The sequence below is a fragment of the Amphiura filiformis genome, chromosome 19 (assembly GCF_039555335.1).
Source record: "Amphiura filiformis chromosome 19, Afil_fr2py, whole genome shotgun sequence".
NCBI lineage: Eukaryota > Metazoa > Echinodermata > Ophiuroidea > Amphilepidida > Amphiuridae > Amphiura > Amphiura filiformis.
This window is the reverse complement of record NC_092646.1, coordinates 40196202-40260172: the sequence shown is the minus strand read 5'-3', so window position 1 is coordinate 40260172 and position 63971 is coordinate 40196202. Positions and strand designations below refer to the sequence as shown.

At 38.2% G+C, this 63971-nt stretch overlaps 1 protein-coding gene across 1 annotated transcript; it reads right to left on the bottom strand.

The window, feature by feature from the left end:
- Positions 1-10250: 10250 nt before the first annotated feature.
- LOC140140587 (uncharacterized) lies at positions 10251-62053 on the bottom strand. Its single transcript, XM_072162344.1, is given in 5 exon segments — positions 10251-12114; positions 29261-29364; positions 35254-36675; positions 59056-60430; positions 61948-62053. Coding segments are annotated over 4 exon segments (4641 nt in total). The 5' UTR covers positions 60428-60430; positions 61948-62053; the 3' UTR covers positions 10251-10371.
- Positions 62054-63971: the final 1918 nt, after the last annotated feature.

Genomic DNA, 63971 nt, shown 5'->3' with positions numbered 1-63971 from the left:
TAGCGCCCCACTACGACACTTAGTTACCCGGTCAAAGGTCGTCATTACTCGTTACCAGGCAGGCGGCCATATTGGGGCTACCGAATAAATCACATTGACATGAACTCTACACCGCTTGTGTCTGTCGCCTTTATCGTTATTTCTACACCTTTGGCCGTGCCAAAAACCTTTGCCCCCCCCTTTCGATGTGCCAAAAACTTTTGCCCCCCCTTTAGACGTGCCAAAAAATCTTTGCCCCCCCTTACACATGCAAGATTTTGGGGAACCCGAATTTAAAACCTTAAATTGTCTTAACATATAATGCGAGCGCAGCGAGCAGGAAATTTTGCATATTTGAACGTGTTCGTAACGTTTTCCTACGCCTTTTTAGGGCGTAATATAGAAACGGTGCCCATAATATCTGTGCCAAAAATTGCTCGCCCCCCCTGTCGACCTGGCCAAAAATCGCTTGCCCCCCCCCTTTCGACCTGCCAAAAAAATGCTTGCCCCCCCTATAATTCACCTTCGGGGTACACATAATTATTGCACCACCCCTTACTGTCAGAGATATCATTCAGTAAATAAAACAACACAATACCTTGATTCCAGGAAACTCGATCGGAAATATTAACCATGAAATGATCAGTGTTGGAGGACTCAGGACTCGGACTCGGACTCGAGTCGGACTCGAGTCCTTTTTCAAGGACTCGGACTCGGACTTGGACTCGGAAGCTAAGGACTCGGACTCGGACTCGGACCCCAAGGACTCGGGGACTCGGCTTCGAGTCCTCCTCGAGTCCGGCAAAATAGGGTCTTTTGGGTCTTTTTTTTTTTCGTTCATTGTAAACTAATAATGCTTGATCAATGATCACATCATGTGATTAATTAAAGTAATTTTGCATGCAAATAAATTCAGTTTGTAAATAAAAGTAGGCCTACAACCAAAGAGCAAGATTGCTTTCATATCTTTAATTGATTAAATGGATTTTAATCATAATCGTTTGTTTTGACATGACTGCTTTGTTAGACGCAAGTCTAGAATGTACATGAATAATAATACCCTGGGGCACTCAAGTTGAATTTTGGTAGGGGTGTGCGGCGCCGAACTTTTTTTTGGGGGGAACTAAGAACTGATTTGGGGGCAAATAGGGGCTTGATGAACTGAAATTTCAACATTTTTGTGGAGGTCTGTGAACTAAAATGGGCCAAATTATAGGTTTTGGAGCTAACAAATTCAAAATGTTTCCAAATTTGAGCTAAAGAGTGACAATTTTCAGAGTGTTAGGCTCAATGAACTAGAGCATGATGCAAATGTGGGTCTTAAGGAACTGCTGGAGAGCCTGAAAAAGGGACCCTTGACCGCCGCACATACCCATACCACCGTTACATGTGAGTGACCCCTTACCCCCGGAATAATACTGCATAGGCCTACAGCCAGATCCAACACCCCTTCGTTTGGCACCTGATGTTTGGTAGTGACGTCATATTTTGATTGTCATGTTGCGGCATCTTTTGCCTCTTTTTAAACATTTTAAAACACAAGCCTAATAAGTTACTTGAGTGTTTGTGATTATACTCTGTTTCCAAGGTATGCTACCTAAGGAGCTGAGCAAAAATTATGAGCATTGGGGGGAAGGTAAAATTGAGGGTATGGATTTTTTGGCCGATCGAAAGAGAGTGTGGAAGCAATTTTTGGCAAGCCGAGAGGGGGGAACAAGCAATTATTGGCACATATGGGGCACCTTTCAAATAAAACGCTCAAAAAAGGCTTAGAAAACAGTACGGAAACGCTTACATATGCAAATTTCCCTGCTCGCTGCGCTCGCAACATATATCTAAACCATTAAAGGTTTGTAAATTGGGATCCTAAAAAATGGCATGTGCAAATGGGGTGCAAAGATTTTTGGCATGTCGGGAGGGGGATGCCGTAGGATGGGGTGTGCAAGCAATTTTTGTCAGGCCGAGAGCAGTCTGGGCCGAGAGGGGATAAGCATTTTTTGCAATTTCACCCACCCCGGGCTTCGCATAATTATTACACACCAGCCCCAAAACAATACTAGGCATGCTACATGTATAGGTGGGACTAGCAAATTATGTATTTACAAAAAAATAATATAGAACTAAAATTCTGGTTAAGTATAGGGCTACGTTGATAAAGTATTGGAGCTTATTGGTGAAAAACCCCGGGGCTTGAATTTGATACATAAGGACTCGGACTCGGACTCGGACTCGAACATTGAGGACTCGGACTCGGACTCGGACTCGGACATCAGAAATTGGCAGGGACTCGGACTCGGACTTGGACTCGGACACCAAGGACTCGGACTCGGACTCGGATGACTCGGACTCGACTACAACACTGGAAATGATGAATATTAACCATGAATATTAAAGCAATATAATTATAACATTTTCAAACAAAATAGATTGGCATTTCTTTGCCATAAAATGTTAGCTTTTACTGTCAGATATATCCCCTTTTATTTTTGAGCCGAACAAATACGGCAAATCAAAGAAAATTGGAATTTACTACCAGCGCACATGTCGCCAATACGTATCACTCCTTCGGTCATGTTGTGGTACGACCCTTTGTTGTGTATATCACCGTACCGCACGCCGTGTACGCATGTGTGTTATGAACATCGTGTATGCGTTCGACTAATAATTCCATCGTAATAATAAAGCGCTGGTTCCGGCGTTTTATTCAAAATCTCGGGTTTTGACAAAACTACAGCACCTAGAGTCTTGATTTTTGCAGGGTATATTGGTTTAATAAAGTACAATTTAATCGTGTAAGAAAGGGAATTTTAAAAATTCAGTGAGGGCGTCTTCCTCAGCAAATGTTATAATATGGCTTTAAATCGGCTTCCAACTAACTCGATCTGCGCTTTGTTGTAAGTTGCTGCCGGCTCTGTGCAACAACTGTGCGGTACTTTTAGAGTTTCAGAATGGTTTCAGCCAGCTCGACCAAACTTGAGCTCGCCCCTTTTCGTTTCCCACTCTCAAGACATATAGTAAGGCCATCTTAATTAAATCCTCAAAGCTGCCGCGATCGCTTCGTTGTTGCTGTCGGCTCTGTGCAACAACTGTGCGGTACTTTAGAGTTTCAGCATGGTTTCAGCCAGCTCGACCAAACTTGAGCTCGTCCCTTCTCGTTTCCCACTCTCAAGCGGGCTCTCAAGACATACCCAGATAACATGCATATATTGGCCCAATGTTGGTTTTCGAACGCTAATCTTGGCATCGGCATTATTTTGCTGGCCATAGTGGGCCAATCTTGGCAATCCATTGGTAATCTTCATATTGGCATTACTGTGGCAGCCTAAATTGGTCAAATATAGGCACAATATTGGTTGTGAACATCTGCCAACATGAAGCCAACAATCGTGATGCTATTGGCCCAATATTGGGCCACATTCGTCATGATCAATAAGACCAGTCTTGGCATTATTTTGCTGACCCATATTGGGCCAATCTTGGCTTAATTGGCAATTTTTACATTGGCATTATGTTGGCAGCCAATATAGGTTATCACACCAATTTCGGTACCAAATTGGGTAACAATGGGGTAACAAATAATTATTGTGATGAGTACTAGTGTTTGGAAGACCTTATGTAAATCCTAAATATTATACTAAGTTGAAATAATAGGAAACAAAACCACGGATGATAAAACGCAGGGCAAACGCTATTTAACACCACGGATTATTTATTTTTAAGAAAATACACAAGAATTTTCGGCACTTCCAATTCTAAGACCATACTTTTAAAGATAATTTCTAAAGTACGTGTCACCATGCTATCAAATACTCTTGATGGCTATTCAACACCACGGTGACTGATGAGTCGTAGTGTTCCTCTCTTACCGCGAAGCGGACAAGAGATGATACTTTTCCCGAGCCAGTAACGTCCAATAATTACAGTAATCAATTGCATCAATATTGGCACAATACTAAAATTACATTTTGCTAAAACATTGGCAGCCAATTGTTTGTCAATAAGAAATAGGTACAGGCCCAATGTTGGTTCAATGTCTGTGACAAGGTTTGGGCCAAGCTGGGGTCAACATTGGCCCAAGCCCAATTTTGGACCAATCTTGGGCCCATGAGCAAATGATATTGGTGTGATATCAGCAATGTTGGGCCATTATGGAACATACATTGGACCACCATTGGACCAATATCGCCATGTTATCTGGGTAGGTATAGGCCTAACACACCATAAAAACCATATAGGCCCTACCGTACATTATTTAATACATTGCTGTTTTTTTAAGGCAAAACAAAAATAATTGGCCTCAAATTACAAGAGTAGTCTGTTTAGCCCACTCTCACAGACAACAGCCGTGCCAAAAAATCTTTGCCCACCCTTTTGACGTGCCAAAAACCTTTGCCCTCCCCCTTTTGACATGCCACCCCCCTATACATGTAAGATCTTGGGGAACCCGAATTTAAAACCAAATTGACTTAGAGAGCTGGTATTTTCTTCGGAAGGGGGTGGGTCCCACTCCCATATATATTGAGCCTGGGGTCATAAATTTTGGAAAGAAAAATAGGGGAGGGGTCATAAAAATGTTGATGACCAAAATGTAGGGAGTCACAAGATGACCAGTTTTATTGATGCCGACTTGCACACAAGTTTTAATTTAAAATTGAAAATAAAAACGCGATTAATATGTTTTCAGACATAACCAGGCCAAGGTTTAGGTCTAGACAATTATCAATTCAATTTATAATAATGATCCAATGGTACCATTTCTCCTGACATTTCAAGAGGTCACCCAGCGCAGGAATATATTATCAGGCCTTGTGTTTCGATCCAGGCGAGCTGATTAAGGAGAGCTGTTATTTTGCCATTAATTACACTACATATACAGCAGCAATTATGTCTTCACTGAAGTGGCACTTGCACACAAGTTTTAATTTAAAATTGAAAATAAAAACGCGATTAATATGTTTTTCAGACATAACCCAAGGTTTAGTTCTAGACAATTATCAATTCAATTTATAATAATGATCCAATGGTACCATTTCTCCTGAAATTTCAAGAGATCACCCAGCGCAGGAATAATCAAGCCTTGTGTTTTTGATCCAGGCGAGCCGATTAAGGTTACAATGGATTTTCAAGGCTTGATTCCAGAGGGGCGTAAGTTAATAATAGAAACAGCCATGCAGAAAAAAATGAACTCAAGCGTACTACTTGGTGTATTATATCAATCTACATGCAAAATGACCACGAACCTATGAAACCGTGGCACGTGAGTCATCCTATGTTGCATGGAGGGGGGGGGGGCAACCATGATAGGGGCTGCTGGGGTTGGGGTGTAAGACGGTTTCTGCAATTTTTCTATGGTATTTTATAAATTATTTCATTTGTTTAAATATTATCCTTAGATGATATCTGTCGTGAAATAAATCAATGCCGCTATAGACTAGTAATAGGCCTAGTAGAGCTCTTAGTAGGCCTACCCTGATTATGCAATATATACAACAATAACTACAACAACAATAATAATAAACCAACAACCAATATCTAATTTGTAAAATATATTCATAGGCTTATATAGGCCGCGCCTATTTAGACTAGTCGGCCTATTAATGAATTATACAATAAAAAAAAAACCGGCAAAAACAAACAAGAAAGAAGACAAAAAAAGAGAAAAGTAAGAAAAAATAGAAAAAAAAAAAAATAGAATTGCAATTAAGGCGAGCTGTGGCCAAGTGACAGCTGCAACTCTCCTCAAAACAAAAAACCTGATAATGTGATATGGCAACTCAAGCTCAAGACAGACAGAAAATTGCATTTCTAAAGCAGTGCCATGGCTGTAAGCTGCCTATATTACCTGTAAAAGGCAAGACGCATGCAATCATGAATTGACATACAGAAGCTTGTGCTTATAAATAGGCGCAGCAGTGACTGATGTAGGCCTATGCTTTAAGTGAATTTTTAACTGATGTGCGCATATGCTTGCCACTTGTGCACTATAGTGAATTACTTTTGAGGCCTGCTATCAAGTTTAGTGAAACTTGTTAAGCCTTCAATGTTTCAAAATTCACACTGATTTGAAAAAGCTACTTGGTATAAAAACGTCAAATAATTGTCTTTAAGTTACTTGACCAGTCAACATTAATGAGTATAGTCGATTTTTGATAAATAAAAGCATGTTATTAATGTTAATCATGATGAAAGCATTCAGTTGAACTCGAAATTATACTGATATTTATTACATCAAAATACTAGTATAAAATTGTTATGAAAAAGTTTATATAATTATATATTTAATATTAGTGACAGTAAAAGTAAAGTGTACGAAGGCTTTTATTATTGAATGCAACATATCATAATGTCATAATTGTATTGGCACTTCAATACCGAACAATTCTGATTTTAGAATCTGCCAGTTTATTAATCGCGAAATTCCAGGTTAAAAATCGACTATGGACTTTCAATTTTAAACGGGATTTTGAACGGACAAAGTCCCTAACACTCACACTGTCAATCATACTTGTTTATCAATCAAATTTAACCGCAAGCAAATACAAGACGCGCTCATGCACTTACTGACGAGTTCATGCAATTACACAACACAACGGCCGTATACTTGTGTACCATGTAGTTATTAATGGTAATGACAGGTACCCGGAGGATTTAAACCATAACGAGATCTGGGCGACCAATCACAAGCCAGATCCATTTAAAGATGCATTACATCATGGCCAATTTTAGTAGGCCAGATTTCCGACAATCTCATCCATAGAAGCTCATAGACAGCCGTGTTAAGCATGTAAACCACAATCCAAAGTCAGTAGTCCACTTGGGAAGCTAACAGAGGGAGTAGGGTGACTGAAAAGATCAGATGTGAAAATCTATCAATTGTGCACACATTCATTAAATCAGAGTTTTAAGCTTAAATACAATATTCAGAGTATGCACAATCGGCACTAGTGGAAATTGTAAAATGAGAATTCTTTCAAAGCGATGAGAATTGGACAAAACTATGAGAATTGAAATTTTCTCATCCAAATGAATGAGAAATACTAATTCACCTGTCAATAACCTATCACAGATGGTCGTTTCACACTGAAATTAATGTGAGCTTCAATTTTCTCATAAGGAATTATTATGATTACTTTGTTTTGATGCAAAACACCTATATTGCGTTATTTGTGTCCAAATAGGTGAATGTAAAATCTAAGGAAGCCATAACCAGTATCTTGAGACTTTGCTAATTTTAATTTATAATCTCACGGATTTCATTATTGATCATAATTTTTAAAAACAAATTTAAATCGATAAACTGCGCCGTCGTAGGTGTCATCTGAGATTTTAAAAAGGGATAAAGAACAAAATTTTAAAGGAAAAAAAATCGGCGACAATTGGACTCGAACTCTAGACCTCGTGTTCGCAAGGCATTAACGAAACCACAACACTGCAGTAGGGCCGTTGTCAGTCGTGCAGAGTTATTTATAATAAGAATAACATGTTGATGGCCAAACGGTCGACACAAACAGTGTTAAAAGAAATTAATGTAATTTTCTTTATTTAAATTGTGTCCACCGTGAGGAAAGTGCACGAATCAAAATTCCAAGTTTATTTTCTTAACCCTAAATACATTGCCAACAAATATATTCGTAGTAAACCGATACAATTCTGTCCATTTGAGACGTTTCAGTTCAGTTTTGTACTCCGCCACGGGCCATATGTACATTGAATAACTTAATATACATTACAAATCGGATTAAATGTTCATAGAGTTCCTCGTGGTGCAGCGTTGGAGGATCTAACTGGTAAACTACATGTATAGGCTTTATTGAGGGTCATGGGTTCGAATCTTCTGTAGTGCTGTTTATTTATTATTGTTACTTTTCCTCTTCTCTTCTATAAGATATGTTTCAAACTCTTTTTTTTATCTCAACTTATTTATTCAATTTATACAACTGCATTATTGGCATATATTTATACCAAAGATCTATGAGTGGATTGGAAGGTGAGCGGGTCTTTTGGTGAATCTCAATTCTTTCTTTCTTTCTTTATTTTAGTTTCTTTTTTCTTCACATTGCCAATTTACACTTCTTCTGTATTTCATAATTATTAAAATGTCTTTATATGAAATATTAAATGAATAAATCTTGATTGATTGATTTCTATTTCCATGTATCAATGCTTGGGTTTTCTTCAACATGTTCAATTTTGGTGTTTTTTTATATATATTATTATAGAAATGCATAGGCCTAATAACTGCATATGCATATTTCGCAACCTCGCTTCAATAAAACCGTCCATATGAAGTTCGCCATAGGATATTTTATTTGTATAATTTTCAGGCTATTTTGAATCCCCTCCCTCCCCCACCAACCAATGTTGGAGCAAAGATAATTATGATGTAGCACATTTAAAAATATGCGGTGTTTGGTATACAACATTGAATAAGGGGACAGGGGGGAAGTCATTGAACCGTGGATGTGTCACAGCAAATTTGCACTTGATTGTAGCTATATACAAGATACAGAACGTCAGGACGACGGTTGAAACTTTCCTCATTTAAAACAATGTGACAGGTGGTTGCCCGGGGTGGTTGACACGCTAATTAGTATTTCTCATTCATTTGGATGAGAAAATTTCAATTCTCATACTTTTGTCCAATTCTCATCGTTTTGAAAGAATTCTCATATAATACAATTTTTCTACTAGTGCGGGGCAAGTGGACTACGGGGTAGTGTAATTTGCACGGGAAAATTTTCTGGACACGTGACCAATGCGTATCAATGTGAGTAACCTCGAGCCTGATCTCTGACCCCCGGCGGTGACCTCGCTTTTCAAGTCTTAGTAATTTTGAATTGGAATAGTATTCTTGGCCGCAATTTCGATATAAATTCGTGCATTGCAAATTTATTGAATATCATGCAATCTTAATTTCTTCACAATACCATCAAAACGTAATTTCAAAAATATCTACCAACGGAAAAAAATATTTATCTACGGAAACTCTTACCATAATATTATTTAACTTTCGACAAGTTACTTATTTTGAACCAAAGGAGAAATTCTTCCTATTCAAACCCCGGGGGTACTCAAGTTTGGTTTTGGTAGGGACGTGCCGCTGAGATTTTGGAAGTGGACCCATAAATATACCATTTTGTCGAGAAATTTGGACCCATTGATATACCAAAAATCAAAATTTTCAGCCGAATTTAACCTAAATTGTCTTAGTTTTTACAAATTTTCCCAAAATGTTCGGAAAATTTTGGCAATATTAAGGAAAAATTGGGCTGTTTTCCGAAAAAATTGAGAAAATTTTGAAAAAAGGACCCATTAATATACCAAAATAGGCTTTGAAAAAGGGGTCATTGATATACCAGAAACCCGAAAATGCTACCCATGTTTGCGGCACGTCCCCGTATGGTCATTTGTACTGAGTACCCCCCCACCCCGGGATTCAAACACATTGGTAGACCACCCGCTGTGCTCGGGGTCACATTCCATAATGCTAATATGTCTGCGCCCATGGCTGTCACGTGTCCAGAAAATTTTCCCGTGAAAATTACCTATTAATTTTGACTGTTGACTGTGTGGTACATGAAGTCCTTGTTACAAAATTAACATTTCATAGGCTTCTCCTTCGTGTGAATACGTTCATGTGCTTTCAAGCCACATGGCTGTGTGAAACTCTTGTTACAAAATGTGCATTTGAAAGGCTTCTCTTTAGTACGAATACGTTCATGGTCCTTCAAGTGATTTGAAACTGAAATGCCTTTGCCACAAAATTATTTACATTTGTAAGGCTTCTCTTTAGTATGGATACGTTCATGTCTCTTCAAGTGGCTTGCCTCTGTAAACCCTTTATTACAAAATGTACATTTGTAAGGCTTCTCTTTAGTATGGATACGTTCATGTGCTTTCAAGTTACTTGACTGTGTGAAGCCTTTGTTACAAAATGAACATTTGAATGGCTTCTCTTTACTATGCGTACGTTCATGTTGCTTCAAGTTGCTTGTCGATGTAAACCCTTTATTACAAACTGTACATTTGAAAGGCTTCTCTTTAGTATGTATACGTTCATGTGTCTTCAAGGTACTTTTATCTGTAAACCCTCTATTACAAAATGTACATTTGTAAGGCTTCTCTTTAGTATGGATACGTTCATGTGGTTTCAAGTTACTTGACTGTGTGAAGCATTTGTTACAAAATGCACATTTGAACGGCTTCTCTTTACTATGCGTACGTTCATGTTGCTTCAAGTTACTTGTCGATGTAAACCCTCTGTTACAAATTGTACATTTGAAAGGCTTCTCTTTAGTATGAATACGTTCATGTGCTTTCAAGCCACCTGAGTGTGTGAAGCCTTTGTTACAAAATGTACATTTGAAAGGCTTCTGTTTAGTATGAATACGTTCATGTACTTTTTAAGTGATGTGACTGTGTAAATCCTTTGTTACAAAATGTACATTTGAAAGGCTTCTCTTTAGAATGAGTAGAGTTGTGTGTTTTCAAATTACTTGAGGATGTGAAACCCTTGTTACAATGCGTGCATTTAAAAGGCCTCTCTTTAGTATGTACACGTTCATGTTTTTTCAAATTACTTGCCTGGATGAATCCTTTGTAACAAAATCGGCATTTTAATGGTTTTTCTCCAGTGTGAACACGTTCATGTATTTTCAAGTGATACAAGTCTCTGAAGTCTTTGTTACAAATTGAACATTTAAAAGGCTTCTCTGTATTGTGAATACGCATGTGTCTTTTCAAACCACTTCCTTGACTGAAGCATATGCTACAAAATATACATTTGTAAGGCTTCTCTCCAGTATGAATACGTTCATGTTGCTTCAATGTAGTTGCCTCTGTATATCCTTTGTTACAAAATGTACATTTGCATGGCTTCTCTTCAGTATGAATACGTTCATGGTTCTTCAAGTTATGTGAAACTGAAAAGCCTTTGCCACAAAATTTACATTTGAAAGGCTTCTCTCCAGAATGAATACGTTCATGTCTCTTCAAGGTACATGCCACTGTAAACCCTTTGTTACAAAATGTACATTTGAATGGTTTCTCTTTAGTATGTATACGTTCATGTGCTTTCAAGTGATGTGACCGTGTGAAACCTTTGTTACAAAAGGCACATTTGAAAGGCTTCTTTTTAGTGTGAATATGTGTGTGTGTTGTTAAATTACTCCCCTGAGTGAAGCCTTTATTGCAAATTTTACACTTAAAAGGTTTCTCTTTGGTGTGAACACGTTCATGTTTTTTCAAGTGACTTGGGCGTGAGAAGACTTTGTTACAACATTTACATTTCAAAGAGGTGGATGAGGCTACAACTTTCTTACAACTGGAAATGGAAACAGGTTTACTCTGTGTGGAACATGACACATGATCCTTTTCACTGATCCGATCCTTTAATTGTGTGTCACTCTGTGTCTTCAGCTTAGAAATGTCGGCACTTCCTTCTGTTATTGTTGAGGTTTTCTTTCCATCTTGGCATTTCCTCTTGATCTGTGTGGATTGAGCAATTGAAACAGGTTCACTCTTGGGAGAACATGACACATGATCCTTTTCACTGATCCGATCCTTTAATTGTGTGTCACTCTGTGTCTTCAGCTTAGAAATGTCGGCACTTCCTTTTGTTATTGTTGAGGTTTTCTTTCCATCTTGGCATTTCCTCTTGACCTGTGCAGATTGTGGAATGGAAACAGTTTCACTCTGGAAGTCACATGACATATGATTCTTTCCACTGATCCGATCCTTTAATTGTGTGGCACCAAAGTTCTTCAGCTTAGAACTCTCTTTTGTGTTTGAGGTTTTCTTTCCATCTTGGCATTTCCTCTTGATCAGTGTGGATTGTTCATACCTACACATCATTGCTGCTCTGTCTTCGTTCCTCTGCCTTGCCTCCCTCTTCCTTTGTAGCAACATTTTTCTACGAAGTACGCTTCTTTTTGTCTTCTGTATCTTGGGGATAGGTACATATACCACTGTGCTCTTGTAGTCATACCAGTAAGGACGAATCCGCATTTCATGATGCCTTATATGGAACAAATATCTGAACACATCGTTGTAGAATCTCCTTCCACAGTATTGACATACGTGGGGCATAAGGTAGTCCCACTCTCGTGGACGTCTTTTAACTCTATATGCCATTGTCTGTAATGTAATGGAAAATTGTGAAACATATGAGTTTTGAGTTCCTATTGCAATAAACTATTAAAATAAAAAGTAATATATGAATATTGCCACCTTGGTGTATGAAATTCTGATGTAATGTTCACTCCTGACCAGCGGCGGCGCCACAGGCCGCCCCTATGATTTTCCAAAAAGAGGTAAAGGAAGGAAAAAGAGAAAGAGGGGAGGGGAAGAAGAAGAAGAAGAAAATAAGCCATTGCCATGGTTAGGCGAAGGGAAAAGCCCCCCCCCCTTCAGACATCTTGCCCCCCCCTGTGGAATGCTGACCGACGCGGAGTTAAAGTTGTTTGTTTTTGTTTTTTCGGCCCATTCCCCCCCCCCCCCATGAAAGTCATCTGGCCTCTCCTACCTTTTCTCCCAACTACTTTGGACAAATCCTGGCTACGCCACTGTCCTGGCACGGCAACACACGCAAGTCTGTGTCATGTCAGAGCTATCTAATCATTATAAAGTTTACTTTCAGTCTGATATCTGTAACACACAATTTTTACTTTTATCACATTGTTTGTATATATTATACTACCTTTCTCAGAAATAGTGTCAAAATCATTTACCGTACCAATAATCAGCAATAGGCTTCATTTAATACGGCCAGGGGCATAGCCAGGATTTATGGGGGTTGATTTTGAAAAAGTGGACCTGTTTTTTTCCCCTAAAATTGTGGACTTTTTTGACCAAGAAAGCATAAAGTTTTTTTCCTCGCTACACTCGCAAAGTGAACCGTTTTGACTTTCGGTGATTGGGGGGGGGGGGCAACCACCCCTCACCTAAGCCCCTAATAATTCATTTTAAAATATTTTCCAAATTCCAGACACCCCTATTCATATCATTTTTATTGCGCCTATTTATTATGTAATTAATATAAGGCATATCATCATGATCATAATTATACAATGCAAAAAACCCAAAAAAACACACACCACGTTTCGACTTAAGGGGGTACTACACCCATTGATTTTTTTTTTTTTTTTTTTTTTTTGAAGAAATTACAAAAAAAAAAATTGGACAAAGTGGTATGCAAAATGAAGGGGCAAATCGTCTCGTTTTATTGGTGGCATCGGTATCAATGTAGCTTACATGCTTTTAAAGGTAGAAGCCAAAAGGTGGTACATCACTGATGTTTTAAATTCACTTCATTTTGGAAAGCTTACTATCAACGGATTTCGTTAAAATTTTGGATATGTATTGCTAACACATTAGGGAAATAAAGTTGATATGTACAATGGGAATAAGTGGTTCCTGATTTCTTTTATGACTTCATGGACTTGGTGCTTCACAACTATCAAAAAAGGAACTGGTTAAAATGCTTCTATTTTCAATGTTGAGCTATATTTTGTATTTTTAACTTTATTTCACTGAAACTTAATTAAGCCATAGGTAACAGGCTACCACAAACATACTACAGCAATGTTGAAAAAAATTGTATTTCTTGTCACCTATACCACCATATTTGGTAGTTTTCCGTAAGCTTAACTTTTGTGATATTTATTTGTGAAATCCATCTCAACTAGGCATTCTAAATTGTACTCACCATTTACATCCCAAGGTATATTAGTATATCCACCTTGCACTTCTCGATATATATCCAGTTAAAGACAGAATATCAAAATTTTGCCTCATTATGATATCACAGACTCTCACATGTGTATTCAAAATTGATGCTTAAATTTGACCTGAACCAATTGACCTATAACCTGACATACGGTGACCTAATAGCCTTTTCTTCTATTAAACAACACATTATAGTATTAAATTGACTAATGACTATGCATCCATTGTATAAGTGTTTATTTAATTTATTCAGTGTTATATTTTGCATGCACCACTAGATTTTCTATAGAGAGTATAACAAAGGATTTAATGTATTCTATTCATGTACTCTACTTGAACATGTTGAATAGAATAAATTATGGTTTGTTATGAAACACACATCATGAGTTAGTAGGATACAGTAAACAAAAAATATATAGTGCTGAAATGACTTACTAAAATGCTTTAAAAGCACTTTGTATGTCGATATATTTTATAAGTTCAGGACATGAGGTGGTGAACATATTTATGTACTTCATAAATTTGCAAGAAAAAAAAAAAGAAGAGGGGTACTGATGAAAATCAGGGTATCATTCCCCCTTAAGCTTCGCATATTAATAAACCTGGACTTTACAAATACACTCAAATAATTATACTTAATTATTTAAGGGGGTACTACAGCCCTGCCCAATTTTGTGCTTGCATTTTTCTCAAAAAATTATAGCGCATTGGTGACCAGTAAGGCATGTATATTATAGGGGCAAGGACTGCAACTACTGCACTGGAAATTTTATTTCAGCACAGTCCACAGACAACAGTTGTAGAGTTACAGTCAAAAATTTCGGATTTATATCTAGCCTTCATTTAAATGGCTTCATTAAATTGTGTACTTTCATTTTGAAAATTTTTCCAAATTCTCAGACATCCCCCTACTCGCGCAAACATTTTGAAATTATGTCATCCTCCCCCTATCAAAATACCCTGGCGCCTCCCCTGCTCCTGACAAGACAGGATTTCTCATTTCAACCCGCTCTGAAAAGAAAACGGTTTGGATACCACACAGGTTTTATATAATATTTTCCTATAGTTTGACCCAATTGTTGCTACTAAAAACAGACTGAAATAGATTATTACTGTCATCATTACATGTACCGGTACCTTACAATGCTACACAATCTGGAGGTAAGTGATTTTTGGTACCGTACATATTTCATTTTGCTCACCATGTAGTCTGCATGTGTTCATAAGGGTCTGTGTAATGAGGGTAAAATGGGGAGGGGCAAGAAATTGTTGGACAGTCGAAAGGGGGGAAACAATTTTTGGCCAATATAATATACGGTACCGATTTGGAACGCCTAATTTCAATATGTTAAAGAGAAAAATAATGAGCTTTCACATACCAAAATCTGCATTTTGACGGGGTAAAGTGGGGGGGATGTCGAGTCTGTTTATCAGATTGTGTCTTTCACAATTTGGTGATTGATTTGGTGAGGCTTGTGGATCCACATTTAGGCGTTGTGCCTGTGTGTAGCGTACTATAAGGGGCTGTGCAATAATTATGAGCCCCGGGGGGTAAAATTTCCAAATGGCTCGCCAAAAATCGCTTGCCCCCGGGCCCCTTGCGCATGCCAAATTTTGGGGATACCAATTTGTAAACCTTAAATGGTCTATATACATGTTGCGAGCGCAGCGAGCAGGAAAATTTCCTTATTTGGGGGCCTAAGCGTTTCCATACTGTTTTCCTAAGCCTTTTTAGAGCGTTTTATTTAAAAGGCGCCCCATGAATATGTGCCAAAAATTGCTTGCCCCTCCCCTCGGCTTGCCAAAATTGCTTGCCCCCCCCCCCTTTTGGCTCGCCAAGATTTCTTGCCCCCCCCCACCAATTTTACCCTCCCCAGGGCTCATAATTATTGCACAGCCACTAAATCACACTGCACTGCGCTTTTTTTTAGGTAAGCTTACAATGTCAATGACTGTATGATGTTGATGTTCTGTCGGTCGCCCCCACCCCAGCCTAACACTATGAAAATGTGCCAATTTGAACTGACTACTGCCAGATCATTCTTTTAGAGATATCATTTAGTAAATATAACAACACAAACCGCGATACCAGTCTTGATTGGTCTACCCAGAAATCCTGTAGATGTAGATTCCAGTAAACAAGATACGTGTAAATTATTGTATTAAATCGACTTCCAACTCGACCGCTTTGTTGTTGCTGCCGGCTCTGAGCAACAACTGTGCGGTACTTTTAGAATTTCAGCATATATGGTTTCAGCCAGCTCGACCAAACTTGAGCTCGTCCCTTTTCGTTTCACACTCTCTAGACATAGTAATCAAAAACACCATAAAAACAATTTAATTATACATTATTAGGCCTACATTGCTGTTCTTTTGGTAAGGCAAAACAAAAATGATTGGCCTCAAATTAAAAGAGCAGGGTAAATAAAGATTTTATTATTATATTTATTTACTAAAAGATAGTGATAGGCCTACACTTTATGAAACGGACACCAACTAAACATCTCAAAAAAGTAACTAACCCCCTTTAAATAATGACCATTATTCAAAATCGGGCGATTGTGTTACAAATCTGTAAAATGCGTTGGAAGCAGGTTTCATTGCTGCATATTTTGACACCTCATTAAATTTGTAGCAATTGATTAAATAGTGACGTCACAGCATTCATTTAAATCAATGCAACCCAAGATTTGAAAGTACTAGTACCTGTATTATGGAAGGAAATCTGTGTAATAATATCTAAGTGTTTTTTGTACTGCATGTAAGTGCAACTTTCAAATCTGGACCTCTCTACATTAAATTGACCGGTGTTTTATTGTTTTCTGGGCTATCGTATCAAAATGAGGTGTCCAAATGCGAGAAATAAACTCTGCTTCCAACACATATTTACAGATTTGTAATACAATATTCCCTTTTGAATAATGGCCATTATTTAAGGGGGTTAGTTACTTTTTTGAGATGTTTACTTTAGGCCTATACCATTTATATCTCTTTTCTTTTTTTCTCTCAAAAACAATATAAATGTTAATTCCTTAATGCCTATATTTATGCCTACAAGTGATTTGCCCCCATAACAAAGGCCTAAGAATATAATTATTATAACTGAGTGCAGAAATTGGTGACAAAATTAAATTTTAATTAATAAAATACATAGGTTATTATTATTACTTGTTTATATTAGTGGTGCAAATGTTGCCAGAAAACGTTTAAATATCGGGTATTATGGCTACCATATATAGGGCCTAAAGGGTATAAAACGTTTCAGTCATTAACAATGACATTCAAAAGAGTTTTTAAAAACTTACTGCAAAATATAAACATTAGTGAAGTGCCGTGACAAAATAGTTCTTTGACAACATTATGGACCGTTCACAAACACTTGTTAGGGGAGCTGATGCACAAAAGGGACCCTTAAAAGTTTTGACCCTCCTAAGGGGGGGGCCTGAAAAAAATGACCATGAATTTTCCTGGGAAAATTGAGTTTATATGCTTTTTTATGGGGTTGACCCATAATTTTCATGTCAAAATGGGGCCCTGAAATTTTTGAGATCTGAAGGGGGGGCGAAAAATTGTGCGATGATTTGTTTTTTGCATCTAGCCTTCATTTAAATGGCTTCATTAAATTGTGTACTTTCATTTTGAAAATGTTTCCAAATTCTCAGACATCCCCCTGCTCGCGCAAACATTTTGAAATTATGTCATCCTCCCCCTATCAAAATACCCTGGCGCCTCCCCTGCTCCTGACAAGACAGGATTTCTCATTTCAACCCGCTCTGAAAAGAAAACGGTTTGGATACCACACAGGTTTTATATAATATTTTCCTATAGTTTGACCCAATTGTTGCTACTAAAAACAGACTGAAATAGATTATTACTGTCATCATTACATGTACCGGTACCTTACAATGCTACACAATCTGGAGGTAAGTGATTTTTGGTACCGTACATATTTCATTTTGCTCACCATGGCTAACTCCACAGAAATGGTACATTTTCATAAATTTTAAAAGTTCATTCAATGCTTCCAAGTTATTGTTTCCTGGAAAGTAGACTAACAAAGCTTTCAGAAACCACTTTTGTTTTTTGCCTTGCACAATTTAATATATTTTTATGACAATTTGAAGTTTGGGGAACTGGAACAGATTTGTGTATCCCTAATTTTGCAGGAAATTGCTGATCTTGCTGAGTATTGCTGATCCCAGTGTACATGCACAAAAGATATGTATTAGTGGTTTAATATTAGCTTTGATATCTCTACTGCAATTCCAGAACAAAATTTAAACCCATCAGTAACATTATAAATGTACACTACGGCCTTCAAATGTGGGTATTGAAATGTCCCGTCTGTCACAGAAAAACATCAAAAAGTTGTTTATTTTCCATATTTTAATATATTTTTTGTTCAAAACTTAATTCGTATCTCATATCAAGTAGGCCTCATATAAAAAACAAAGTAAAATTGTTCACTGACATTTAGTATAGAAGATATTCCATCTCAAAATGTGTCCGTCTGTCACATTTTAGCATTCTTACCATGTACAATCAAATGGGGGGAAATTTTCAAGCCAGAAATTTTTGTTTTTTTACTTCAGATTCATATTCTGCACTAAATTTTGGCAAATAAAAAATGATTTAATGCTCATTTTGAAAATTAAAATTCCATCTGGCAGTCAATCCATTGTAAACACTAAAATTTGATCATTTTTATGGGTACTGGCTGTTTGAGGTTGACTCCCTTCGTATGAGAGGCCTCAAATGATGTTTAAGGTAATATTTTATCATGATTAGATGTTGTTTGTAATTTCTGTATGAAAATAAATCCCACAAAGTATATTTGAGCAACTCACCATTGCTCTAAAGATCACTGTAAAAATGTTCAAAAATGGTCCCGTCTGTCACGCCCCGCCTGTCACGATTTTTATGAGCCCAGGTATAAAAATCTCAGCTTTGTATTTTTTGAGTATGATGTTTACTGAGAGTTTATGTACCAATGTTTATTTTTGACAGCATTTTTCAATAAATCTCACTTGAGAACAGATAGAGTTTTGCAAGAATGTACTTTTTTTTTTTTAAATGGGTGATTTTTCCGTCCGTCTGTCACGCTGTATTTCAATTTGCAACCATACAGCCATTGAATCACTTGGTTTCATCTCGTGTGTTTTAAATTAAATTATGACATGTTCTCTTTGACTTGGAGTATAACAATTTGGGATATGTCTTGTAGATTTTTTTGTTGAGGCATTTGAAAAAAAAAGAGCCTATCTAAATGTCCCGTCTGTCACGCTGGAGTTAGCCACCATGTAGTCTGCATGTGTTCATAAGGGTCTGTGTAATGAGGGTAAAATGGGGAGGGGCAAGAAATTGTTGGACAGTCGAAAGGGGGGAAACAATTTTTGGCCAATATAATATACGGTACCGATTTGGAACGCCTAATTTCAATATGTTAAAGAGAAAAATAATGAGCTTTCACATACCAAAATCTGCATTTTGATGGGGTAAAGTGGGGGGATGTCGAGTCTGTTTATCAGATTGTGTCTTTCACAATTTGGTGATTGATTTGGTGAGGCTTGTGGATCCACATTTAGGCGTTGTGCCTGTGTGTAGCGTACTATAAGGGGCTGTGCAATAATTATGAGCCCCGGGGGGTAAAATTTCCAAATGGCTCGCCAAAAATCGCTTGCCCCCGGGCCCCTTGCGCATGCCAAATTTTGGGGATACCAATTTGTAAACCTTAAATGGTCTATATACATGTTGCGAGCGCAGCGAGCAGGAAAATTTCCTTATTTAGGGGGCCTAAGCGTTTCCATACTGTTTTCCTAAGCCTTTTTAGAGCGTTTTATTTAAAAGGCGCCCCATGAATATGTGCCAAAAATTGCTTGCCCCCCCCCTCGGCTTGCCAAAATTGCTTGCCCCCCCTTTGGCTCGCCAAAATTTCTTGCCCCCCAATTTTACCCTCCCCAGGGCTCATAATTATTGCACAGCCACTAAATCACACTGCACTGCGCTTTTTTTTTAGGTAAGCTTACAATGTCAATGACTGTATGATGTTGATGTTCTGTCGGTCGCCCCCACCCCAGCCTAACACTATGAAAATGTGCCAATTTGAACTGACTACTGCCAGATCATTCTTTTAGAGATATCATTTAGTAAATATAACAACACAAACCTCGATTCCAGTAAACAATTAAGATACGTGTAAATTATTGTAATCGACTTCCAACTCGACCGCTTTGTTGTTGCTGCCGGCTCTGAGCAACAACTGTGCGGTACTTTTAGAATTTCAGCATATATGGTTTCAGCCAGCTCAACCGGACTTTGGCGCGTCCCTTTTCGTTTCACACTCTCTAGACATAGTAATCAAAAACACCATAAAAACAATTTAATTATACATTATTAGGCCTACATTGCGGTTCTTTTGGTAAGGCAAAACAAAAATGATTGGCCTCAAATTAAAAGAGCAGGGTATATAAAGATTTTATTATTATATTTATTTACTAAAAGATAGTGATACACTTTATGAAACGGACACCAACTAAACATCTCAAAAAAGTAACTAACCCTCTTTAAATAATGACCATTATTCAAAATCGGGCGATTGTGTTACAAATCTGTAAAATGCGTTGGAAGCAGGTTTCATTGCTGCCTATTTTGACACCTCATTTAATTTGTAGCAATTGATTAAATAGTGACGTCACAGCATTCATTTAAATCAATGCAACCCAAGATTTGAAAGTACTAGTACCTGTATTATGGAAGGAAATCTGTGTAATAATATCTAAGTGTTTTTTGTATTGCATGTAAGTGCAACTTTCAAATCTGGACCTCACTACATTAAATTGACCGGTGTTTTGTTGTTTTCTGGGCTATCGTATCAAAATGAGGTGTCCAAATGCGCAGAAATAAACTCTGCTTCCAACACATATTTACAGATTTGTAATACAATATTCCCTTTTTGAATAATGGCCATTATTTAAGGGGGGTTAGTTACTTTTTTTGAGATGTTTACTTTAGGCCTATACCATTTATATCTCTTTTCTTTTTTTCTCTCAAAAACAATATAAATGTTAATTCCTTAATGCCTATATTTATGCCTACAAGTAATTTGCCCCCATAACAAAGCTAAGGCCTAAGAATATAATTATTATAACTGAGTGCAGAAATTGGTGACAAAATTAAATTTTAATTAATAAAATACATAGGTTATTATTATTACTTGTTTATATTAGTGGTGCAAATGTTGCCAGAAAACGTTTAAATGTCGGGTATTATGGCTACCATATATAGGGCCTAAAGGGTATAAAACGTTTCAGTCATAACAATGACATTCAAAAGAGTTTTTAAAAACTTACTGCAAAATATAAACATTAGTGAAGTGCCGTGACAAAATAGTTCTTTGACAACATTATGGACCGTTCACAAACACTTGTTAGGGGAGCTGATGCACAAAAGGGACCCTTAAAAGTTTTGACCCTCCTAAGGGGGGGGGGCCTGAAAAAAATGACCATGAATTTTCCTGGGAAAATTGAGTTTATATGCTTTTTTATGGGGTTGACCCATAATTTTCATGTCAAAATGGGGCCCTGAAATTTTTGAGATCTGAAGGGGGGGGGGGCGAAAAATTTTGCGATGATTTGTTTTTTTGCATCAGCCCCCCCCCCTCCCCCCTAACAAGTGTTTGTGAACGGTCGGCCCCTTAATGCTGGACTTGTTGCAGTGTGTTTTCATACGTTTTAAAACGTTTTCATGACCTTCATAAAACCCAACATTTAATGTTATTAAAACGTTTTTACCAAAATCCAAAATATAATATTAATATACATAAACCAAAGTATTCTACTTTGCATAAACGTTTTGCTTGCTGGGCGCTAAAAGACTCAAAAGGCGGATTATGCAATGTACTCTCGCATCATAATCATATAGGGGCCTACTGAGCTAGACCATTGTAAGGTTTGGAAATTGAATACCTGAGTGGAAGAAGGGCCCAACTCCAAGTGGAAGAAGGGCCCAACTCCAATTTTTTACAAAAATGAGTTAGACCCAGCATTTTATTGTCAGCAGACTGTTCTTCCTTGTGTGTGAAAAATGAGCCAAAATCCACTCTCTAAATAGTCTGCCACGTACATGGTTTTCATGGAAGAAAGGCCCAATTCCATGGAGTTGGGCCCTTCTTCCACAAATATTGGGTTAAAGAGGAATTTTGTTCATCCATGAAATCTGCTTTTCACTACAGCAAACTTTCTTGCTAATATACTACATGATTTCTACTTGTGCAATTAATGATAAATAAATAAATGTAGATATTTATATAGCGCTTTATACCGTAAACAGCCTCAAAGCGCTTTCCATTTATTCCGCCGTCATTAGAATATGTCGGAACCACGTTTGCAGCCTACAATTGGCGCAGGGTTCATCAGTACAACGACTGTGACAACTCCTAACAGCTTCCCATTGCACCTGGGTGGGGTGAGGCAAGCGAGGCAAAGCGCCTTGCCCAAGGGCGCAACACGGTGTTGGGACGGGGACTCGAACCCGTGCACATCAAGCAAGCTCTCAGATTATGAGTCCAAGGCCGTAACCACTGAGCCACCGTGCCCTGATCAGGGGGATGACACTCTATTTACGTGGTTTCTTTTCCAACGCTAAAAGATTACGAATTTTGGTGGTTTGTAAATGAAAAGTGTCCGCACTATCGATTGATTACGTAACTGTTATGAATAATTTATTAGTTTTCAATGCAATCGCCCTCGACCCATTAATACATATTATCTGTATTTATCAAAGTACTTGGAATAACAATCTGGTGAGTTCACTGAACTACGCCCAAATACTGATGGAGTTTTAATGGCGCTAATCCTCTCCATACACAGATGAACAAATACAATAGGAGAAGGTCAACACATATGACCTCCTATATGACATGTTATATGAGATGTACAACAACCTGAATATCATAAAGATCAGTGTTCGTTTGTGCATATGAACTGCATATTTACAATACTAAATATTACTCGTTATATATTATGTCAAATATTGGTATTATGACAACACGGTATATACATTGTATATAAAACGACTAATAGATCCTACTATCATGGCGTCAGGTCATTGGTTCATCATATCCCGTATGTTTCTTAAAATTCATTCATATTTGAGACAAATTTCTGTGCCCATTTTATAGGCGTACAGGTGGATCCGGTGTTTTTTGTCATTTTCATTTCTTTTTGATGAAAGAATTAAGGTTTTCCACTGCACGGAGGCCACTATGTGATACTAATTTAATGCTATTTGTAAATGAATGCGGATTCCCGGTTGTTGTTTTTCCACAGTGTGACAACTGTCCACCCATCCAGACAACATCATCACATAATAAAACGTCTGTATTTTTACGATGAGTAAATATTAAACTGAACTTTGCCTTGGAACATTGTGTAAGACGGTGTAAGATTTTGTGGGCGCCCTCAACATTATTATCCTCTTTGTATCCGTAAATGACATGGCATAGACTGTGTGAATTCTATGAAGACTAGGGGCCTACTTATACATGGGGTCATATCCATGGACACAAGTAACGATAATTGACAACACGATACGCGACTGTATTTAGGGAGGCTAACCACTAATAATTAATAATGCCGGGTAGGGCCTACTCCTGGGCGACTCGTGTGGGCAAGGACGCTTAGGACGGTGACCAAATGAGTCTCAAATTTCACCGGGGAGGGGCACTCAAGTATGATAATGTAGGCCTATACGCATGTGTGGCCAACTTTTTAAACACCCCCTAAAACGAGTTTTACCCTACCAGCAAATTTAGGATCAATAGGCCTAAGCTAACTTAATACACTAAAGGAAGTTTTGGATGAGAAAACGGACATTTTGATGAGAAACGGCCAAAATGGTGAGAATTTAAATTTTCTCATTCTTTTGGATGAGAAACTTCCTGGTGTGTGTGTCAATCATTATTGTCTTATTAAAATCCGGGACTTTTGTTGACCTGTGCTAGACTCCAGCACATGTTAATGACGCAAAGACAGTTGTGGTAACACCATGGTCGCAGACCTGCAAAAAAGCTCAAAAACAGATAGTAATGAAACCAGTTTTTATTTTCCTTGCTCTAGCGAGTTCACAGAGAAGGTGTTTCTAGTACAATGCAGCGTCGGACTCTAGCTGAGAGCGTAGCCTGAGTCCAAACGGACTCCAAGAAGGGCTCTCCATACACAAATGAACCGACACAAAGGAAAGTAGTCTCCTCCGTGACCAGCTTGATTTCGATGGAGCGAAACCAAATTGGCTGCAGAGGAGACGGGTAATTTTGCCATGCAAATGAGGTGAGTGCCCTCTCAAGAATAACTACTCTCTGCCCTGATGATTACCTAATTTATGTAGCTATTTATAACACAGAACTGGTACTTACAATATATTAGTGGAAGAAGGGCCCAACTCCAGCTCGTATAAAGACCTGTACCATTGCCATGGAAACATATATAATTTCGAATGTATAACAAGTATAATTTTTCAGGTGACTAACTTTGGAATTAAAAGTGCTCAAACCCATTACAGGTGAGCGTAGAAACAAATTCAAAGTATAGACCTCTGGAAAAGGCAACCGTTACTACTAGTTTCACAGCATACCCTCACTTACGATCATCGGGTATACCGATCATCAGACGGATAATTTGTCATGGTTTCAACTCAACACAAATGCATATACATGTATATACATTCTGTGGTGTCAAAACCAGGACAAACCTAGCCATTCCAACACAGTCTCTACTCCAAAAGTAGTCGAAAGTGCTCAACCACTATAAAAAAAAGTGGGGGCGTAATAATAACGAATGTATGTAATATTATATGTGTACATCCATATCAAAACAATGCACTTGTCGGCTGGTACATGTCTCTACTTAATAGCTAGGAATAAATACCAGACTTATCTCAAGTGGAGGTTACTTCAAACAGCCCAAAGCTACATGGTTTAAAAATACAGAAAACAATCCCAAACCATGTATTCCTAAACCATGTGACTTGGGGATGATTTGAAGTGGCCTCCACTTGAGATGAGCCTGGTATTTATTCCTAGCTATTAAGTAAAAGAGATATGTACCTGCCGACGAGTGCATCGTTTTGATATGGATGTACACATATGTTCATGTATTAAAAGGTCCCCTGAAGATGAAAACATTCTGTCTATCAAACTTTTCCTATTTTTGCTAAACGAATTAATCTGCACGAATTTTTTTGTACATAAACATTATTTAGCCACAGGTTTCCAGTGATATAAAAATCTCAACTTTTTTTTTGTGTTTTGAGAAAAGTGGGGGAGGGGGGGGGATAATGCTGTGGATCGCGAAATGCCCTTTTAATGCATTACTAAGATAAATATGATTATGCAAACGTAAATTTGTTTACCCATTCCAAATTCAATGTTCATTAAAAATAAAGGGCTGTGCAATTATTATGTGTCCCTCCGGGTGGTGAATTCTCAAAATGGTCTGCCAAAAATGTTTGCCCCCCTAGCCGTGCAAAAAAAAAAATCTTTGCCCACCCTTTTGACGTGCCGAAAAACCTTTGCTTGATTTAAAATCATTGATTTTTTTGAAGAAAAAAAAACCATGTGATTTAAATCGTGATTTATATCAAACAACCCTACATACAAAGCAGTTCCATTTGAACTACGGCTACGCCTTTACTGAGCAGCTAAAAAACCAATATAATTTAACAAATACTATACTAGAAAGCCAAATTTCTTGCATGGATTCGAAAATGACCAGAAAAAAGAAAAACACATTTCATTATTTTTGGCTTGATTTTTAATGAGGTAATATTGCGGAAAAATATTTTAATATTTAATATTAAAGCCTTAATGTACGATTTCCGTCAAATTTTAATTTCGTTATTCTTTATTGAAAATGTTGAAATGATATTAGCTGCCGGGAAAGGTTGCTGTCCATTTTAAGCTGAAATAACAATGTAAAGTGAAAGAAAACCCGCTGGTTATTTTGGCCATTTAACATGCAGTTCTATGGGAGGACATAAAGTCATAATCAAAAAAATTATGACTTTTTGTTGAACCTTGCTCTGTTGACCTAAAAAGACAGCAAATTTGGCCAGTTCCATTTAGGTGCAAGTTATGGTATGTGTAAATACAACTATGCAAAAAAAAAAAAAATAGGTTTGAAACAAATTAACTAATTTCATATTCTAATATTTTAATATTTAATATTTAAAACCGCGTGTTTGTGTTGTCCTTTTGAAAAATCATGCCGACCTATGCAAAGTATTGTTCAATTTTTAAAATTAATTCATACCATTCATAGATAGTCATACACTTGCTGTACGGCAAAATAAAGGCAAAGAACTAGCCAAAGGTGAAAAAATCTCTTGGAAAAGAAGCTGGAAAAGTAGTGAAATCTAACCAAATGAGATACCAGTTAATTTGCAATTTAAATCTAACATTATTTTTAGTCAACAAATTAAAACAATATTGTGATTAAAAAGTTTAATTTCAACACTACACTATTTTTCGCTCACCTGGAACGTTTTCACTAGTTCGACTAGCGTCTTCAGGAGATAGTGATCCTGTGATGTTCCAGGTGAGCGAAAAATAGTGTAGTGTTGAAGTTAAACTCTTTAATCATTTTATCTACCACTACGTATGAATATCCACGTCCACTCGTATAAATTAAAACAATAGTATTTTGAATACGGGTAAAATAATAAACACATCGTGTATTTATTTGTTATTTTGTTTATTTGTTTGCCACGCATCGTATTTCGTAGTACTTCATTCTTTAAAAAAAAGTTATTACATCCTTAAAAGGAGATGCTATGACCATGATACTTTCATTCACGTATAACGGTATAACCACACAATAAAAAATTGGCTACTCTGTTGGTTCTTATTTTGGCCATTTATTACACTACATGAACGTACGTACCTAGCACCAATTATAAAATGTGTTCACTGAAATGGCATTTGCCCAGTTTTAATTCCTAACTGAAAATAAAAACGTGATTATGTTTTTCAGACATAATCCAAGTTTTAGTTGTAGTATACAATTCAGTTAAATTTTGATTATAATAATGAACCAATGGTACCATGTCTAATGAAATACCCTCAAGTTCAAAAGAGGTCACCCAGCGCCTTGTGTTTTCGATTTTTCCAGGCGAGCTGATTAAGGAGAGCTGTTCTTTAAGGAAAAGTACATGACCAAGCTGTTAAGGAGAGTAGTGGATGAGCGAGGACAGCCCAGAATCTAAAGGCTTTTTTCTCAGTTATAAAAATATGCATGTGTTATCTTGAATTGAGTAAAACCTATCAATAGATACATTTCAAGTATGTTTTACTGATACTTTAATAGTCATAATTTGCAAATAAAACTTCTGAGAAACTATTGGAAGAACTAATAAAAAACAGCTCACCTGGTTGCAATTAAAGGAAGTGATTTATAAACTCACGGCAAAAGCAATTATAATGAAAGACAAAGATAAAGACAATTTATCGCGTCTGACGTCATCTGTCAATCAAACTCGAACACGGTTTGTTTACAAGTGACGTGATGATGACTTGCTGAACGCGGATTTATAACCGGGCGCCGTATTGTTAATTTCGCACCTTGAAACATGCAAACCATCTCAAAAGTTAGGTCTTTATAGTAGGAAACTTTCTTTGGTGAAGGCACCATGTCCACAATGGTGAGTGCGCATGCGCGGAGCAGTGTGGTTGTCTCTGAACATCGCTGGAGATTTCCTGCTCCCATATTACATCCTTTTGGCCAAATTGTCATCTTTTAGTCACATAATCTGGTTTAACTAAGCTATTTATCAACTTATAGCTGATTGTGCTTTTTATATTGTCGTCTTGACGGGTGTTACAGACGATTTTCTTTGAACTTTTCTTGAGGCTTGTCGATCTTGGAATCGCACGTAAACATACGGGACCCTTTACATCTGGTTCGTACTCGAGCATTGCAATGGAGTGCTAAATCGTGCAGATAGCTGGCGCAGCGTGGTTCGGACATCTGTTTTGGTGCTGGGTGACGCCCCTTGAGGCTTTATTGACCCATTATGTTCCCTTGGAGAACTGTGAGTATCGGTTTACTTATTTTAGCAATCTGTTTACTGCTTGACCATGGCGGGAATTGTGTCGGATTTGAAGTGGAAAACAAAATGGAGGTCATCCGACATGGCGAGTCTAGCCGAGTAAACCCAGCTATTGGAACTGTTATAGTCAATAGTCAACATACTGCAGTTACTGTCCGTTTTCCTATACACAATACACAGTGCTCTTTCCCATTGACGCGTGACCTCTACAAATAGCCCTACGTTAAAAGTATGGGGATATGACTAGTTAACGTCGCTGTGTGAAAAATAACCGGCCAATATTAAAAGTACTCTTCTAAAGTTCTAGAAAATATAGTTTTTTAACATGTCCTAAATTTTAGCTAATTTAGATGTTTGGAAATATTCGTACTTTGGTGTTTTAGTTAATGTTATAGGTAATAGTACATTGCCTAGTTAACGTCGCTGTGTGAAAAATAACCGGCCAATATTAAAAGTACTCTTCTAAAATTCTAGACAATATCGTTTTGTAACATGTCCTAAATTTTTAGCTAATTTAGGTGTTTGGAGAGGGTCGTACTTTTGTGTTTTAGGAAGGATATGTAAACGACAGAAAACAACAAAAATATGAAGAAATTATTTCCAAACCGTGTTAAGTCAACAATCATTATGTTGCTCATTTTCAAGAATGCTGGTTTACAAAAAGCACGCCATTGTCTCATTTCGTGAACAAAGCTACACATACCATTGTTTCCTTTCGTTTCCTTTATAATCGGTTACCCAACTGAAGCTATAATACAAACTTTATTGCGATATCGCACATGAAAACAGTCACATGTGCACAGCCAGAGAAGATCCGATTTAATCAGTTGAGCTGTTTCAATGAGTGTTATCTTGGTTTAATAGCTTTTAATGGGGTTAAGTCCTGCAAAGGTCGAGATGAATTCTACTGTAGACATGACTGCATCATGAGAGTATGCATACTGGAGAATTCAAACAATTACACCAAAATGGTACAATGATACTATAATAATCTGAATGAGTCAAACACTATAAGAGTGTTAAATGACACAGGTTATCAGTTGTCATGCTTGTTTGATTACCTAACTGGAATTGGCCTCACACCAAATATGATTACATCCTTCAAATACAAATACCTACCAATACCAATTATTCTGTATCGTAAACGTAACAAAATGAATTGTGGTAAGAATGTTGTAGTGTATTTATGCTTATTGATACTGATGCAATCCGGAGACACTGAACCGAACCCGGGGCCTGGGCCTGTTTCCAAAGATGATCGTGATGCAAGTTGCTCTAAATTTCCATGCATCATCTGCCAAGACCCCTGCACTTGGACCAAAGAGCTGTCCAGTGCGATGAATGTGACGGTTGGTTCCACACACAATGTATGAGCATGAACCGTCATGTATGAGGCTCTTGGTGATTCAAATGTCTCCTGGATATGCTGCAGTTGTGGTATGCCCAATTACAGTACCTCCCTCTTCTCACAGTGGTCAATGAACATGTCTAATAGTTTTTCTCGGTTGGAAAACCTAAGTAGTGATGGTGCACCGTTAAGTCCACCAATGGCATCGTCGTCTCCCAAACAACCTCAAAAACAGGGTGATAAACAGCAACTACCCATAAACCAAAACAGGAAACCCCAATCAACACGATCCCGGGACACGATCAAAGGTTAAAAGACCTTTGAAAGTGTTGGTTATTAATTTTGGCAGTTACAAAACAAAGTGGCAGATTTTGCTGCTTGTTTGGACAGTCATAAACCCGATATTGTCATCGGTAGTGAGACATGGATCAACCCCTCTGTGAAAAGCGAGGAACTCATCCCTGCAGGTTACACAGCTTTCAGAAAGGACAGGAAGATTCCTATGGAGGAGTCATTATTGTTCTTAAAATGACCTAATCGGTGCTCATAGGATCGATCTTGATACTGCTTGCGAGGTAGTTTGGACTCAGAGAAAACTTGTTGGATGTAAGAACTTGATAATAGGATCATTTTATAGAACACCTGATAAAAAGGATCTCAATTATCTTAATTTGTTGTATGATTCCTTGGCAAAAATCAGAAGATCGAGAAATGATCATATTTGGTTGGGGGGGGCTTCAACTTGGGTGATATACAGTGGAATTCTCAATCTGTGCGTCAAGGTTCCCCAGTCAAAAACATCTGTCACCAGATGATAGATCTTGCAAATGACTTCAATCTTGAACAAATGGTGACGGAACCCACCCGTAAAAACAACATTTTGGATCTGTTCTTCACCACCAATGCTACGCTCGTTGAAAAGTCCATTGTGATTCCCGGAATGAGTGATCACGATGGGATCGCTATGTTGATCATCAATACCTCTCCCAAACGTAACAAACAGAAACCGCATAAAGCCTATTTATATAATAAAGCCGATATGCCTGGTATTAAAGACGAGCTCAACAGGTTTAGCAATGAGTTTTGCAATAAGTCTCACACAAGTGGTATGTCTCTGTAGAAGAGATGTGGTCAGAATTCAAATCACATCTGAATACTACAATGGATAAATACATACCATCCAAGATCATGAGCAAGCAAAATAAGTCTCCTTGGATAAGTCCCACAATAAAACGTATGCAAAGGCGTAAACAAAGAGCCTATAACAAGGCCCGTAAAAGTGGTAATAGCTCTGACTGGGACAATTTCACATCAATAAGAAAGGACACACACAAAGTGACCAAATTCTCATATAGAAAATATGTGAGAGACGTTTGTCTGGATTCCAAAAAGCAATTCTGGTCCTTTATTAAAAACATCTCTAAGGACTCCACTGGTATTTCAGCACTAAAAGACCATGGTGCTCTAGTGTCAGACAACAAACAGAAGGCTGACATCCTGAATAACCAATTTTGCTCAGTATTCACACAGGAGGACATTCATTCTACACCTAATATTGCTCAAAATACAACACCACCTATTGAAAACATCACTATCCACACGCCAGGGATTGAGAAGCTTCTGAAAGACTTAAATCCGAACAAAGCCGCAGGGGTTGATGGCATATCCCCCAGAATTCTTAAAGAAGCAGCTCATGAACTGGCGCCAATACTCTCTAAGATTTTCCAAGCATCACTAGATACAGGTGAACTTCCTTTAGATTGGCGTAATGCCAACATCTCCCCGATTTATAAAAACGGTGATAGAACCCGAGCGGAGAACTATAGACCAGTCTCCCTCACATCAGTGTGCTGTAAAGTTTTAGAACATGTACTTCACTCACAGATAATGAAACACTTGGACACCTACAACATACTCAATAAATTTCAACATGGATTCAGACGAGGCCATTCCTGTGACTCCCAACTTATACAAACTATGCATGACCTTTTCTTTTCTTTCGACGAACGCATACAGACGGACATGATAATAATGGACTTTGTGAAGGCGTTCGACACTGTACCCCACCATCGTCTTCTACTTAAATTACAGCATCATGGTATAACCGGTAACACAAATAGATAGATCTCAACTTTTCTTCAGAACAGACAGCAACGAGTCGTAGTGGGGGAGAACATTCACAATGGGTTAAGGTTCAATCAGGAGTTCCACAGGGTACAGTGCTCGGACCACTTTTATTTTAGTTTACATCAACGACCTACCAGACAATATCATTTCGACTGTGCGTTTATTTGCGGACGACTGTGTTTTGTACTCCAATATAACATCGACCAAGGACGCCACCAGACTACAGGACGACTTAAACAAATTATCTGAATGGGAAAGGAAATAGCAAATGCGATTCAACCCGCAGAAATGCTTTGTCCTCAGAGTTTCTAATTCAAAAACACCCATTGTCTCCAGTTATAGTCTAGAGGGTACAATCCTGCAAGAAACATCATCTCATTCGTACCTCGGCTTTGAAATCTCAAACGACCTTAAAAGGAACTTACACATGTATAGCTAAAATCACCTCATCCGCAATAAAATCATCGGTTTCATCAAGAGAAATCTTCACTCATGCACCAAAAATACAAAAGCAGTCGCTTATCTCACACTGGTTAGACCGACGGTTGAGTATTGCTCAAGCGTATGGGACCCATACACCAAAGAACACATACATGAGATAGGCAAAATACATAGAAGGGCTGCTCGCATGGTGACGGGTGATTATGACAGAGCTACTAGTGCTTCAGGACTCATACGGGAACTCAACTGGGAAATGCTATCGACCAGAAGAAAGATTTCGCGGGTCAATACACTTCACAAAGCCTTGGGGGGTCACCTGGCCCTTCCGGTGTCAGACTACCTGCGCCCAGCTAATCGCCAGACTAGGAGATCGTCCAGCAGCTCATACATTCAAATATCAGCTTGAACAGAAGCTTTCAAAAACTCATTTGTGCCCCGCACACCGACATCGCCTGGCTAATAATTATTTGGTGCAGCAGTGACATTAAGATGAATACACGGGATCGATACACGTGAATTGCTATGCACGATTTTGATATCAGACGAAAATCTTCGGATACTGAGTTAGAAAATGATGAATATCTCCCGTAAATGAATTTTTCTCAAGAAACCAGATGTGGTCTCATACACTTGAAAATACGTGTTGAACAGATATTATAGTCGTTAGCGTGCGCTTTGAAAATTGGCCGTGCGCTTTGAAGTCAAAATTTGACCAAGACTCTCAATTTTATATTGCGTTGGTCTTGTATGGACTACAGCGCACAGCAGGCTATAGCGGCACTCACTCAAGTGGAGAGAGTATAACCATTGACCGCAATGTCGTATACAAGCTTGCTCACAGAGCGAGAAATCAATTACCCCGTCTATGTCAGTAGCCTTAGTCAGGTCACTTCGCTAATAATATGCATCTCATAAGGTCCGAATAAAATGGTCATGGGTGGCTGTGGATTTAACCTACCATGGCGATTTCTTCTATGAAGATATCGGGGCGATGTCACTGTGCCCCGCACAATAAAGGACTGGAATAATCTGCCATCCACCATCCAGACCATCGAAGACAACAAGCACTTCAAAGAAAACATTACAGTCTTCTTCAACGAAGAAGACACTCAAACCAGAGACTAAAGCGCCTACTTGCGCACTCACACCCTTTTCGTCTGGTTCCATTCACGGGACGTTGAAAAGTATCCTGAAGAAGAAGAAGAATGCCAAGAAAAACTGCTTTTTGCCTTGTAAAAGTATGTAATTTTTCGCCATTTGCTGCTATTCCTTTTCTCCGATCAGCACCAGATAGATCGGTCTTCCTTTTACGCGCTGATTAACCGGTGTAAACCAATCAAGGATCGTAATTGACAGTGACATCAGACGCGATAAATTGTTTTTATCTCTGTCTTTAATTATAAGGCGAGCTGTGGCCGAGTGAAAGCTGCAGCTTTCCTCAAAACAAAAAGGCCTGATGCGGTGATATGGCAACTCAAGACAGACTGCATATTACATCATTTCTAAAGCAGTGTCGTGGCTGTAATCTGCCTAAATTGTTCAACCAGTAAAGGGTAAGGGCTGTGCAATAATTATTCCTCCCCGAAGCAGGATTTTCGAACAGCCTGCCAAAATGGCTTGCCCCCCCTCTCGGCCTGCCAAAAATCGCTTGCCCCCCCTCTCGGCCCGCCAATTGATCTTTGCCCCCCCTTAACATGCCAAATTTTTGGGATCCCAATTTTCAAACCTTAAAATGGTCTTGATATATGTTGCGAGCGCAGCGAGCAGGAAAATTTGCATATTAAAGCGTTTCCGCACTGTTTCCTAAGCCTTTTAGAGCGTTTTATTTAAAAGACGCCCCATGAATGTGTGCCAAAAATCGCTTTGTCCCCCCCTCTCGGCTGGCCAAAATTGCTTTCCCCCTCCCCCTTTTGGCTCGCCAAAAATTTCTTGCTCACCCCCCAATTTTACCCTCCCCAGGGCTCATAATTATTGCACAGCCCCCAAGACTCATACAATCATGAATTGACATATAGAATCTTGTGCTTATAGTTGGGCGCAGCAGTGACTGATGCATGCTTATGTGAAGCGAGTCTTAGAGGGTAAGTTAGGACTTTACCGATGTGCGCATACAATGCCATGCGAGCCCTTGTTCTGTCCAGATTAGACTATGCCAACTCACTCTTAATTGGATGCAACTCTAGCAACATCACCCGCCTTCAGAGATTGCAGAACAGGGCTGCTCGCATAATCTTCCAAGTTGCTCGCCGCCATTCTACAACTCCTCTTCTTGCTAGTCTTCATTGGCTCCCAGTTAAAGATAGAATCGCCTTCAAGACACTTTTGTACATTTTCAAGTCACTTAATGATCAGGCTCCTTCATACCTCACAGACTGCATTACCATATATGAATCAGGTAGACCAGGTCTACGATCTGCTGCAGACACCACACGTCTTGTCATCCCTCGGAATCACCGGGTGGTTGGTGGTGGGGCTTTCAGCATTGCTGGTCCCAAACTTTGGAACAACTTGCCATCATCCATACGGTCATGTCCCACTGTCAGCAGTTTCAAGAGCCATCTTAAGACTCATTTGTTCACCTCATAAGATTTTTTGTTGTTGGTTTCCTCTTTTCTTTTTGTGTAAAGTGCTATGTTCATATTCCTTGAATTTGTAATAGTGCTATATAAGTGCTGGTATTATTATTATTATTATTATTATAATGCTTGCCACTTGTAGGTAAAATTGAACAAAGTATAGCAAAGTAATTTTGAGGCCTGCTCTCAAGTTTAGTGAAACTTGTTTAGTGAAGCCTTCAATGTTTCAAAATTCACATTTAAGGGGAGGCGATCTTTTGTGCGTAATTATAGAGGGCCAGGATTCACTCTATCATTATAAAAATATTTGAAGAAATCAAAGAGCCCCAGGAATAAAAATTGAAGTGTAATTCATGCCAGACACAATTTCTTTTAATGACAAAAACCAAACGTTTTATACCAATTTTGAATTTAGCCTGAATCCGTAAATATGGTACCTCTTGTCCTTTTTTAGGTCAAGGCTGTTTTGACCATTATGCAGCGAACCATTATTGAAGCTATTTCACAAACATGTTCAAAACACTCTAGATAAAGAATGTGGCCATATACTGCTGAAATATCTTTTGTTGATTTCGAATGATGTCTTAACGTCGTAAATTTTAAGGTCAAATTCCTAAAATCAAAACAAAACATTGCGATGCAGATATTCCCCAACTTATGCAATTTCATCATCGTATCAGTGTCTTTATTATTTGTTTGAGGCCTTTTCCAAACATAAGTGCTATTTATGCATAAAACTGCCAATCTATCTTTACAAAATGCATCATTCCACGCGTGGGATCGTTGGTTCGAGTCCCATTGAAGCCTGTGGAAACTTTTCAAAATTCATGATCGCATTCCGAAATGAGTAACTTGTCGGCAAATCGTGTATCGTATCCTTAAAGGAGCTACTTTGAATAAAAACGTAAATTGTCTTGAAGTTACTTTACTGTGTGAAGTCCTTGTTACAAAATTAACATTTGAAAGGCTTCTCTTTCGTGTGAATACGTTCATGTGCTTTCAAGTTACTTGACCGTGTGAAACCCTTGTTACAAAATGTACATTTGAAAGGCTTCTCTTTACTATGAATACGTTCATGTGCTTTCAAGTTATGTGACAATGAAAAGCCTTTGCCACAAAAGCTACATTTGAAAGGCTTCTCTCCAGTATGAATACGTTCATGTGTCTTCAAGTTACTTGACTGTGTAAAGCCTTTGTTACAAAATGGACATTTGAAAGGCTTCTCTTTAGTATGTATACGTTCATGTTTCTTCAAGTCACATGAGTCCCTGAAGTCTCTGTTACAAAATGAACATTTAAAAGGCTTCTCTGTATTGTGAATATGCCTAATGTGTTTTTTCAAACTACTTCCTTGAGTGAATCCTGTGTTACAAAATGTACATTTAAAAGGCTTCTCTTTAGTATGAGTAAGTTCGTGGTCCTTCAAGTGATGTGACAATGAAAATCCTGTGCCGCAAACTTTACATTTGTAAGGTTTCTCTCCAGTGTGAATACGTTCGTGGCATTTCAAGTTACCTTTCTCTGTAAATCCTTTGTTACAAAATGTACATTTATAAGGCTTCACTTGAGTGTGAACACGTTTGTGTATTGTTAAATTACCTGCCTGACTGAAGCCTTTATTACAAATTTTACATTTAAAAGGCTTCTCTTTGGTGTGAACACGTTCATGTACTAACTTACTTGAGCGAGAGAAGACTTTGTTACAAAATTTACATTTGAAAGAGGCTACAACTTTCTTACGACTGGATATAGAGACAGGTTTACTCTGTAGGGAACATGACACATGATCCTTTCCACTGATCCAATCCTTTTGTGTGTCACTCTGTTTCTTTAGCTTAGAAATGTCGGCACTTCCTTTTGTTATTGTAGAGGGTTTCTTTCCATTTTGGCATTTCCTCTTGACCTGTGTGGATTGTAAAATGGAAACGGGTTCACTCTGGAAGTCATATGACACATGACCCTTCCCACTGATTTGATTCTTTAATTGTGTGTCATCAAAGTTCTTCAGCTTAGAATTCTCTTTTGTGTCTGTTGAGGTTTTCTTTCCATCTTGGCATTTCCTGTTGACCTGAGTGGATTGTTCATACCTACACATCATTGCTGCTCTGTCTTCGTTTCTCTGCCTTGCCTCCTTCTTTCTTTGTAGCAACATTTTTCTACGAAGTACGCTTCGTTTTGCCTTCTGTATCTTGGGAATAGGTACATACACCACTGTGCTCTTGTAGTCATACCAATAAGGGCGAATCCGCATTTCATGATGCCTTATATGGAACAAATATCTAAACACATCGTTGTAGAATCTCCTTCCACAGTATTGACATACGTGGGGCATAAGGTAGTCCCACTCTCGTGGACGTCTTTCAACTCTTTTGCCATTGTCTGTAATAATGGAAAATTGTGAAACATATGAGTTTTGAGTTCCTATTGCAATAAAATTAAAATAAAAAGTAATATGTGAAAGTACAGCACGAATGAGCCGTAAATTCCCTAAATTGTATTCTGAGTTACAGTGTAAACTGTGACTGCAGGTCGTATTCATCGGCATCTCTAGCTGGCGCGACATCTATCTCATTTTGATAGTCAAACACCAATCAATAATCCTATTGTTGAAGAGGATAATTAGCTTCTAACTTAGATGGCAATAGAATTTTTAATAGCTCTGGTCTTTGTTTGCTTTGGCTAAATCCTGTTCAAGTGGTGGGTTACCAGGCATTGTAGCTGTATAGGTATGTATAACCAACAATTAACAATGAGAGAACTTTCTTGAACCTCGTTGACTTGGGGATGATTTGATATGACTGCCAATTATGACTGTTTGATATTTATTGCCAGCAATGTGGAAAAAGAGACACACGTAGAAACGAAAAAAACCTCTACCATTTTGTTGAAGGAGCAAAGTTCAACAAACCAGAACCCCGCTACTGGATATCGTTTGATGTCAAATAATATACCATTTTAAAGCTTATTATGTATATTTTCTAAACACGAAATAAAACAATTTTGACCGGGGAGGAATTTCAGGCTCATTTGCCGTGACACGTTACATAATGAATATTGCCACCTTGGTGTATGAAATTCTGATGTAATGTTCCTCCTGACCAGCGGCGGCACCACAGCCCCCCCTATGATTTGCAAAAAAGAGGCAAAGGAAGGAAAAAGAAAGAGAGGAGGGAAGTAAGAAGAAGAAAATGAGCCATTGCCATGGTTAGGCGAAGGAAAGACCCCCCCTTCAGACATCTCCCCCCGTCCCTGTGGAATGCTGACCGATGTGGTTTTAAAGTTGTTTGTTTTTGTATTTTCGGCACATTTTCCCCCATGAAAGTCACCTGGCCTCTCATGCCTTTTCTCCCAACTACTTTGGACAAATCTGCATGGCTACGCCACTGTCCTGGCACGGCAACACACACAAGTCTGTGTCATGCCAGAGCTATCTAATCATTATAAAGTTTACTTTCAGTCTGATATCTGTAACACACAATTAATTTGTACTTTTATCACATTGTTTGTATAATTTATATTATACTACCTTTCTCAGAAATAGTGTCAAAATCATGTACCGTACCAATAATCAGCAATAGGCTTCATTTAATACGGCCAGGGGCATAGCCAGGATTTATGGGGGTTGATTTTGAAAAAGTGGGCCTGTTTATTTCCCTAAAATTTTGAACTTTTTTGACCAAGAAAGCATAAAGAACCTGTTTTTTTTCCTCGCTACGCTCGCAAAGTGAACCGTTTTGGCTTTCGGTGATTGGGGGGCGACCACCCCTCACCTAAGCCCCTAATAACGGTTTTCATTTTAAAATATTTTCCAAATTCCAGACACCCCTATTCATATCATTTTTATTGTGCCTATTTATTATGTAATTAATATAAGGCATATCATCATGATCATTATACAATGCAAAAAAAAAAAAAACCGTACACCACGTTTTGACTTAAGGGGTACTACACCCATTGATTTTTTTTTGCATTTTGTGAAGAAAAAAAAAAAAAAAAAAAAAAATGGACAAAGTGGTTTTCAAAATGAAGCGGCAAATCTTCTCGATTTATTTGTGGCATCGGTATCAATGTAGCTTACATGCTTTTAAAGGTAGAAGCCAAAAGGTGGTACATCACTGATGATTTAAATTCACTTCATTTTGGAAAGCTTACTATCGACGGATTGCGTTAAAATTTTTGATATGTATTGCTAACACATTAGGAAATAAAGTTGATATGTACAATGGGAATAAGTGGTTCCTGATTTCTTTTATGACTTCATGAACTTGGTGCTCCACAACTATCAAAAAGGAACTGGTTAAAATGCTTCTATCTTCAATGTTGAGCTATATTTTGTATTTTTAACTTGACATTATTTCACTGAAACTTAATTAAGCCATAGGTAACAGGCTACCACAACCATACTACAGCAATGTTGAAAAAAATTGTATTTCTTGTCACCTATACCACCATATTGGGTAATTTTCCGTAAGCTTAACTTTTGTGATATTTATTTGTGAAATCCATCTCAACTAGGCATTCTAAATTGTACTCACCATTTACATCCCAAGGTATATTAGTATATCCACCTTGCACTTCTGGATATCCAGTTAAAGACAGAATATCAAAATTTTGCCTCATTATGATATCACAGACTCTCACATGTGTATTCAAAATTGATGCTTAAATTTGACCTGAACCAATTGAACTATAACCTGACATACGGTGACCTAATAGCCTTTTCTTCTCCTTACAACACATTACATGTATAGTATTAAATTGACTAATGACTATGCATCCATTGTATAAGTGCTTATTTAATTTATTCAGTGTTATATTTTGCATGCACCACTAGATTTTCTATAGAGAGTATAACAAAGGATTTAATGTATTCTATTCATGTACTCTACTTGAACATGTTGAATAGAATAAATTATGGTTTGTTATGAAACACACATCATGACTCATGAGTTACTAGGATACAGTAAACAAAAAATATAGAGGGCTAAAATGACTTACTAAAATGCTTTAAAAGCACTTTGTATGTAGATATATTTTATAAGTTCAGGACAAGAGGTGGTGAACATATTTATGTACTTCATAAATTTGCAAGAAAAAAAAAGAAGAGGGGTACTGATGAAAATCAGGGTATAGTTCACCCTTAAGCTTCACATATTAATAAACCTGGACTTTACAAATACACTCAAATAATTATACTTAATTATTTAAGGGGTACTACAGCCCTGCCCAATTTTGTGCCTATATTTTTGCATTTTTCTCAAAAAATTATCGCGCATTGGTGACAAGTCAGATATGTATATTATAGGGGCAGGGACTGCAACTACTGCACTGGAAATTTTATTTAGCACAGTCCACAGACAACAGTTGTAGAGTTACAGTCAAAAATTTTGGATTTATATCTAGCCTTCATTTAAATGGCTTCATTAAATTGTGTACTTTCATTTTGAAATTTTTTTCAAATTCTCAGACAACCCCCTGCTTGCGCAAACATTTTGAAATTATATCATCCTCCCCTATCAAAATACCCTGGCGCCTCCCCTGCTCCTGACAAGACAGGATTTCTCATTTCAACCCGCTCTGAAAAGAAAACGGTTTGGATACCACACAGGTTTTATATAATATTTTCCTATAGATTGACCCAATTGCTGCTACTAAAAACATACTGAAATAGATTATTACTGTCATCATTACATGTACCGGTACCTTACAATGCTACACAAGGTAAGTGATTTTTGGTACATATTTCATTTTGCTCACCATGTAGTCTGCATGTGTTCATAAGGGTCTTTGTAATGAGGGTAAAATGGGGAGGTGCAAGAAATTGTTGGACAGTCGAAAGGTTGGGAAACAATTTTTGGCCAATATAATATATGGTACCGATTTGGAACGCCTAATTTCAATATGTTAAAGAGAAAAATAATGAGCTTTCACATACCAAAATCTGCATTTTGATGGGGTAAAGTGGGGGGATGTCGAGTCTGTTTATCAGATTGTGTCTTTCACAATTTGGTGATTGATTTGGTGAGGCTTGTGGATCCACGTCTGGGCGTTGTGCCTGTGTGTAGCGTCACGTACTATAAAGGGGCTGTGCAATAATTATGAGCCCCGGGGTAAAATTTCCAAATGGCTCGTAAAATCGCTTGCCCCGGCCTTTGCGCATGCCAAATTTTAGGGATACCAATTTATAAACCTTAAATGGTCTATATACATGTTGCGAGCGCAACAAGCAGGAAAATTTCCATATTTAGGGGAAAGTGGGGTAATGCCGGACTGTGGGGAATCCCGGACACGTCAATTGCAGCTAAATGGAGAAGGTGGCACTATTATACTACCTTAGGGTATTAGCTACCTCAAGGTGTACCTCACGTTTACAACTACCAGCGCTTTGGGTCTCGTCTTCCTTTGTGAAAATTACGAAAAAACAGAAATTTTAATTTTTGACTTTTTATCTGAAAAGTGATTTATTAGCTGGCTGACAGTTTATATGCGACAAGGGACACAGATTAACTATGGATGAAAATTATGTTTGATACTTGATTGTTAGCTGGATGTATGAATTCTGGTATCTTAAAAATGGATTAGTAGAACAAGCACTGAAAAAATAAATCGAGACCGCGAGGGGTAATCCCGGACACACATGCGTCTCTATACAGATGGGGTAATGTCGGACACTTGTTATTTCGAAATTATAGACAACAACAACAGTTCCCATAGTTGTATGCTTGAGGTAACAGAAGTACCTAATACATTCAGGGGATTATCATCCTACTCCACTTTCCCTCTTAGCAACAATCATGTGTCCGGATTACCCCGTGTCCGGCATTACCCCATCATTTTTTTCCATTTTGTTTTTTAATTATAATAATAAATAATAAATTTTGGATTTATAAAGCGCCTTTCTCCAGATCTTAGAGGACTCAAAGCGCTGTAATTTCGCTGCAATGGTGAATCATCACAATCAGATCGCATCAACTAGGTTGCTGCGAGCGGCGCACACCTATCCGCATTTAGATTGTAACATCCACCAATTAGGCCTATCTGTGCAGCTCCCCAAATTCCATTGGGTGAAGGAAGTTATTTGATAACCAAACAACTAATCACCGATTTTTGCGATACAGGAGGAAACCGGAGATCCCGGAGAAAACCTGCGAGAGCGAGCATGGAATCGGGATAAACCAAGTGCACATGAGTCCTTGGGCGCGCCGGGCTTGAACCCGGGACCTCAGTGGTGCAAAGCGAGGGAACTACCGCTGCGCTAACTCGCCCTCCCCTATTATGACTTATTAACTATAGATGTTGAGTTATTAAAAACTGGTTACTAGTTAGAACATTACTCCTACTTTGCATTGATATGATTTTCACTGATGAACTTTATTCAATCTTGTACCTGTGTAGCCTTAAGGGGGTACTACACCCCTGGCCAATTTTGTGCCTATTTTTGCATTTTTCTCAAAAATTATAGGGCATTGGTGACAAGTAAGATATGTATATCATAGGGGCAAGGACTACATGTACAACTACTGCACTGAAAATTCAGCAACTCAGGGCAAGTAGTTATTGATTTATTGATCAAATATTGGTTTTCCTTCATTTTTGACTGTAACTCCACAACTGTTGTCTGTGCTAAAATAAAATTTCCAATGCAGTAGTTATAGCCCTTGCCCCTATAACTATACATATTTTACTTGTCACCAATTCGCTATAATTTTTGAGAAAAATGCAAAAATAGGCATAAAATTTGGCAGGGGTGTAGTACCCCCTTAACAAAAGGTGCCCGGGATTACCCCACTTTCCCCTAAAGCGTTTCAGTACCGTACTGTTTTCCTAAGCCTTTTTAGAGCGTTTTATTTAAAAGGCGCCCCATGAATGTGTGCCAAAAATTGCTTGCCCCCCCCCCCTCGGCTTGCCACAAATTGCTTCCCCCCCCCCTTTGGCTCGCCACAGCCCCTAAAAAGGCTAAATCACACTGCACTGCGCTTTTTTTAGGTAAGCTTACAATGTCAATGACTGTATGTTCTGTCGGTCGCCCCCACCCCAGCCTAACACTATGAAAATGTGCCAATTTGAACTGACTACTGCCAGATCATTCTTTTAGAGATAGGCCTATCATTCAGTAAATATAACAACACAAACCTCGATTCCAGTAAACAAGATACGTGTAAATTATTGTAATCGACTTCCAACTCGATCGCTTTGTTGTTGCTGCCGGCTCTGTGCAACAACTGTGCGGTACTTTTAGAATTTCAGCATATGGTTTCAGCCAGCTCGACCAAACTTGAGTTCGTCCCTTTTCGTTTCACACTCTCTAGACATAGTAATCAAAAACATGAACAATTTAATTATACATTATTACATTGCTGTTCTTTTGGTAAGGCAAAACAAAAATGATTGGCCTCAAATTAAAAGAGTTGGGTAAATAAAGATTTTATTACATATTTATTTGCTAAAAGATAGTGATAGGCCTACACTTTATGAAACGGTCACAAACTAAACATCTCAAAAAAATAACTAACCCCCCTTAAATAATGACCATTATTCAAAATCGTGCGATTGTGTTACAAATCTGTAAAATGCGTTGGAAGCAGGTTTCATTGCTGCATATTTTGACCTCTCATTTGTAGCAATTGACTAAATAGTGACGTCACAGCGTTCATTTAAATCAATGCAACCCAAGATTTGAAAGTACCGGTATTATGGAAGGAAATCTGTGTAATAATATCTAAGTGTTTTACGGTATTGCATGTAAGTGCAATTTTTCAAATCTGGACCTCACTACATTAAATTGACCGGTGTTTTATTGTTTTCTGGGTTATCGTATCAAAATGTGCAGAAATAAACTCTGCTTCAACGCATTTTACAGATTTGTAATACAATATTCACTTTTTGAATATGGTCATTATTTAAGGGGGTAGTTACTTTTTTTGAGATGTTTACTTTAGGCCTATACCATTTATATCTCTTTTTTTTTTTTCTCTCAAAAACAATATAAATGTTTTAAAATTCCTTAATGCCTATATTTATGCCTACAAGTAATTTGCCCCATAACAAAGGCCTAAGAACATAATTATTATCACTGAGTGCAGAAATTGGATATGAATATTTTGAAATCAAAGTAAAGTGCGCATCAAAGTCGGCTGATTTTTGGAAAACATCAACGTCAAAAATGAATTTCCTTAGTATGTTCCATTTATCCCAATTGTTTGAAATTTTAATATATGGTATGTGAAACCTTTCTGAAGCTACCATTGAATCCGACAAAATTAAATTTTGCTTTGTTCAAGAATTACTGCCTGTTTAATGGATTTTTTGACGATCGCTCATAAATCAGTAAATATAGGCCTATTGCAATAGTCTGATCTGCCACCATTTAGCTAAAATATGAATCTTTCTTAGCATGTAAATTATTTCCGTCTACATTGAATGAAGCACTTGAAACGGTATTGGTAAATCAAGCCTACACATAATATTATATTTGGGTAATTGCCTTTTCATTTTCCTACCCCCAAATCGCGTAGTGTCCCTTTAAATTTGATTTCTGGTACGGAGAAATGAAACCCGTATCTATGATCGCTCTGCGCATATTCGGTTCAATTAATTATCGCCGCGCTGCGCATATTCAGTTCAATCAATTATCTCCGTCAGCCAATTAGCGCACCGTACGTATTCAATCAATTATCTCCGTCATCCAATCAGAGCGCACGACGGCCGGGGCCTTCCAGATGCCGCGTGGAAATCTTTCTTTTGCTCATCGGATTCGTTTGATAGGCAAGTTTTTGAGATTCGCTGTTAAAATATGAGAAGTAGGGATTAACGCCGGCCCTGCGAGAAGCCCGGGTTAATCCTGAGTGGATTATTTATCAACCAATATGGAGAAGTAGGGATTAACGCCGGCCCTGTGAGAAGCCCGGGGTTAATCCTGAGTGGATTATCAACTAATATGGAGAAGTAGGGATTAACGCCGGCCCTGTGAGTAGCCCGGGGTTAATCCTGAGTGGATTATCAACCAATATGGAGAAGTAGGGATTAACGCCGGCCCTGCGAGAAGCCCGGGGTTAATCCTGAGTGGATTATCAACTAATATGGAGAAGTAGGGATTAACGCCGGCCCTGCGAGAAGCCCGGGGTTAATCCTGAGTGGAGTATCAACTAAATAGAGTAGTGTTCCTAAGGCCTCGTATCCATAGGCTGTTCCCTTGTGGCGTGTGCCCTTGTTCCGTGTTTACTTTTTCCCATGTGACCTGCCACACAGATAACTGAACCTTTGTTTTGCTTAGTGGCCGTAGCGGCCACTAAGCAAAACAAAGGTTCAGTTATCTGTGTGGCAGGTCACATGGGAAAAAGTAAACACGGAACAAGGGCACACGCCACAAGGGAACAGCCAATGGATACGAGGCCTTAGAGTTACATCAACTATAAGTCCGAGGAGTACTGTGGTATTTGGGAGGAGGTTATCTTGGTGAGTTATATATTTTGTGTGTTTGGGAAGAGGTTATTTTGGTGAGCTATATTTTACGAGTAAGAGAGGAGGCTATTTTGGTGAGTTATATATTTTATGATTGAGGGGAGGAGGCTATTTTGGTGAGTTATATAGCTGAGTAGTATTATAGAAGCCATTCACTAGTAGAAAATTTAAAATGAGAATTCTTTCAAAGCGATGAGAATTGGACAAAAGTATGAGAATTGAAATTTTTCTCATCCAAATGAATGAGAAATGTTAATTAACGTGTCAACCACCTGTCACATTGATTTAAATGAGGAATTTAAGTTTCAACCGTCATCCTTGCGTTCTATATATAACTACAATCAAGTGATAATTTGCTGGGATGCTTCCATAGTTGAATGACTCTCCCCGCTACCCTTACTCAATGTTGTATAACAAACGCCGCATTTTTTTAATGTGATCTATGTTTGCTCCAACATTGATCGGTGGGGGAGGGAGAAATTCAAAAATTAAATAGGTTGGAAATTATACAAATAAAATATCCTATGGTGAACTTCATATGAACGACTTTATTGACCGAGGGTGCGAAATATGCATATGCAGTTATTAGGCTTGTGAATGTCTATAATAGGAGATAAAAACAAAATCAAACATGTTGAAGGAAACACAAACATTGATACATGGAACAGGACATCAAGCGATCAAGATTTATTAATTTAAAATATTTCATATAGACATTTTAACATTATACAATGGGGTGTTTGCACGGAAGGTTATTAGTTCAAATCATCCTCCAGACACGCTCCAGAAGACATACAAAATGCATGGAGTTCAAGCATACCAATCGCCTGCTTAACTGGCATTGATCAAAGTAATTCTTTTGTACTCTTTCTTTTGAAAGAGAGGAAGAAAAAAAATGAAAGGAAGAAAGAAAGAAAGAATTAAAGAAAAAGAAAGAAAATAAAATAAGAAAAAGGAATTTTACATGGATTCGAACTTATAATCATTGGGGCAAGAAGCAGAGTATCTAACGACATGGCACTGGGAGAAGTTGACAATCACTCTTGATTTGAGCGTATTCATTGCTACTACATTGTGCGGATCGGAATGAATGAATTCATTAAAATTATGTTTTGATCATGTACGGCATTTTATCTAAAATATATTTTGAATATACACAGTCACTTTACACACCTTTTTGTGTGCTATATGTTTATAGGTTATTATTGGGATTGGGATTTTAAATTTATTCTTTCACGAGGCGGCATTATCACAGACAAACACTGTATAAGCTAAAAACTCGACCCTCATCACTAGATGCTGTCATATAGCTCAGTGGTAGAGCATCAGACTGCTAATGTCAATATCGTTGGTTCAAGTCCTCCTGTCAAAAATGGTTATATTTATGATTTTAATGCTTCTCTACAATGTGTTCGAATTTTACGTTTATTTATTTATTTATTTATTTATTTATTTATTTATTTATTTATTTATTTATTTATTTATTTATTTATTTATTTTGTTTATTTATGTAAATAATTTGATATCTTTGAAAGTGGTATTTGAGCAATTGAAATTTTGATTTTATAATCCTATGGGGGCATTTTGAACCCCCACCCCTCCCAAATTGCCAAACGCACAACACCTATGAGTTTGCATCATACATAATGATCAGTACGTCCATGTCATCATCATAAAAAAAAAATTCTATGTATACCTGATGCCGGCAACTAGACTACTATAAAAAAAAAATAGTATCACATCTTTCCTGCTCAATCAAAATAATACTTGCAAATATATCATAGTTTACTAATCTAATCCTGTAATATAGACCTGTAATATCACCTGTAATATAGGTGATCATTGTTTATATGGTTTGTTATGGTTGGGATTAGATTAGTGTCCGATCTCTGTAATGTAATGTAAATGAAGCATATTGATATGCAGGAAGAATCGATCAGGGCACTAGCGTTATTGTCCTATGAGATGTAGGGCCTAGTGCGAACTGCCCAAGCTGATTGTTCATTTAGTATCATAATCTATTAGGGAAAGATAAACACTATTCAAAATATCAATAGACAAGAAGAAAGGGATTTAGAGACTTGTAATTGAGTCATGCATGATTTAACAGAAGGTTCTTTCCAAAACCCAAACGTAATGATGATCGGCCGTCCCGCCACAAATTGGTGTCAGAAGTGGGATTGAGCATTACAAGCAGACCTAAAGGTGCAGTTATCATGGCGGGGAGAGAAGTAAGGAATGGAGAAGGAGGTGACGATGGGGTCGGAGGAGCAGAAGGAAGCATTGGAGGATGGACACCCTGGGAGAGTAGGAGAGGGAGGAGGAGAGAGTGGGAGCGGGAGTGGGAGTCGTGTGGTGGAGAGGAGGACGTGTAAATATCAGGAGGCATGTGAGACTATGAAGGAGGAAATAGAGGAGCTAGACGGTTATATTGAGGCCCTGTCAGACATCTGTGTTAAAATGGAGCAAAACTTGGGGGTATGAGTAAGGAGGAGGAGAGAGTAGGGAAATATGATACGGATGGGAGAAGTGAGGAATTGCCACCGAGAGTGGGGAATACATATGAGCGCTATATAGAGCGCAGTGGAGGTGGAAAGCGTAGATTGGCGGGATATAAGAGGGCGAGAGGAGACGGGGGATGAACCAGGTGTGGATGGAGAGAATCATTGTCCACAGTCTGAGACATTAGAGTTTCTGGAAGGTTGGACTGACTCTGAGAGTGATTCTGGAGATAGCACTGAGGAGGAGGAAGAGCATGGGACCGATAATGTGGATGCCATAGATGCCAGTGTGTATGGGAGATTTGCCCAGGGTGATCGAAGTGGGCCGAGGATTAAAGATGGAGGAGTGGTGACTGTGAATAGGACGGAGGAAATAGGTGTAGATGTTAGGGTAAATAATGAGAGGAATTCAGCTATCCAGAAAGATGAGGCAGAGGTGGAATACCAGTTTTCCGTGCAGCGGGCGCAGATTGAAGATGTTAGACAAGCGATAGAGAGGCGGTTGGAGGAGAGACTGGCTAATATAGTAGAAGAGGCACAAGGAAAATAGATAATGAAGTAGAGATTCTGGAGGCAATGAAGAAAGAGCATAGGATGAATGTGGAGTTGTGGGAGAAGGAAAAGGGGGAGGAAAAAGGAGAGATATATATTCAAAACATACAAAGTGATCGCCGGAAGTGGGAGTTGGGCAAGAAAATAAGTAAATTGGAGGAGCAACGAGCTACTTTTGAGGCAGAAGTGGAAGAGTGGAAGAAAATTAAAAGCAGTGAAAGACAGGAGATAAATCTCCAAAAGGAGGTGAATCAGCGACGAGGGGAGGAGTTGAGGAGAAGATGACAGAGATGGATGACAGGGAGGCTAAGGTAGAAGCACAAGTAAGGAGAAAGTTCACGCAGGAGCTAAAAGAGAGGGAGGAGCGTGAAATTGCTGAATTTGAGAATCAGCGATTGTTGTGGAAGCGTAAGAGAGAGGAGTGGGAAAGTGGAGTGCAGGTGTGGGAGGAGGAGAAGAGTAAGGAGGGTGAGGAGCTTGATGCCCGGAGGGTTGTGTGCGATAGACGGGACAGAGAACTGGAGCAGAAGGCTGCTGAGCTGAGTAGTGAAGCAAATAAGGTTGAGAGACGGCGTGAGAAGTTTGGAACTGAAAAGAGATCTTGTGAACAGGTGTTCAGAGAGAAGCAGGCTAAGTTGAAAGAATGGGAAGCGGAGTTGAAAGAAAGGGAGCAGAAAATAAGAGACTTAGAAAACCAACTAGATGAGAGAAAGTGGATTATCAACTAATATGGAGAAGTAGGGATTAACACCGGCCCTGCGAGAAGCCCGGGGTTAATCCTGAGTGGATTATCAACTAATATGGAGAAGTAGGGATTAACGCCGGCCCTGTGAGTACCCGGGGTTAATCCTGAGTGGATTATCAACCAATATGGAGAAGTAGGGATTAACGCCGGCCCTGCGAGAAGCCCGGGGTTAATCCTGAGTGGATTATCAACTAATATGAAGAAGTAGGGCATTAACGCCGGCCCTGCGAGAAGCCGGGGTTAATCCTGAGTGGATTATCAACTAATATGGAGAAGTAGGGATTAACGCCGGCCCTGCGAGAAGCCCGGGGTTAATCCTGAGTGGATTATCAACTAATATGAAGAAGTAGGGATTAACGCCGGCCCTGCGAGAAGCCCGGGGTTAATCCTGAGTGGAGTATCAACTAAATAGAGTAGTGTTCCTTAGAGTTACATCATTTAAGTCCGAGGAGTACTGTGGTATTTGGGAGGAGGTTATTTTGGTGAGTTATATATTTTGTATGTTTGGGAGGAGGTTATTTTGGTGAGTTATATATTTTATGAGTCTGGGAGGAGGCTATTTTGGTGAGTTATATATTTTATGATTGAGGGGAGGAGGCTATTTTGGTGAGTTATATATTCTTTTACGTTTGAGGGAGGAGACAAATTGTGAGCCAAATTATTTACTTGGGAGGAGACGAGTTTTACATTATAGTAGAGGAAAGTGAGGATATTTTTTATGGTAAAGGGATGTGACAAATTTTGATGTTCAAAATGTCCCCTTTTATTTTCTTAAACTATATTTTAGAGCGGAGTTTATTTTTGTAAGTGCAGTGAAATGAGATAATTGATTTTCATATGGTATATATTTTATTATGTTATGTGATGATAGGTACAGTCTGTTAGAATCATATTATTGTTTTATTATGTTGTAATTTTAAAATGGTGATGATACATAAAGATGCATACCTCAGGTGTGACATTTTGTTATGTATTATTGAAAATCTGGTCAGCACCTAGAGGGGAGGCATGCTGCCCAGATTTTCATTTGGCAAAAAGTAGTTGTGTTTTATAGGATTTCTGACAAATTTTATGATGATACCTTACCAATACATGCTTGCATGTGTTCGTAAGTGTCGTTACTATTAGCATGCGCTGAGCGGAGCCATGCTGCCCAAATTTTCATTTTGTGCTGTTACGAGTCGCACTTGACTCAAGGCCAAAATCACCTTTTACCCGAACTCACACGAATGCACAACACAAATACACTGTTTGATTATGCTAACAAAATCTAAGTCTTTAATTGAAAGCACGTTATTATTGGTACAATATATGACAACAAATGCACATACACAATAATCAAATATAATCACTCTTTAACTATTTAGTACTTAGCCAGCATTCTTCTTCTTGGTGATCATAAAGTTCTTGCAATGTTCTGGACGGCTGATGTATATATCCTTAATCACTTGTCCTGCGAAAATCAGCAAAGTCCTTTGTACACTTGCATTGATAAATCCATGCGTATAAAATCCTTATACGAAAATGGTGCTCTCCAAACACGTTTATAACTCCTTGCGCAGTTCTATACTAAACTCCTTGCGCCGTTAACTCCTTGCGCAGTTCTCCAATACTAAACTCCTTGCGCAGTTCTCCAAATCTCTTTACTCCTTGAGCTGCTTTCTCCAAACTTGGTGCTCTTTCCACCTTTCACACAATATCTTCAGGAAGCAGGACTGCGATGCAGTTGTCCCCACTTATTTTGACAGTTGCGTTGAATCAAAATACCAGATTTCAGCAAGTCGACAGAAGAATATATATTCCTTTCTTGGAAGTACGTTCTTTGACGTATTCTAGATCTTCTCCGACAACACTGGTAAATAGTAGTTCTTTGACTACATAAAATATTTCTGGTTTGCAATTTCCTTTCTTTGAAGGAATTGGACTGTAAGCATATTAGCTAGCTAGCCCAGATCAACACTATCAACTGTGAAGAAATATGTTTACCTTTTCTTATATATCAGGCCCTGGGAAATCCCAAGTATTAATACACATGATGAGAACTTGGAAATTCCCAAGCCTTAATTATAACATTAACCTTTCTCATTACATCACTTCTTGAGGGGAAATCCCATTACATCACTTCCTGAGGGGAATCCCATATATGATGTCATCTTTACTTTACAATCTCTAGGGTATTCCCATATGATCCAAAATTAGAAATGATTCAATTTGTTTTTGATCAAGTTGATGCGACAGGGGAAATCCCTAAAATGTCTCATAAAATAGATTTTAATTGTAAACAAAGATAATCAAATTAAATTACTCAGGGCACATCACACCTCCCCTGAAAAGAATAAAGTTTGAATGTAATGAAAACTTTCTTCATTGTTTTCTTCTTTTACATCAACTTCAACATATTATTAACTTTGAGTGCTTAACTCAACATACACAGTGACTACTTGTCACACAAGTTCCTTTTTAAAGGAATTTTTGTTTTTTTCACTTTTTATGCAATTCTCGCTATTCGCAATAAGAGCGCCGCCAGCAGTTTGCGATGTAATCGTGATGTATCATGGGAAAAGGTCGACATCAAGTCGCGCAATACGAATATTACCATGCTATTACATAGGAACACGTGACAATATTTTTTAGTTTGTCAAAATAAAGGTGTTACACGCGAATCGATACTTAATAATACTTATTCCTAATGTGATTTGAAATGTGCACAATTAATTTTTTCTCTATCGATTTGGGTGTAATACCGTTATATTGACAAACTAAAAAATATTGTCACGTGTTCCTATGTAATAGCATGGTAATATTCGTATTGCGCGGATTTGGATGTCGACCTTTTCCCATGATACATCACGATTACATCGCAAACCGCTGGCGGCGCCTTTATTGCGAATAGCGAGAATTCTGGACAAGGCATCAGCCATTACATTGTTTTTTCCCTTAATATGTTTGATGTCCAGATTGTACTCTTGCAAGGTCAAACTCCACCTCACCAGTCTTTGATTTTTGTTCTTCATCCTGTTGATGAAGGTGAGGGGATTGTGATCTGTGAAAACAAGCACAGGGTATACTGTGGTACCCCAATACACATCAAAATGTAGCAATGATAGACACTCCTTCTCAATTGTGGAGTAATTTCTCTGGTGCTTGTTGAATTTCCTTGAAAAGTAACAAATGGGGTGATCTATTTGATCTTCACCCTCTTGCATCACAACACCTCCACAGCCTATGTCACTGGCATCAACAGTCAACTTAAACTGCTTCTGAAAATCAGGTGCAGTAAGTACTGGTGAACTCGTGAGTATAGATTTGACTTTGTGAAAAGCATTTTCACACTGTTCTGACCAAATGAATTTTGCATCTTTCTTCAACAAATGAGTCAAAGGACTTGCTATCTCTGAAAAGTTTGGACAGAACTTTCTATAATAGCCAACCATTCCTAGAAATCTCATGAGTGCCTTCTTGTTTACAGGTGTGGGGTATTGCTCAATTGCTTCAACTTTGGCTTTGATAGGTTTCACCTGACCTTGACCTACAACATATCCCAAGTATGTGACTGTGGCATGGCAAAACTCACTTTTTACCAGATTGACTGTCAATTGTACTTCAGACAGCTTCTTAAACAATTGTTGGAGTTGTTCCATGTGTTGTTCCCAAGTTTGACTGTAAACAATCAATATCATTAATGAATATATCCAAATTACCAATATCAAACTTTCTACTATGCGTTCAACATAGGGACATTTAGTGGGCGGGGCCTAAAATTGGACACTCAAGTGGGCCCATTGAATGTCAATTTGGGTTGCTGTAAATTGATTTTCCTCACAGTATTACTATAGAACCTAATGAAGCCAATATATTAAGTGGTACCACCTTTCTCTGTGTGGTGGCGCTCTAACATGGTTCTAATAATGAGCAAAATTATTTGTTTGTTAAACTTGTGACATATGCTTCACATCCCTCTATGTCTGCCACAATTTGATTTACCATTCTCTGAAATGTTGCTGGTGCATTTTTCAAACCGAATGGCATGACTTTGTATTGGTAAAGACCAAATGGTGTACAAAAAGCAGAAATCTCTTTGGCACGGTCTGTGAGTGGAACCTGCCAGTACCCTTTCAAAAGATCAAATTTGCTAACAAATTTTGCATTCCCAATTTTGTCTATGCAATCATCAATTCTTGGAATTGGGTACGAGTCTGTCTTTGAATGAACATTTGCAGCTCTCATATCTGCGACCAATCGGTATGAACCATCAGGCTTGGGAACAAGTATACACGGTGAACTCCATTCACTGCTACTTGGTTCTATGATCCCGGTCTATGATATCATTGTCTAGCATATAATTGATCTCATTTTTGAGATGTTCCATTTTCAATGGATTGACTCTATAAGGATGCTCCTTGATTGGTTTTGTATCACCAACATCTACATCATGAAATGCAGCATTTGTTCTACTTGGCGTATCAGGAAATATATTGTCAAATTTGTGAATCAAATTTGCAATTTGACTTTGTTGATCTTGAGAAAGATGACCTAACTTTGAGTCCAAATTAGTGAGCACATCAGAATTGTTCAATTTTACATTACTAGTATACTCTTTGTGCTCCAGCTCTTTATCCTGGTCAAATGTGACATCAGAATTGTCATCTTTACTCTTGTCTACATTGGCGATTTTGTCTACATCGGCATGTTTGTCAACATTATCAGCATGTTTTACTGTACACACAGGTTTTGGAATGCCACTGTCACCTCTTTTAACATACTGTTTGAGCATATTTATGTGGCATAACTGCCTGCTCTTGCGTCTACCAGGAGTCTTGATAATATAATCTACTTCACCCACTTTTGACTCTACCTCACATGGGCCATGATATCTGGCTTGCAATGGGTGTCCTGGAATTGGAAACAATACTAGAACTTTGTCATCTGGCTTGAACACTCTTTCTCTGGCATGTTGATCATACCATTGTTTCATTTTGGCCTGACCCTGTTTCAAGTTTTCTTTGGCGATATCAGTTGCTCTGTTAAGCCTATGCTTAAAATTGGAGACATAATCCAATAAATTGGTATCTGATTTCTCATTGAGCCACTTTTCTTTCAACAACTTTAAGGGCCCGCGCACTGTGTGTCCAAACACTAACTCAAAAGGACTAAATCCTAAAGTTTCCTGAACAGCTTCCCTAGCAGCAAACAACAACAAGTGTACTCCCTCATCCCAGTCCCTCTGAAATTCCAAACAATATGTCCTGATCATGTTTTTCAATGTTTGGTGGAACCTTTCTAGTGCACCTTGTGATTCTGGATGTTAAGCACTTGAGGTATACTGTTCTATACCTAATTGATACATGACCTGCTGAAATACTCCAGAAGTAAAGTTTGATCCTTGATCTGACTGTATGGACTTGGGGAGCCCCACAAATGTGAAGAACTTGGTTAAAGCTTTCACTATTGTCACTGCTTTAATATTTCTCAAGGGTATGGCTTCAGGAAAGCGTGTTGTCGCGCACATAATTGTCAGAAGGTACTGATTACCTGACTTAGTCTTTGGTAGGGGGCCAACACAATCAATAATAACCCTACTAAATGGTTCATCAAAAGCTGGAATTGGCTTCAATGGAGCAGGAGGTATTTTCTGATTTGGCTTCCCTACTACTTGGCATATGTGACATGTTTTGCAATATTCAGAAACATCTTTTCTGAGAGTGGGCCACCAGAAATGTCTCAGAATTCTGTCATGAGTTTTCTTAACACCAAAATGCCCTGCCATGGGACTATCATGTGCTATGTTAATAACTTCAGTGTGGTATACTTTTGGTACCACAATTCGATGCACTACCTTCCACTCTTCATCGGCAGGTACATCAGGTGGGCGCCATTTTCTCATTAGCACACCATCTTGTTTGTAAAAACAGACAGAATTTTGTTCTGCTTCTTCTAGGGTCAATGCCCTTTGATTGATCTCTTTGAGTTCTGGGTCATTTTGTTGCTCCATAATTAGCTTGTCATGACTTAATGGGTCTCTCAATGTTTCCCCAATTTGTTCATGCTCAGAGGCTGTGTCATGTTGAGGGGTCTTTTTATCCCCTGGAGAAGGAAGTTTATCTTCTTTCTCATTCAACTTTGACACAAAAGTGTCTTCCAAATTGTAGCCTATATGTCATCAATTTGGTTGTCCTCAATTGTTTCTAATGAGGCCTTCTTACTCATTGCCCGTGTCACTGCACATGCAGGAAATATCTCCTTTTCCTCACTATTGTCATCCTGTATGTAAACAGGGCTTATCTGTAACTATTGGGTCAGGAAAAACCTTCCCCCCTGCCAAGTCATTTCCTAGCAACATGGACACTCCTTTGACTGGCAATTCATGTCTAACTCCTATGGTTACAGGACCAGAAACTAAGTCAGATGTCAAGTTAACTTTGTGGAGAGGTACATTAAGTATTTCCATCCCAATGCCCTGGATCAAAGCATTACCAGCTGAACTATCCTCATTAAAGGGCAAAGTTCCTTCCAGAATCATAGACCGTGCACAACACGTCTCGCACAATCTTGATGGGCTTTGGACTACCATTGTCACCAAGTGATACTACTCCCTCTAACACAAATGGTTCAAATTCCTCACACACCTTGTCTGTGTCACCTCCCTTTTGTGGGAATTCTTGTTTTTTAATTTGACTGACTTGTTTCTTTGACTCAAGTGACACTGCACATCCTACAGTATTACTAGCAGTTTGCTGCATCTTGTTTGGCTTTTAAGGTCCGACACGTGGTCACTGTATGTCCTGGTTTCGTACAGAAATTGCAAAATAATTGGGATTTAAATTCAGTCCCACCTGTTGGTCTGGTACCTGAACTCCATGGGGTCCCTCTACCACCAGCACTATGCTGTGAATTAGACCAGGATCTGTGATTGGACTGAGATCTCCTTCTTGTGTACCACCCTGATTTGCTCTAGGTTGGTTTTGGCTGAACCCGTTTGAATAACTTCTGTTATGACTAAATCTACTCGCATTCAACTTGTGCGTTAAGCCATAATCGTCAGCCATCACTTAGCGTTTTAATTTTGCTAGCACTTTCATCCAAATGGGTTTTAATGTCAACGTGGACACATTTCTTGAACTCTTCTATAAGAACCAATTGCTTAAGTTGGCCGAAATCATCTTTGACTTCTTTTGAACCAAGCCACCTGTCAAACATTTGTTCCTTTACTCTAGCAAATTCTACATGGGTTTGATCTGCTTGTTTTCTTGAATCTCTGAACTTTTGTCTGTATGCTTCAGGCACCAGTTCATAGGCCTTAAGGACTGCCTGTTTGACTTCTTCATAACTGTTACACTTCTCTATTGAAGTAGAGCTGAGTAAGTTTCCCTGGCCTTCCCCACAAAACTACTTTGTAACAGTAGGGTCCAATGCTCTGGAGGCCATTTCAAATTTGTAGCTACCTTTTCAAAATGTTGGAAATACTCGTCAACATCTTTTTCTTTGAATTTAGGCACCAGCTTCACATACTTTGTAACATCAAACCCTGACTTTGAGGAGAAACTTGATGAGTATTTGTCACCTAGCTTTGCCAACATTTCTTGTTCAAACTTGTACTTTTCTTCAATTTCTTTTTCTTTCAAATGTGCTTCCATTTGTTTGTCCATTTCTTCCATTTCTAATTTGTGGTGCTCAAGCGCCATCTTTTCTTGGCACGCTTTGTCTTCCATTGCTAGTTTTTGTTTTTCAAGTTCCAATTTTGCTACCTTTTCCTTTTCTTCCATTTCTAATTTCTTGTTTTCCATGTCTAGTCTTTCTTGCTTTTCTTTATTTTGCATATCTAGCTTTTGCATGTCCAACTGCAATTGTATTTTCATTTTTCCATTTCCACCTGAACTTCTAGTTCTTTTAACTTTACTGCATCCCCGATTTCAGTTTTGACCTCTTTTCTTTTGTCCAAAATGGATTCTTCAAAATACTCTTCATCAACCAAAACATCAATCAAGGCATTTTTGATTATTTGTTTTCTGTTGGCTTGCTTTACATCCAATTCATAGTATTTTGCAAATGCTAATAATGCAGGTTTCTTCAACTTATCAAACTTCTCCCAATCTATAGTTTCAAGAAACTCTTCTGCTTTGAACTCTGCCATACTGTACTTTCACTTTTAAGACTGAGTAAATTAATGTCAACTTCAGTGTATATCCCGGACGAGCCCCCAATTTTGTTACGAGTCGCACTTGACTCAAGGCCAAAATCACCTTTTACCCGAACTCACACGAATGCACAACACAAATACACTGTTTGATTATGCTAACAAAATCTAAGTCTTTAATTGAAAGCACGTTATTATTGGTACAATATATGACAACAAATGCACATACACAATAATCAAATATAATCACTCTTTAACTATTTAGTACTTAGCCAGCATTCTTCTTCTTGGTGATCATAAAGTTCTTGCAATGTTCTGGACGGCTGATGTATATATCCTTAATCACTTGTCCTGCGAAAATCAGCAAAGTCCTTTGTACACTTGCATTGATAAATCCATGCGTATAAAATCCTTATACGAAAATGGTGCTCTCCAAACACGTTTATAACTCCTTGCGCAGTTCTCCTATACTAAACTCCTTGCGCCGTTCTCCAATACTAAACTCCTTGCGCAGTTCTCCAATACTAAACTCCTTGCGCAGTTCTCCAAATCTCTTTACTCCTTGAGCTGCTTTCTCCAAACAAGAAAGGGGATTCCCTAAAATGTCTCATAAAATAGATTTTAATTGTAAACAAAGATAATCAAATTAAATTACTCAGGGCACATCACAGTGCTAAATAACTTAGGTCATTTTCGTACGTCTAATATGTGTAATCATATGTTAACGCTTTTAACGTTCTTATAACTTTTCTTTTGCTCATCGGATTCGTTTGATAGGTGAGGGAGGGTGCTAGCTGAGTAGTATTACAGAAGCCATTGTAGGAGTGGGGTGCATTGAATAGGGGTGTGACTGAATCCTGTATGTGTAGTCTGGAGTTACGTAAATAAAATATTGTTGAAGATAATGAAGACAAATTCTACGTATATTATTTAGATGCACTTCTGCTTGTAAAAGATACTCTGACGGTGGGGTTCTGCCCCACGACTTGCCCACGTCTCATACAAAAATTGTGTTCCCATTTTTTGGAACTGGTGTCAACTCGGCCACCTGACTTTCATAATCAAGTCACCTAGCTAACCAGGTATTTATTTTAAAACCACATTGAGACCTTTCACGCTCTTGGCAATCGGCCGTCCAGCCACACACTTGAGGAACACTAGTTAAAACATAATATTATCAAAGATATTCCATAGGGAGTAGTTTTCCAAACCACAATAGCTTTAAGCCATTGTGTGTGTCCAAGGCCATACTAGTTTTGTATACGCGCTAGAGTGAAATGGCGATTCCTTTTACCATTTGCCCTCCTACGTTAATCCAGATAACAAAATGTTAATTTTAAGTCTCATTGCAAATGAATTTTTATTTTTACTTTTCGGATTTGGCTTTGAGTAATGGTGACACATACCATGTTGACAGTAAAAAAGAAAATTCTATTCCAGACACCATCAAAATGTCAAACTTTGTATTTTTTGTATTATTTTTAAGTAATTAACGGCAGTTTCTTTATTCAACATCATAACAGGTTCATACTTGACAAATTTATAGTGAATGAATAGACTTTCATTAAAAATAAAAAAACACCAAAATTACTCATGCCTAATTTACATAATAATATCATGAATACATAATTAGCTGTAATTAGCTAATTTGCATAATTAATTACTTTTTGTGTATTTTTTGTTATCAATTGAAAGAACTTCGTATACATATGTGTGCAAAAAAACCCGTACCCTGATATCATGTACGGTTTTCCACTGGCATCAATTTTGCATATTAATTAGCTGAACATAGTCATTTTTCAGCTTTAATTTGTCTGCAGATTGGCCGAAGTTGCTAAAATAGTACATTTGGTTAATTTATTATAATTATTCAATGATAAATTTTAATTTTGTTTTCTTTAACGAAGTCAGGAAAGATAGGCATTTAACCTGTGATACTTAAATTAACGCTGCTTTTTCAAGCAAGCGTCCAAATAAACCGTCAAAATCTCGGAATGTGCCAATTTTGTCATTGCAGCCATTTTGTGGCAGGTTTTTATTCCATTTACGAGCATCGTTAAATTGACACTACATCACAATGCATTGACCGATTTCAATTCCGTTTTTTTTTTTTTTATGCTTTAATAAAGCTCATTCATGTAGAAACATTAAATAACGTGTTTCTGCTGCGTTTATTTTTGATGTGATATGCCTACTTATGACGGGGGATAAACTTTTCCAACCCATCCCATCCCACCAAAGTACTAGTATTTATGAACACTCATTAGTGAAACTTGTTTAGTGAAACTTCTGAAGCCTTCAGTGTTTCAAAATCCACATTTGAAAGGGGCTACTTTGAATAAAAACATTTATTTTCTTTAAGTTACTTGACCGTATGAAGTCCTTGCTACAAACTTAACATTTGATAGGATTCTCTTTCATGTGAATACGTTTGTGTGCTTTCAAGTTACTTGACTGTGTGAAAGCCTTGTTACAAAATGAACATTTGAAAGGCTTCTCTCCAGTATGAATACGTTCATGTGCTTTCAAGACATTTGAACGTGTGAAACCTTTGTTACAATACGAACATTTGTAACGCTTCTCTCCGGTATGAATATGTTCATGTCTCTTCAAGTCACTTGACTGTGTGAAGCCTTTGTTACAAAATGCACATTTGAACGGCTTCTCTTTAGTATGAATACGTTCATGTGCTTTCAAGTGATGCGACAATGAAAAGCCTTTGGTACAAAATGTACATTTGTAAGGTTTCTCTTTAGTATGGACACGTTCATGTCTATTCAAGTGACTTTTATCTGTAAACCCTTTGTTACAAAATGTACATTTGAAAGGCTTCTCTTTAGTATGGATACGTTCATGTACTTTCATGTCACCGGAATGTGTGCAGCCTTTGCCACAAATTGTACATTTGAAAGGTTTCACTTGAGTGTGAATACGTGAGTGAATTGTTAAATTACCTGCCTGACTGAAGCTCTTATTACAAATTTTACATTTAAAAGGTTTCTCTTTGGTGTGAACACGTTCATGTACGTTCAAGTGACTTTGGTGTGAGAAGACTTTGTTACAAAATGTACATTTCAAAGAGGTGGATGAGGCTACAACTTTCTTACAACTGGATATAGAAACAGGTTCACTCTGGAGAGAACATGACACGTGATCCTTTCCACTGATCCGATCCTTTAATTGTGTGTCACCAAAGTTCTTCAGCTTAGAACTCTTTTTTGTGTCTGTTGAGGATTGCTTCCCATCTTGGCATTTCCTCTTGACCTGCGTGGATTGTGGAAAGGAAACGGGTTCACTCTGGAAGTCACATGAAACATGATCCTTTGCACCTATCCGATTCTTTAATTTTGTGTCACCATAGTTCTTCAGCTTAGAACTCTCTTTTGTGTTCATTGAGGTTTTCTTTCCATCTTGGCATTTCCTCTTGACCTGCGTGGATTGTTCATACCTACACATCATTGCTGCTCTGTCTTCGTTCCTCTGCCTTGCCTCCCTCTTTCTTTGTAGCAACATTTTTCTACGAAGTATGATTCTTTTCGTCTTCTGTATCTTGGGAATAGGTACATATACCACTGTGCTCTTGTAGTCATACCAGTAAGGGCGAATCCGCATTTCATGATGCCTTATATGGAACAAATATCTGAACACATCGTTGTAGAATCTTCTTCCACAGTATTGACATACGTGGGGCATAAGGTAGTCCCACTCTCGTGGACGTCTTTTAACTCTATTTGCCATTGTCTCTAATGTAATGGAATATTGTGAAACATATGAGTACTATACTACAATACAATACAATACAATGTATTTAATCGTATATCCAGTGTCCACTGAACAATACAAATACTAGTTCCAGTAACTGTAACTCGGTAATCTTTATTTAACATTATGACATTATCTGATTTTTTATGGGCCGATGAAGAAGCGAAAGAAGCCAATCCTCCGCAGCATGTCGAACGGGCCCAGTAAATGTCAGTATGTTGAAGGATAGGACCGAAGACATGCAGGCAGGTCTATACAAATACCAGCCAATTATCAAAACAAACAAATGAACTTGTAAACTTGTCAATGTATCATCTGTAACAAAATCTAGTTGAATGACTCTCAACCTGTGCTACAAAGGTTGTATGCACATGTGTACATAAAAACATACATGTACATGTACTACACTCGGTCCGAATTTTGAGCCATAAGTCATACTGCAGTTACTGTCCGTTTTCCTATACACAATACACAGTGCTCTCACCATTGACGCGCGACCTTTACAAATAGTGTATGTTAGAAGTATATTGCATTTGCCTAGTTAACATCACTGTGTGAAAAATAACCGGCCAATATTTAAACTATTCTCCAAACTTCTAGCAAATATATTTCTCTAACATGACCTAAAATTACAGCTAGGTTAGATGTTCAGAAATAGTCGCATATTCGTAGAATATGAGTGAGGGCAAAGCTTAGCTAGCTCATAGCTAGCCAACTCCACGTGTTAATTAAATGGAGATTTGACCGAAAATATTGAGCTATATTGGTAACGGACCGCTCCGTTCTGAAGAATGCCAAAAAAAAACGGTACAAGCTACATTTAAACTATTCTATGAAATTCTAGAAAATATAGTTTTGTAACATGTCCTAAATTTTTAGCTTTGGAAATAGTCGCACTTTTGTGTTTTAGGAAGGATATGTAAACGACAGATAGGCCTAACACCAAAAATATGAAGAAATTATTTCCAAACCGTGTTAAGTAAGTCAACAATCATTATGTTGCTCATTTTCAAGAATGCTGGTTAACAAAAAGCAGGCCATTGTCTCATTTCGTGAACAAAGGTCCACATACCATTGTTTCCTTGCGTTTCCTTTATAATCAGTTACCAAACTGAAGCTGTATTATAGCACCTCATAGCGATATCGCACATATAAAACAGACACATGTGCACATCAACCAGAGAAGATCCGATTTAATCAGTTGAGCTGTTTCAATGAGTGTTATCTTGGTTTAATAGCTTTTAATGGGGTTTAAGTCCTGCAAAGGTCGAGATGAATTCTACTGTAGACATGACTGCATCATGGTGAACTAGTCTGACTAGTCATATACATTGATCGACATCTACCTTACTATCCACGACGCGACGAGACGACACGATAGTTTACTGTGTGGATCATATACTGATCATATATATCGGTTGTTCATATCTTTTCGAACAACATAATATGACAGGCCTATTCATAAAAGAACACAACAGTGATAACACAATTATTACCTCGATTGCGGGAATCTCAATACGCTTGGTTTAATTGCTTAATTGCCCGTGAGATATCACGAAGCGGCTCTTCGCTTAAAATTGTTACAACACAACAACCAGTCACCGGCTATTATACATTATGCAACAACTATGCGGTACTTTTATATAGTTTCAGTCAGCTCGACCAAGCTACAGCTCGGCCCTTATCCATTCCACCCTCGAGGCATAGGCATACATTGCTGTGCTTTTGGTAAGGCAAAACAAAAATTATTGGCGTAACATGGTAAATAAGGATTTTATAGATAGATTTATATATTATGTGTGTTTCTGTTTTCGAACAGGCCTAAAAAGATAGGTCTACTATTTTTATGTTATGCCAATAATTTTTGTTTTGCCTTACCAAAAGGGGGACCGTTCACATAAACTTACGGGGGGGGTGGTCTGATGCCCAAAAAAAAAGGCGGGCCCTGAAATTTGTTAACCCTATGAAGGGGGGGTGCTTTAAACATGCACCAATAATTTTGCTCATAGATCATGAGTTTACACTATTTTCATGGGGTTGACGTAGCACAGTGTCGACACCCTATATTATACAGGGGCTCCGGAAGATGTTAAATATTGGGGTGGGGCAATGGTGCCTGGCCAAACTTATTGGGGGGCCCCTGATCCAAATTATTGGGGGCCGAGCCCCCCCAGCTCCCCCGGTTCCGGAGCCACTGTTATATACTGCGCCAATAAAGTATCCTTACATTTGGAAAAATAATCACAATTTCAAAACTGAGCAATATTGGGGTAAATTTGTTTTTGTAATAGATGCACTAACTAATCCTGCACATTATGACACCACATTGAATCCAATGTGACCTCAAGAAGTAAAGTTATTACAAGCAATTGAATAGACGAAGGTCCAGTTTTAAAAGTGACAAAATGGCCTATACAAGGCGCAAAAAGATTCCAACAAGCGCAACAAAGAGACAACACAGTTTCTTCAATGAAGCGTTATTTAAAGCAGTTTTTATTTCAGTTTTACTTCTCTGTACTTTTCATAACTTTCATTTTATTTGTCAGTTCTTTTGTTTCAGTTTTCTTTTGTTCCTGTTGTTTTAAATTAAAGCCAAACGCATAAATTAGCCATTCACCACTCTCAAACCAGATGTCTAGTCTGTGGAGTTTTGAATAGGCCCGTTTGTCACTTTTAAAACTGGACCTTCGTCTAATCAAATGCTTGTAACTTTGCTTCTTGAAATCACATTGGATTCAATGTGGTGTCATAATGTGCAGAATTAAATAGTGCATCTATTAAAAAAACAAATTTACCCCAATATTGTTCAGTTTGAAAATTGTGATTATTTTTCCAAATGTAAGGATACTTTATTGGCGCAGTATATAAACTTAAAGCCATATTGGGCTATTCCAGATAAAACATGCACCCCCCCCCCCCTATAGAGGGCAACGGAAATCCAGATTTTTTGGTGGTCTTTGGGGCTCGGAATTCCAGCCTATTCTACTTATGCTGTTCCAAATTCCAGCCTATTTTGCCTATGCTTGGCGCAAAATTTCCAGATTTTTCCACCATTTTGTTAGTCTGAAGGCATAGAGGGTTTTGGAATTCCAGGTTTATTGTGTTTATCCTTGGTTGGATTTCCAGACTTTTTTGCCTCTGGTCAATAAAATAATCCATATTTTTGTTCATTGAGGTGCTGGAATTCCAGATGGTTTTGTTAGTAATTTGTCTTGGATTTCCAGCCTTTTGTGCAAATAGATATCAGGAATTCCATTCTCTTCCAGGTTAATGCAATTTGTCATTATGTATGTGCATAATGTATGTTGGGGCGTTTTCTCCCCCCACAAGTTGGTGGTACTAGTAGTTATAATCATCATGATTGACAGCCCAAGTGACCATGACAACCAACATTCTTCAGTTCTTGTTGAGTAAGCCCTAATTATTAGTAGGAAAGAAAAGAGGGTACACCAACTTGACGGAAAACAAGTCGCAGGGTGGCGAATCAGACCCTCCCTGCTCAGTTGACAGATATGTTGTG